General features: G+C 37.4%; 1 protein-coding gene across 3 annotated transcripts; it reads right to left on the reverse strand.

The window, feature by feature from the left end:
• Window positions 1-700: 700 nt before the first annotated feature.
• Window positions 701-38,509, reverse strand: PYHIN1 (pyrin and HIN domain family member 1). Of its 3 annotated transcripts, none has more exons than XM_063669097.1 (9): window positions 38,286-38,509; window positions 32,887-33,171; window positions 31,516-31,634; window positions 30,812-30,979; window positions 27,667-28,089; window positions 26,087-26,275; window positions 25,022-25,189; window positions 3,985-4,109; window positions 701-1,061 (listed from the first exon to the last, which is right to left on the reverse strand). In XM_063669097.1, exons 2-8 carry the CDS (start codon window positions 33,149-33,151, stop codon window positions 3,990-3,992), a joined length of 1,452 nt encoding a protein of 483 aa, XP_063525167.1. In that variant the 5' UTR covers window positions 33,152-33,171; window positions 38,286-38,509; the 3' UTR covers window positions 701-1,061; window positions 3,985-3,989. The 3 variants fall into 3 exon arrangements, with proteins under 3 accessions (XP_063525167.1, XP_054349508.1, XP_054349519.1); XM_054493533.1 differs by having other exon boundaries at window positions 31,516-31,661; XM_054493544.1 differs by lacking the exons at window positions 701-1,061; window positions 3,985-4,109; window positions 25,022-25,189; window positions 26,087-26,275; window positions 27,667-28,089 and adding an exon at window positions 28,789-30,656 and having other exon boundaries at window positions 31,516-31,661.
• Window positions 38,510-72,089: the final 33,580 nt, after the last annotated feature.

Consider the following 72,089-nt stretch of genomic DNA (forward strand, 5'->3'; position numbering starts at 1 on the left):
GCCCTTTTTTCTTTATATATGGAGAGTAAAAAGGATAAAACTGTCAACCTTCTAGAGCTACTGTGAAGATTAAGTGACACAAAATAATTGCACCAGGTGCCAAATATATGATCCATAAATACATTATAAGTTTTAGATACTGACTTTCTGTCATTCTACTCTAAAATAAATTAATTATTCCTCAGTTTGCCTAAGTTAACTGTCTGCCTGGGCAACTTTCTGATGGATTTATATAGTGGAATATGAGAAGAGGAAATATGGTTGGAGAGCTCCTGAGGAGCTGTTGGTGCTGAAGGAAATGTATAGAACCAGATAATTTACATCAAACAGGGCCAGGAATTCCTCTAACATAGGCAAATGCCTTCATGCACATCACCAGAAGGTGCCTGGTTTGGCAAGCAAATTATCCAATTATTCCCCCTCCAGGAGTCCAATTCTGAAAAGATATCTCTAGTTTTGGCTAGAGCAACTCCTTCCCAGGACACAGTGCTTGCAACAGAATCATAGGCTGGATTTCACCCCTACCTGTCCCTTGGTCTGTATTCTTTGGGCAGGGCACAGTCAGTTCAGTCTTAACCAGGGCCTATTCCTTAAAGATCCCATCCAAACTATAAATCTGTGTGCCCTACCCTGACTTGCAGGCCACAGTTTATTTGCTTTTATGTAACTCACAGATAGATTAAAGAATCTCCTATGGAAGCACTCTTTAAGAAAAAAGAAGTTTATTTTTTTTTCAAATTATGAAAATTCTGAATGCAGAATATGATATGAAGAAAATGCATAAAAGTAAAACTAATGAAATAAAATGCACCCTTAATACTCCATTTCCTAGAATTAATATCTGGTGTATATATATATATATATATATATATATATATATATATATATATATAGTATTTCAACTATATATATATACATATATTATTTTCTGTGCTTCGATCTTATCTTCATAAACATCATTACCAATGGCATCAGGTTTCTAGATGGAGGACTTCAGGCAAAATTTCCACACTTGAATAAAGATTGAACAGTAGTTATTTGATATCCTTGTCCTTGGTGACCTTGAAGCATAAAGAGATAAAAATAAACCAGTTGAGATGCAGGTAGTCATACATTTCTTTCTTCAATCACACTGCCTCTCCTCCCTTTGAGCCACATCTCTTCTTCTATTTCCATCTGAAGGACTCTTTTCTCATTCTCACCTATCTCCTTTAAAGAATTCCTGTCCTTGGAGTCACATCTTCCCCCTCCGTTGGGACCATGAAATACGATATTCACTCCCACCTTGCATGAGCCCAAGTGAAAGGGCAGGAGATGTCAGGGAACAACAGGATAGAGAAAGGAGCTGGTGTGTTCAATGACAAGGGCTAATGGGAAACTTCTCATTGGGCAGAAAGGTAGGAGAAGCATACAAAATGTATTCCTGGTGCAACTGCTGTCAAGGAAGGCTTGGGACTTTTGACTAATGGCCCTGAGAACTGGAGCAATCAGAAAGCCTTTGCATTTTTGTGGGTCTGAATGTGTTAGCCTTTATTCTGATCTTTTTGCATTCCAATATTAGCCTTTATTTGTTCCAAAATCCCACATGAATATATGTGACAAACAGCATAAACTTTGTCATGTAGATCCAACCATCTCTGTCTACACAGAGATGTTTCTCACAAAAGACAGCTACCTTTGTGTTCTGATTTGCTTAGGGACATCCTTGGTAATTTAGGACTGTTATGAGCTATGTTGACCACCCTCAAATTTCACTCCCTCTTCTGTTCATTGTGTACCACAAATAATTCGATGAGTTAATATGTGAAACAATTGGATTATAAAGGATTAATGAAGATAATTATTGAAAAACACTTAGAATAGTCTGAGTCATTCTGCATACTCAGTTAATGAGAGACATCATTATTTCTATTCTATTAGGTACTTTTAGTCACATCTACTGTTTTAACAACTATGTCTATATTGATGTAATTCAGTAAAAAGCCCAGCCAAAATTACCCAAGTTTAAGCTCTATATATCAGATGGATACTTCTTAGATGTCCTGTGGGAATCTCAAACTTAACTTGTCTAGAGCAGAGCACATTTTTTCCCTGGAACATGGTCTTTCTACTGTGCTCATAGAGGTGTATTGAAGAGTAAATGCAATCATACACATAAAAACATAACTTTCACTTCCAGCTTTACCCAGTAGATGCTCAGTTAGAAAAATATTGTTTTCATTGTTATTTAAAGACTATGCAAGTTTTATGTGTCAGCCTGATCCAGAAATGAATTATGATTTATGCTGATTCTCTTGTGGAAAACCCAGATAAAGTTGTAGTGACTGGGAATAAAACTAATAGCTTCTTTTTTTCCCATATAGTAATTCTGAGCCAGTAATATCTCCATTTGTTTTCCCAACCATTCTGGGCTCTTTGATTTAGGAGAGTCGTGACAAAAGATGAAAAATAAGAATGGTCTGCTTTTGACTTTAAATCCAAAAGCATAGAAAAATTTATACAAATTAATAATTAATACAAACACAGTATTATTGGGATGACCTATGATATACAAAAGCAAGGACTTCTTTCAGAGCTAGTGAATCACAGAGGAAGTAATAGGATGTATTTTCCAGGCATCCTGTGGAAGTGCTAGATATCAAAGAAGAAATGGCTACATGGGTGGTTAGGTGTAGGAGACATAGGACCCTAGCTGGGATTCCTGGGCTAAGGGAGGTTTAGATGCAGTCAAATAAATCTAATGGCTATAGAAACAGACCATATGCATATTTAAAATGGTAGAACCTAGGCAAACTTTGCGTAGTCTCTTCAAAGCCAAAATGTAGGAAAAATAAGTTCTTTTCCAGAATGTTGTCCTGGGATGTCCAATTATGTCTATTAAGTAACAGAAAGGTGGGTCTGAGCTGGTAATGACTACATATGCATTCCATCCACGGTCACCTAAGCCAAGATGGCTAAAGAGGACATGCTAGCTTTGACTCTCAAATAAATTACATATAATTTATTGAGGAAAATGTGATTATTGGGCTTATCAAAAACAACAAAAACATAAACAAACCAAAAAACTACCACAAATTGAGAACTCCTGTATATAGGTAATCTGTCTTCAACTAGTCTGTATGGTGACATGTCTTCAACCAAAAGAGTGGTGATGTGATTCTCCTCTTGCCTTTCTCTTTCATCACCTTCCCTCTCACAATAGATCATAGTCTGCTCTTTCCTAGGTGGAGGTGACTCCACTGGTCATATCATGACCAAAAGCAGGCTGGGATTTAATTGGAACACTTACATATAAATTCATTAGTTCACCTTTGTCTGAAGTTCTCTGGACAAGAAATCTATAAACTGTACTTATTATCAAGTGTGATTGAAAAACACTTTATTATTAGAATTTTAATAAATGTTCTAAATAAAATAAAGAGAAATGTTCAGGACACCTTGGCATGATGTGTTCTATGGCAGGAGGAGGATATCAGTGCAGTATTTTTCTGAGGAAGGGGGATTTTGGTTGGCCCAGAAATATATTGGGGCAAATGAAGAGATGAGAGTAAGGGATTCTAAACAAAGGAAGTAGCATATGTCAAGACAATAGCTATAGAAAGAAATAGGGATTTTGAATATCAATCCTAAGTTATGGTCATTAGTCATAGTGGAAAATTGTGAAAGGAAACTGGAATGGAAGGTACGAACATACTGTTGTATTCATCTCTCCTTGTCTGGATACCTCCCCACATACACCATATTTGCACCAATGAAAAACAGTAATCTTCTTGAAGACAGAAATGATTTCATGAATGCATATTTTGTGAGTATTGAAGGACTTAGAATCCAGTGGCATGTCCAATTATATATTGATAAATGAATGAGAAATGTAGTAAAATAATGAAATAATATACAGAGTTTAAATGAGAATCCCTTTGAAGACTCTGATTACCCCTACAATTATATTTTAGAGGTACGGCAATGCAAATAGAAAGGTGGTACCTTATTTAAGGAACTGCTGGATGGCAGTTGGTGGAAGTGTCAGAAGAAATAGGAGGGGCCACAGTTGGTGAGGTGATTCTAAAGTTTGCAGGCGATGACTGTGCTCCTGGGCGGGTTTCATCCTTCTGGAGTCACAAATTTGGGTAATTTAGTCTTTCACTTTATGACAGAAAGAACTGTTTTTTTCTGCTTAATATTTTCCTATATAAGTTGGATATAATACATTTGTGTATATATATGTGTGTGTGTGTGTGTGAAAATCCCTTTTTATAGAATCTTCCCTCTGCTAATCTCTCTGGATGCTGGCATACATTTAGTTTTCTTAACCCACATTTCAGCATACACAGAAAGTAGCATTATAGTATAAGAGAAAATGGATCTGAGCTGGCAATGATTAGGCATGGGATCTATTTGAGGCCACTTTTGCCAAGATGACTGCCTGCTTACTGATCCACCAGATAAAATCTGTAGACACTCTTCAGGAAAATATGAACTTTGGGTAACAATAACAAAATAATAAAGAAAAATCCAGTCACATATAGCAAACTCCTGTAAAGAATACATCTGTCTTCAACTCGTAGGTGTGGGGGAGTCACTGAGGCTGTAGGCTGGGTCAGTGTGGATCTTGGGGCCTGAGTGAAAAACTAAATGAGAGAATAATGACTTAATACTCCCCTTTTCTTTCTGTAAGTTGGCTTCTTGTTCACTGCTGATAGAGGGTGCTGTGGCACAGAGGCAGGTGACTACACAGTCCACCTTACTGGTAAGTAAAAGGCAGCATGGAATAGGATTTGATACACACAGATATAAACTCATTCATGGACCCTTGTTTTTACTTACCTGAGCAGGTAGCATATATAATCTCAATTACTTACACGGTTGAAAATATACTATAATTACTGTGGTGACAAGTATTATAAAGGAAATAAATGGACATGTGAAGGACACAAAGAGATGATCTGTCTTATTTTTGGATGGGGTTATCAGGTGGTCTTGCTTGAGGACAGTTTTAGGCTGGCCCAGAAATATATAAAGGCCAGTGAAGGAATAGGAGAAAAAGATTCCAGACAAAGGGAGTACCATATATGAAACAAAACATGTAGGAAAGAGTAAGAATGTTGAAAATAAACTGTGAGTTATGGTTCTGAAGCAAAGGGGAAAGCTGTGAATGAACAATGACATCTAAGACAGGAACACACTCTTGTATTTCTTCATCTTTGTGTACTCTCCTCCACTCTTTCTCTATATCTGGACCATAAATCACAATAATGTCTTCAGGTCAGGAATGATTTTATCAATGTATCCCTTCTAAATCACAAAAATCCTAGAATTTAGTAGCATCTCTGATTATATACTTAATAAATGACTGAGAAATATAGTAAAACAAAAAACTGTATTTAGTCAGAGATTGATTGAAAAGCTCTGTCAAGATACTGGTTATCCCTTTAATTATAATAAAAGGAGGCACAAAGAATGGCAACAAGAAGCTGGTACTTTGGTTAAATAACTACCAGATGGGGTTTGTGACATTTTCTGTGACATCTGAGGATGGTTCAGAGTTGGAGGTTCTCCAATGACTGAAGTTTACCTATGCAGACTATCCACTTTTGAGAGGATACTATCTTACTGGAGTCATATGTTGGGGTGATTCTGGCATCTGTGTTCTGAGGAAAAGGTCGACTTTTCTGATTAATGGTTTCACTATGAGATGAAGCCTGATTATGTATCTGCCTCTATATCTATATGTATCTATATCATCTATATGTATATCATCATCTATCTAGTTTGATTTTTTAATTTATTTATTTTTTATTCTTTTTACATTGTCTTCCCTCTTGCATTTTCTCTGGCAAGCAGCATAACTTTAGATATCCTAATCTCTTCACCTGCACATTCACAAACGGCATTTCAGCCTTCATTTTATTGACTGAAATTCTATAGGTGTGTGATTGGGTCCTGGCTCTGTTTCTGGTGAAAACTCATCTAGGCTAACTTGGTCAAGCACCTCTGCTGGAGTTATTTTTGTTAAGTAACGCTCCTAGGTTATAAGGGTAGTAAGTTCCAGAACAATGTTAGCCAAATGGATGGAAGACATTTTCATCAAGCAAATACACAAAGGAGTCCTGTAGTTTGCACTTCAGGACCCAGAAAAATCAGTTGTCAGTTGTTTGGGCATACTGATCTTCATTTTGCTATCAGCACTCTCTGAAAGCACAGTTCCAGTCAGGATTCTGTTTATCCAGTGATGTGCATCAGGTATCCAAAATCTTTCAGGATTCCCAACAGCAATCACAACCATTTCAGATTTCACTAGGGCATTCCTAGAACATGCCTCTCTCTCTCTCTCTCTCTCTCTCTCTATCCATCCATATATCTATCTATCTATCTATCTATCTATCTATCTATCTATATATCTTGTTAATGTAAGGATAATGGGTGTCTGGAAAATCATATGTGACTCTCTCTAAGCACTAAGGAAAGCACTTAAGGACATTCTACTTCCAATATGAAATCACTGTCATTACTAAGGAAAGCACTTGAGGACATTTTACTTCCAATATCAAATCGCTCTCATTTATTTCTATTTGTAGATTTCCATAATATTTTTCTATTGTCCTTAAGGAGATGGAAGGAAAGTGTTGAAAGATCTGTTTGCTTATGATGGTTTCCAAGTGAGGACAACAAACCCTAGCCATCTTGTGCACCTCATCCTGTTTTAGAAGTTTGAAGAGTCTGGATTATAAAAACAAATGTAAAATTCAACACTATTTGAAATGCTTATTGATATATTACAGATATTTTAGTATCTACTCTCTCACACTGGAAGAAACATACTCCCTCAACTACAAAAACTTTAGTTGACTAAGTTGAATATGAATCTTTCAACTAATACTAATTATCTTTATTAGCTTGGGAGAGATTTCTAACTTCTTTGAACCTTATGATTCTCATATGTGAAATGAGACATAGGTTGCATCTTCATGGATATGCAATAAAGAATATATGCTATACATTTTGTAATAAACACAGCTTTACTTCAGAATCCAGTAAATGCTCAATAAGAAGAAATATCATTATTATTTTCATTGTTATGGTATATGCAGTATTTGTGTGTTTGCTCTATTCACAGATATTTTATGCTTTATGTTGACCCAATTGTAGAAAATCTCATTGAGGAGGTATGGGAAGAATATTAAATAAGCTAGTCTCTATTCCGTTCTACCAAAGCTAGTAGTCTAATCTCATTGATAAAAGTGAATTGAACAAGTATCTCTTCAAAATAAGTCAAAACTGATAAGATCAGATATTACAGTTATCTTAGTGGAAAGGCCAAGAAGTGATATTGGACATAGAGGGAGTGTGATAATAAACACTGGAGACTCAGAAAGGTGGAAGTGTGGGAGTAGGGTGAGGGATGAGAGATTATCTAATAGGTACAACATACACTATTCAGGTGATGGATACACTAAAAGTCCCAACTTCACCACTGTGCAATTTACCCATGTAACAAATCTGCACTTGTACCCCCTAAATCATTAACAATTAAATATATATAATAAAATATAAATAAAAACATTTTCATTACAGGAGCAGAATTTGGATGCCTAAGATCTTAGCTTTGGTTGAATATTAATTTAAATAGTTGCTGATTATTTTCCTCATAGTAATTTCTCCCTAATACCATCCCTGATCATGACTCATGCCATTCTGTGATCTATGCTTTAGATGAGTCATGGCAGATGGTCATGCTTCTGTCTTCTTCGGGGTTTAGATCCCAAAGCATAATGAACCTATATCATACACAAATTTTTGAGCAAACCCTTGATGAGTAAAAGGGCAAGGCTTTCCTGCTCACCTGGTGAATCATAGATTGAGTGGTGAGACAACCTTGGAGTGGGTCACCAAAGCAGAAATGGTTCATGGTACATTTAGGTGTAGGTGGCCATGGAGGTACATGCCTCTTTCTAAAATTATTGTATTTAAGGGAGTTTATGTACAGCAGAATAATTCCTATGAATGTAGCAACGGCTGTATTACATATTTAGACAAAAGAATTTAGAAACTGTCACTCCATTTTGTCTAAGCCATTATGCATCAGAAAACGGATGGTCTTTAAATGTTTAAGTTTGTCTTTGAAGTAGCAGAGAGTAAATCGATCAGAGCTGATAATGACCAGGAATGGGCTCCATCTAACCACCTGAAGTAAGATGGCAAATAGGCTAGATTGATAGCACTATCAACAAATAGTAATTTTAGAAAGTGTACAGAGAAATATGAATTTGGAATTGACCAGTCAAAAAGAACAAAAGCAGCAACAAAACAAAATGTAAAAATGAGAACTCCTTACATATGAGTCCTGTCTTCAACTGGTACACATGTATTAGTGATGCAGAAACAAGGTTGGTCAGAGTGCAATTTGGTAATGGGTAAGATACTAGATTGGAGGATAGTGACTCAGTTTTCCTTTTACATTAGCTTCAAGTTGCCTGCTCATTTACTGAAGATATAGGCATCTCATTCAAAGGCCTTAACATGGCAGTGAAAGAGAAAGAATGAAATAGTGAGTCACAGTTACCTAATTTCTCATGAGAAGCCTTGCAGAACCTGAATTATGGAAAAAAACTCAAACCATAACAATGTCTAACTTTAAATATATAGAAACATATTTCAGAAATTTTAACATCTACATTCTGACTCTGGAAGCAATATATGACCATGAAATACTTAAGTTTTAGAGTCCATTAAGGCTGGATTTGAATGCTGACTGTAAGACCAAAAATTATTTTTTAAAATTTTATTTTAGGTTCAGAGGTACACGTGCAGGTTTGTTATATAGGTAAACTGCTTGTCACAGGGGTTTGGTGGACAGATTATTTCATCACCCAGGTATTAAGCCTGATACCCACTAAGAATTGTTTTTTCATCCTCTCCCTCTTCCCATCCGCCATCTTCAAGTAGGCCCCAGTGTCTGTTGTTCTCCTCTTTGGGTCCATGTGTTCTCATTGTTTAGCTCCGTTTATAAGTAAGAACATGTGGCATTGGGTTTTCTGTTCTTGCATTAAGTTGCTTAGGATAATGGCATCCAGCTCCATCCATGTTGGTGCAAAGGACATAATCTTATTGTGTTTTGTGGCTGTGTAGTATTCCATGGTGTACATGTGCCACACTTTCTTTATCCAGTCTAACGTCAATGGACATTTAGGGTGATTCCATGTCTTTGCTATTGTGAATAGTGGTGCAATGAACGTATGCATGCATGTGTCTTTGTGGTAGAATAATTTATATTCCTTTGGGCATATGCCCAGTACTAGGATTGCTGGGTCAAATGGGAGTTCTGTTTTAAGTTATTTGAGGAATTGTCACACTGCTTTGTACAATGGCTGAACTAATTAACGCTCCCACTGGCAGTATATAAGTGTTCCCTTTTCTCTGCCAGCTCACCAGCATCTGTTATTTTTTGACTTTTTAATAACAGTCATTCTGATCGGTGTGAAATGTTATCTCATTGTGGTTTTGATTTGCATTTCTCTAATAATTAGTGATGTGGAGCATTTTTTCATATGTTTGTTGGCCATGTGCATGTTTTCTATTGAGAAGTGTCTGTTCACATCCTTTGCCCACTTTTTAATGGGGTGCCTCATTTTTTTCTTGTAAATTGGTTTACATTCCTTACAGATTCTGGATAACAGATCTTTGTTGGACGCAAAGTTTGCAAATTTTTTTTCTCATTCTGTAGATTGTTTGATTACTTTGTTGGTAGTTCCTTTTGCTGTGCAGAAGCTCATTAGTTTAATGAAGTCCTATTTGCCATTTTTTCTTTATGTTGTAATTGTTTATGGCATCTTCAAAATGAAGTCTTTGCCAGAACCTATATCCAGAATGGTATTTTATAGGTCATCTTCCAGGGTTTTTATAGTTTTAGGTTTTACATTGAAGTCTTCAATTCATCTTGAATTGACTTTTGTATATGGTGTAAGGAAGGGGTCCAGTTTTAATCTTCTGCATATGGCTAGCCAGTTATCCCAGCACTATTTATTGAAAAAGGAGTCCTTACCCCATTGCTTGTCATTGTCAACTTTGTCAAAGATCCAGTGATTGTAGGTGGGTGGCCTTATTTCTGGGCTCTCTATTCTGTTCCATTGGTCTATGTGTCTGCTGTTTTTGTACTAGTACTATGCTGTTTTGGTTACTGTAACCTTGTAGTATAGTTTGAAGTTGGGTCAAGTGATACCTCCAGCTTTGTTCTTTTTGCTTAGGATTGCTTTGACTATTCAAGTTCATTTCTGGTTTTATATAAATTTAAAAATCGTGTTTTCTAATTCTGTGAAGAATGTTATTGGTAGTTTGATAGGAATAGCATTGAATCTGTACATTGCTTTGGGAAATATGGCCATTTTTAATAATATTGATTTTTCCTATCCATGAGCATGGAACTTTTTCTATTTGTTTGTGCTCTGTCATTTCTTTGAGCAGTGTTTTGTAATTCTTATGGTAGATAGGAACTATCTACAATAACTACCTCCTTGGTTAGCCTCTCTGTGATTGCCTAACCTCTCCAAGCTTCAGTTTCCTCATCTAAAAAATGAAATGATTGCCTCATTATTTTGATATGAAGATTATGAGAAAAATGGATCCAAAGTGATGAACACAGTGGCTGTCACATAAGACACAATATACAAAACAGACTACATTCTAAGAAAACCCTCTCATCCCACAAATAGCCTGCTCTAGAAAAAAATGTAGTATGGTGATTTCCAACCTTGATGAATACAATAAATCTTTTTGTCAATTTTTGTGGCAATTGTGAATAGAATTGCATTCCTGTGTTGACTCTCAGCTTGGATGTTGTTGGTTTATAGGAATGTGTACTGATTTTTATGTATTGATTTTGTATCCTGAAACTTTGCTGAAGTTGTTTATGAGATCAAAGAGCTTTTCTGCAGAGACTATGGATTTTTCTAAATATAGGATTTTGTCTTCTGCAAAAAGTGATAGTTCAACTTTCTCTTTTCCTACTTGGATGCCTTTTATTTCTTTATCTTGCCCAATTCCTCTGGCCAGGATTTCTAGTACTCTGTTGAATAGGAATGGTGAGAGAGGCCATCCTTGTCTTGTTCCAGTTTTCAAGGGGAGTGCTTCTAGCTTTTGTCCATAAAGTATGATGTTGGCTGTGGGTTTGTTGGAGATGGTTCTTATTATTTTGAAGTATGTTCATTCAATGTCTGGAGTATTTAGGGTTTTTAACATGAAAGGATGTTGCATTTTATTGAAAGCTGTTTCTGCATTGATTGAGATGATTATGTAGCTTTTTGGTTCTGTTTATGTGATGAATCACATTTATTGTTTTGTGTATGTAACCTTGTATTCCAGAGATAAAGCCTACTTGATTGTGTTGGACTAGCTTTTTGTACTGCTAGATTTTGTTTACTTGTATTTTGTTGAGGATTTTTGCATCTATGTTCATCAAGAATAACCACCTGAAATTTTCTTTTTTGTGTGTGTGTCTCTGCCTTTTGGTATCAGGATGATGCTGGCCTCATAGAATGAATTGGAGAGGAGTCCCTCCTCCCCAATTTTTGGAATAGTTTCAGTAGGAATGGTACCAGCTCATCTTTATGCATCTGATAGCATTTGGCTATGAATCCATCTGGTCATGGGCTACTTTTAGTTGGTAGACTTTTTCTTACTGACTCAATTTCAGAACTTGTTATTGGTCTATTCAGATATTCAATTTCCTCCTGGGTTAGTCTTCAGAGGTTATATGTTTCTAGGAATTTATCCATTTCTTCTAGGTTTTATAGCTTGTGTGCATAGAGGTGATTATAGTAGTCTCTGAAGGTTTGTTGTATTTCTGTGGGGTCAGTGGTAATTTCCCTTGGTCATTTCTAATTGTGTTTATTTAGATCTTGTCTCTTTTTTTAGTCTGTCTAGCAATCTTTCTTATTAATTTTTTCAATAGATGAACTCCTGGATTTGTTGATCTTTTGTCTGTTTTTTTACATCTCAATTTCTTTTAGTTTAGTTTCTAATATTGGTTATTTCTTCTCTTGCTAGCTTGGAGATTGATTGTTCTTGTTTTTCTAGTTCTTCTAGTTGTGATGTTAGGTTGTTAATTTGAGATCTTTTACATTTTTTGATGTGAGTGCTTAGTGCTACAAACCTCTCTCTTAAGACTGACTTAGCAATGTCCCAGAGATTCTGATATATTTTATCTTTGTTCTCATTAGTTTCAAAGAATTTCTTCATTTCTGCCTTCATTATTCACCCAAAAGTCATTCAGGAGAAGGTGGTTTAATTTCCATGTAATTGTATGGTTGGAGCCATTTTCTTACTATAGATTTATAGTTTTATTGTACTGTGTTCTGAGAAGGTGGTTGGTATGATTCTGTTTTCTTCAATTTGCTGAGGATTGTTTTATATCTGATTGTGTGGTTGATTTTAGAGTGTGTGCTATGTGGCAATAAGAAGAATGTATGTTCTGTTGTTTTAGGTTGACAGTTGCATAAATGTCCATTAGGTCCATTTGGTCAAGTATTGAGTGCAGGTCCTGAATATCTTTGCTATTTTTTTTTTTTGCCTCAATGATCAATCTAATACTGCCAGTGTGGTGTTGAAGTCTCCCACTATTTTTGCATGTGAATATAAGTCTCTTTGTGGGTCTCTGAGAACTTGTTTTATGAGTCTAGGTGCTCCTGTGTTGTGTGTGTATACATTCAGGGTAGTTAGGTCTTCTTGTTGAATCAAAGCCTTTACCATTATGAAATGCCCTTCTTTGTCTTTTTAACTCTTTGTTGGTTTAAAGTCTGTTTTTTCTGAAATTAGGATGGCATCCTCTGTTTTTTTTTTTCTGCTTTCTATTTGTTTGGTAGATTTTCCTTTGTCCCTTTATCTTGAGCCAATGGGTGTCATTGCATGTGAGATAGGTCTTTTGAAGACAGTATACCATTGGGTCTTGCTTCTTTATCCAGCTTGCCACTCTGTGCCTTTTAAGTGGAGTGTGTAGCCTGTTTACATTAAAGGTTAATATTGACATCTGCAGATTTGATCTTGTCATTGTGTTGTTAGCTGATTATTATGCAGACTTGTTTGTGTGGTTGCTTTATAGTGTCACTATTCTGTGTACTTAATTGTGTTTTTGTAGTGTCTGGTAATGTTCTTTCCTTTCCATACTTAGTGTTCCTTTCAGTATCTCTTATAAGGCAGGTCTGGTGGTAACAAATTCCCTCAGCATTTGCTTGTCTGAAAAAGATCTCTCATTTCTTTTTCATTTATGAAGCTTTGTTTGGCTGTATGTGAAATGCTTGCTTGGAAATTATTTTCTTTAAGAATGCTGAATATAGGCCCCAAGCTCTTCTGGCTTGTCAGGCTCCTGTTGAAAGTTCTGCTGTTAGTCTGATAGGGTTCCTTTTGTAGGTGACCTGCCCGGTGACCTGCCCCTTCTCTCTAGCTGTCTTTAACATTTTTAAATTCATTTCGACCTTGGAAAAGCTTATGATTATGTGTCTTGGGGATGGTCTTTTTGTGTAGTATCTCACAGGATTTCTCTATGTACCCTGAATTTGAAAGTTTGCCTCTCTAACAAGGTTGGGGAATTTTTTCATGGATGATATCCTGAAATATGTTTTAGAGGTGTTTGCTTTCTCCTTGTCTCTTTCAGGGACACCAGTGAGTTCTAGACTTTGTCTCTTTACCTAATCCCATATCTCTCAGAAGTTTTTTTCATTCTTTTTAATTCCTTTTTCTCTATTTTATTTCTGATTGAGCTATTTCAGAAAGCCAGTCTTTGAGCTCTGAGGTTTTTTTCCTCAGGTTATGTCATTCTGCTGTTAATACATGCAATTGCATTATGAAATTCTTGTCATGTATTTTTCAGCTTTATCGGATCAGTTTGTTTCTTTTTTATGATGGCCATTTTTTCTATCAGTTCCTGTATCATTTTATTGAAACCCTTAGATTTCTTGGTCTGAGTTTTAACTTTCTCTTGAATGTCGATTATCTTAATTCCTACCCATATTCTGAATTCTATTTCTGTCATTTCAGCCATTTTAGCCTGGTTAAGAACCCTTGCTTGGGAACTAGTGCAATCATTTAGAGGAAACAAGACACTCTGGCTTTCTGAATTGCCAGAGTTCTTGCACTGTTTCTTTTGAGTAGTTAGAAACCTTCTTTCCTGGATGTTGTTAGAGAGCTGAGGCTTTGTGCAGGGTTTTAATTTCTAGCTAAATTCTTGTCCATGGTTACATAGGGGTCTATTCAGCAAAATATTTTTGGTGTTGAAGTTTTGGGCTGTGATCCAGTAGGTGGTGCTTAAGTATATTGGCCAGTAGGCAGGCTCTTGCTCTGCCATATGCAGGGCATGCTCCCTCTCAGTGCTCTGAAAGTGTTGGCTCCTTTCCCACTTGACTACTGGCTGCAGATCTTGGCTTGGCACACTGCAGCTCTGGGGTGAGCTCAGATTTTATGTTCCCTCCCCAGCTTGGAGGCTGCAGCAGAAGAAACCTTAGCAGTGGTTATGGCAGAGGGCCTTTCACTTGTCTCTTGGTGGTCTACCCCAGATAAATGAGGTGCTGCTATCAGCCAGTGCAATTGGCCAAAGATGGGGCAGCTGTGCTGTGGGTCCAAGCAAGAGGGTCCCTGTTTGGTGAAGAGCAGGACTATGGGTGGGTCACAAGAGAGACAGACTGAGTTCTTCTCCTTAGGGCAACTGCAGCTCCTTCCCCAGTCTGAAGGCAGCAGGGCAGTACCACTGCAGCAGCAGTGGCAGAGAGGCTTTTGGTTGCCTCTGGGAGCTGCACCTCAGAGAAATGCAGAGCCACTGCTACTGGGAATTTTCAGCTAGGGAATGGGCAGTTACATTGCTGGCCACAACTAGGGGCTCAGCTCATTGAGGAGTGGGACACTGAGGATTCATAGGGAGGAGAGACTGTGCTTTGCTGCCTGTATGGTGACTGCGGTATACTGGAAACACAGGTGAAACTCTTGGGGTCTTTGTTTCTTCCTTGGACTAAGGGGATCGGGGCAGAACCACTGCTGTGGCTGTTGCAGTGGGGCTGTCAGTTGCCTCTGGGACCCTCTCCCCAGGGAGACACAGAGTCACTAGCAGACGGTATGCTTAGCCGTGGGTGGGGCAGCTGTTCGCAGTTCAAAGCCAGGAGCCCTGTCTGGTGAAGAGTAGGGCTGGGAGCTTATAGGGAAGAGAGAATGGACTCCTCTCCAATGCTTGCTGCTGTGTGCTGGAGGTACCAGTGTAGTGACCAGGCCCTTTGTTTCTTTCCCAGCCCGAGAGCAGTTAGGGCAGTGCCACTGCAGCTGCAATGGTGGAGAAGTTGTGGGTTGTCTCTGAGATTTTCTCCTGAGACAAATGCAAAGCCACTTTCCACTGAAGTGTTCAGGAGGGGGCAGGGTAGTTGTGCTCGAGTCCTAGGCCCGAAGTCCTCATCCAGTGAGGAGAAATGTGAACAGGGACCCACGGTTACAACAGTCCAACCACTTCTCCGTGGGGTGGCTCCAGTGTGCTGGGGATCTGCCTATCACTAATTACTGCCCATCCTTCAGAACCTGAAGGCAATTGGTGCGAAGGCTGCAAGATGGGAAAAATGGCAGCCTACCTTTCCCTCTAGGAGCTCCATCCCAGGGAAGTATAGAGATGCTATAGTCACCAAAGCCCAAGCAGGGAATAACTGGAGTCTGAAGTCAGGAGGTCCTGCCCAGTGAGGAGAACTGGCATCAGGAATCCATGTATAAAACAGTCTGGCCACTTTTTCATGAGGCATCTGTGCTGTGCTGGGGATCCAGCCAGTCCCTAATCACCACACACTCTCCAGGGCCTGAAGGTAGCCATGACAACAGCTGTGAAACAGCAAAAATGGCGGGCTGCCTCTCCCTCTGGGGGCTCCATCCCAAGGAAGTGCAGAGCTGCTACCAGCCCATGAGCCCAGGCGGTGGGGTGGCTGGAGTACTAGGCTAGTGGACTTTATCCTGTCAGGTGCAGTGGAGGCGAGGCTTGCAGTCCAGTGCTGCTTAGTCCCCTGGATTCAGCTCCTTTCCTGAAGGCCTGTGAGGCAGCCTGACCTCCCCTATTGCCAGAGCTGCAGCCGCCAATTCCAGGATACTTGGATCCAAGGCTCCAAGGGTTCCTTGTATGCCTGAATGGCAGCTCTGCCCAGGCTCCACTTAGCTCTCCCTCTCAGTCTGAAGGCTCCAGTGGGGTGGTCTCATAGGGGTATCTCCTGAGCCCAGGGTGACAAAGGTCCGTGGCAGAAGTATGGGTCCCCAGAGACTCTCACTCGCTCACCATTTCCCTGCAGTGGAGAAGCCTCCTCTGGCTCCGTGCCATTCCCAGGTGAGCAATTGTCTTGTCTCACTCTTCTCTATTCTCCATGGGTAAAGTTGTTTTCTCGGTGGATCTCAATGGTCCACCTGGATGTTCCAGTTGAAGATCTAGAATTTACTTGCTACTCTCTTCTCTCTACAAGAGTGGTGCACACTAGCTGTTTCTAGTTAGTCATCTTGGCCCTCAAAAGCAGTATCTTAAATGAAGATTTAACCTCTAATTTCCTCAGTATTTAGAAATATGAAATGTGACTAATAATGACATCATCAAGGCAGTGTAAGGAAGAACAAATAAGAAAAGATACACAAAGTACATATAATTTACATTTAGCACACTCACTATCTTTGTAAACTTGGGGAATTTTTTTTTTTTTTTTTTTTTTTAGGCAACACTTTTTAATAGTATAGAAATGAGTAGATCTTATCCTGCAGGCCCTGAAAAATCCTCACAATACTTCTGGCTGTAAATACTGGATGAACAAACAATGGTTAAAAACATAGGAACGAAAGTTGTTTTGGTGGTACAGGGGTATCATAGGATCCCACTTTTTTTTTTTTTGAAACGGGGTCTCGCACTGTGCCTGGGCTGAAGTGCAATGGCACGATCTCGGCTTACTGCAACCTCCGCCTTCCGGTTTCATGAGATTCTCCTGCTTCAGTCTCCCGAGTAGTTAGGATTACAGGTTCCTGCCACCACCCCCGACTATATTTTATATTTTTAGTAGAAACGGGGTTTCACAATGTTGGCCAGAGTGGAACTCCTGACCTTGTAATCCGCCCACCTCAGCCTCCAAAAGTGCTGGGATTACAGGCGTAAGCCACCGCACCTGTCCAGGATTCCACTTTTGGTTGACTAATTAGCAACAGCTCCAGTCATCATGCTCTCTCAAGACAATATTTGAAGGCTGGAAGGGCTGCTTTTGTTCACGTTTCTTTTAAATAGGGAGAAAACTTGGAAGTTTGCAGTAATCTTCCTGTAACATTTTATTGGCTGGATTGTACCACATGCTCATTTCAAAACCAGTCACTAGGAAAGCAAATGTAATTACTGTGATTAGCTTAGAATAATTGAAAATGGGATGGGGGAATGGAGTAATAAAGATCTAAATAAACTTGTATTTCTGCAGCAAGGAAGATTAAATAATGGCTATGCATAGGAAGCCAGCAATGTTTTCTGCAGGGATTCATTGGAAAACTTTGAGCAGAGGAGTCACAAGATTAGATTTGAGTATCAGGGCATTCTGGTGATGGTATAAAGCAGAGATTGGCAAACTTTTCCTGTAAATCGCCAGATAGGAAATATGTTAGGGCTATGTGGTCTCTATCACAGCTATTCAACTCTGCAATGTAGGGTGAAAGCAGTCATAGATAATGTGTGAGCAAATGTGCATGATTGTATGCCAATAAAACTTTGCATAAAAATCCATTTGGTAAGCTGAATTCGGCCTGTGGCTTATAGTTTGCTGGCCCTTCACATGGAAGATAGATGGAGAGTAATCACATAAAAAAGTTAAAGACTAAGGAAGCTTTTGTAGTAGTTCATGCTATAGTCTCTTTTTTTTTTCTTTTTTTTTTTGGTCACCCATCTGTGGCCTATGTATTTCAGTTTTCTCTTATGTATAAGGCTACGAGTAGCATTCTCATGACTGTGTTATGAAAAAGGGATGTGATAATATACATATACATATAGAATGCAGGTTTTAAAACCAGTACCTTGTAAATACTCAGAAAGTAGAATATCATTTATGTTTGGTATCATACTCATTCTGCAGGGATTTGGATGTCTACTCTGATCACTTATGTCTCATACTCCCTGTTTACCTTTCTCGTGGAAACCCTAGATCAAATTGGTATAGAAAGTATTTTATTAAAGAAACTTCTTTATTCATATCTACCACTTATTGACAAAAACATCTTGAGTTATTTATCTTCTCAAAAACAGCCAAATAAAACAGTCCATCACAATGGTGGAATTTGGATGAGAAAATATATATTCTGGTTGACTAGTATTTTAAATTATTAAAAAAATTTTCTCAGAGTAATTCTTTTCCTTACCATCCCTGGTCCTGATTCATGTCAATTTATGTTTTTGGCTTTAGGTTAACATAACATAAGAAATCAATGATGAGAATAGGCTGCTTCTTGTTTTAAATCCCAATCCATATAGAACCTATATCAGACAAAATCTTTTGGCAAACCCATGATGAGTGGAACAAGACTTTCCTGATCACCTAGTGAGCCATAAGTAAGTAGTTGGATACTCATTTTTTCAGGTGGTAGTTGGACACCCAAGAATAAATGGCTGCATGATGTGTTTAGGTATTTGAGGCCATAAAGGCATAATATCCTCCTGGGATTCCTGTGCTGTAGAGATGTTCATGTACAGCAGAATAATCTGTACAGCTTTAGCAAGAGTTGTGATTAAGATTTTGGCAGGTAAGATTTAGAAATTCCTACATAATACCATTCGACCAATGTAAGTGAGAAAGGCATTGTTGTCTGGAGATGTTCATTTAAGTGGACATTGAAGCGGCCAAGAGAATATGGATCTGAGGTTGCAATGATTGAGCAAGGGCTCCATACATAGCCACTTGTGCCAAGTTGGAAAAAAGACACAGGCTGCTAGCTCAAATAATACTTGAATAAACTATTGAGACAATATAGTTAATTAAAACTAAGAACTACAATGATAACAATGAAAACAAAATAGAGAGCTTGTATATAGCAAGCTTATCTTCCAGGGTGTATATAAGGTGGTGGAGGTGTCTGTTGCTGGGTCAGAATGCAGCTTAGGGCTTGGGTGAGAAATGATTGTAAAAATAGTGATTTAATTCTTTTGCTTTTCCTCCAAGTTTCCTGCCCTTTCACCATAAATACAGGCTTCTGAACCCTGAAGGCAGGTAACTACCCCATCATGTCAGAGGAAAAGGTAATCTGGAATAAGAATTGATGCACATTCCATGAACTGACCTTTTCCCTCTTGTATTCTGTTCCTCTGGGGTAGACTCTACCTACCATCTGAGCTTATGGGGAAAATCACTTCTTCATTCCAGTTGTTCAGATGCTATCATGAAAAGTAAAGGAAGCTAGGAAACTCATAAATGAAGGACCTGAGAGAACCAAAAATGGGAGGACCTCATCTAATCTGAAACGTGGGTACCTGTGAGAGTTCAGTCAGGCTAGCGGGAAAAATTTTAAGATGAAGTTATAGGACATAGACACAAATCTTCTTGGAAGACCAGAAGGTTTTGTAAAAGTCTCAAGATAGGGTTATGGTTGAAAGCAGCCTAATTCTTACCTTGAGTAAATAGCTTAAAGTGGGTACAAAGGAAGGTAGAGTAGTTTATCTAAATAGCTTGTTTACTCATGTGGTCTTAAGGCCAACTTTTGATCAACTGCGGGTGCATAATTGCTCTCTACAGGGGTGGGGTTGGCAACAAATTACCCACAGGTTTGTTGACTCAAAAGTCTTTGTCAATTAAATCTGTGCTAAATAAATGCCCACAGGGCCTGCTAGTCGAGGCTGTGGCTGCTACTCTTTACAGCACCTTCCTTGGTGTCTGTGAGGGGCCTGGACCCTTAGCTGAGCTGACAGGAAGAATATCTGTGTCAGTGTATGTTATTCATCCATTGTTGGGTCAGGGTCTGCAGGATGGACCCCTGCAGCTGGTGCCCTGTGTGAGGAACGCTGCAAAGGGAGTGCAACAGACCTCCCAAAAACGAAGGTGAAAAAAACTGCATGGTCAGTGAGTCAGTAAGTCATTAGTGCCCACTTGGGATTTCCAAGTTTGGCGGGGACGGGAGTTGTTCAGGCTAGGGTTTCATCATTGGACAACAGTTATCAGCTCAACAGAAACAGTATATAAAAGTATTGAAATAGCTGCTTAAGGCTAGCAGAGCCTCAGTTTCACAGGCTCAATTAAGGGACCTAATGCAAACTGTTGTTACCCATAATCCATGGTTCTTAAAAGAAGGCATGCTAGATGTAGAGCCCTTGGAGCAAGTAGGGCAACTTCAGCAAAGTCTCAGGATACAAAATCAATATACAAAAATCACAAGCATTGTTATACACCAATAACAGACAAACAGAGCCAAATCATGAGTGAACTCCCATTCACAATTGCTTCAAAGAGAATAAAATACCTAGGAATCCAACTTAAAAGGGATGTGAAGGACCTCTTCAAGGAGAACTACAAACCACTGCTCAAGGAAATAAAAGAGGATACAAACAAATGGAAGAACATTCCATGCTCATGGGTAGGAAGAATCAATATCATGAAAATGGCCATCCTTCCCAAGGTAATTTACAGATTCAATGCCATCCCCATCAAGTTACCAATGACTTTCTTCACAGAATTGGAAAAAACTACTTTAAAGTTCATATGGAACCAAAAAAGAGCCCGCATCACCAAGTCAATCCTAAGCCAAAAGAACAAAGCTGGAGGCATCATGCTACCTGACTTCAAACTATACTAAAAGGCTACAGTAACCAAAACAGCATGGTACTGGTACCAAAACAGAGATATAGATCAATGGAACAGAACAGAGCCATCAGAAATAATGCCGCATATCTACAAGTATCTGATCTTTGACAAACCTGACAAAAACAAGAAATGGGGAAAGGATTCCCTATTTAATAAATGGTGCTGGGAAAACTGGCTAGCCATATGTAGAAAGCTGAAACTGGATCCCTTCCTTACACCTTATACAAAAATCAATTCAAGATGGATTAAAGACTTACATGTTAGACCTAAAACCATAAAAATCCTAGAAGAAAACCTAGGCAATACCATTCAGGACATAGGCATGGGCAAGGACTTCATGTCTAAAACACCAAAAGCAATGGCAACAAAAGCCAAAATTGACAAATGGGATCTAATTAAACTCAAGAGCTTCTGCACAGCAAAAGAAACTACCATCAGAGTGAACACGCAATCTACAGAATGGGAGAAAATTTTTGCAACCTAATCATCTGACAAAGGGCTAATATCCAGAATCTACAATGAACTCCAACAAATTTACAAGAAAAAAACAAACAACCCCATCAAAAAGTGGGCAAAGGATATGAACAGACATTTCTCAAAAGAAGACATTTATGCAGCCAAAAAACACATGAAAAAATGCTCCTCACCGGCCATCAGAGAAATGCAAATCAAAACCACAATGAGATACCATCTCACACCAGTTAGAATGGTGATCATTAAAAAGTCAGGAAACAACAGGTGCTGGAGAGGATGTGGAGAAATAGGAACACTTTTACACCATTGGTGGGACTGTAAACTAGTTCACCCATTGTGGAAGTCAGTGTGGCGATTCCTCAGGGATCTAGAATTAGAAATATCACTTGACCCAGCCATCCCATTACTGGGTATATACCCAAAGGATTATAAATCATGCTGCTATAAAGACACATGCACATGTACGTTTATTGTGGCACTATTCACAACAGCAAAGACTTGGAACCAACCCAAATGTCCAACAACCATAGACTGGATTAAGAAAATGTGGCACATATACACCATGGAATACTATGCAGCCATAAAAAATGATGATTTCATGTCCTTTGTAGGGACATGGATGAAACTGGAAACCATATTTCTCAGCAAACTATCACAAGGACAAAAAACCAAACACCACATGTTCTCACTCATAGGTGGGAATTGAACAATGAGAACACATGGACACAGGAAGGGGAACATCACACTTCGGGGACTGTTGTGGGGTTGGGGGAGGGGGGAGGGATAGCATTGGGAGATATACCTAATGCTAGATGACGAGTTGGTGGGTGCAGCACACCAGCATGGCACATGTATACATATGTAACTTACCTGCACATTGCACACATGTACCATAGAGCCTAAAGTATAATAATAATAATAATAATAATAATAAAAAGAAAAAAAAAGTATTCAATTGGAGATGCATTTTGAGAGAATGAAGGAAAAGTAGTCTGCAAATAAAAAAAAAAAACAACTAAAATTTTAGGATCCTTTCACACTATAAATCCACATACCCAACAAACAGCCATATGGAAGGGTGTGCAAGATTATCTCTACTGGTTTGACCCTGCTCCTGGGGGTCACTCTTTGACTGGAAAAGAATGCTGCTAATTATATTCATGATTGTCTTATGTTATTTGCTAATTCTAGGATGAAAAGCCGGAATAACAGCAATGACCGCCCTGCCCAACAGACTTGTTGCTGCACACATCTGTACGTTTCAGTCAAGAGAACCTGATGCAGAAAACAGAAAAGGGGGACATGTTGTAGTTCAGTCAGGCTGGTGGAAAAATTTTAAGATGAATTTATAGGACATAGACACAAATCGTCTTGGAAGGCTGGAAGGTTTTGTAAAAGTCTCAAGATAGGGCTATGGCTGAAAGCAGCCTAATCCTTACCTTGAGTAAATAGCTTAAAGTGAGTACAAAGGAAGGTAGTTTATCTAAATAGCTTGTTTACTCATGTGGTCTTAAGACCAACCTTTGATCAACCGTGGGTGCATAATCGCTCTTTACTTGGGGGTTGGTGATCAGATTAATTACCTACAGGTGTGTTGACTCAAAGCCTTTGTCAATTAAATCTGTGTTAAATAAATGCCCGCAGGGCTGGCAAGTGGAGGCTGTGGCTGCTACTCTTTACAGCACCTTCCTTGGTGTCTGTGATGGGTCTGGACCCTTAGCCAAACTGACACGCAGAATATCTGTGTCAGTGTATGTTATTCATCTGTTGTTGGGTCAGGGTCTGCAGGACAAACCCCCACAGGTACCAGTGAGGACTTGTCCTAGGAAGGGATTTAGGCTGGAGAGGTGGGTTAGAGAAGAGACTGGAGAAAATGATCCCAACAAAGGAAGCAATCTATGTCAAAGCTTCTGATTTGGAAAAGACCATGGATAGTTTAAAATAAAACCTGAGGTGTGGTCATAAACAAAGTGAAAGGATGAAAGGTAACTGGAATACAGATAATGAATACATTCTTGTATTCATCTTCCTTTATCTGGCTACATCCCCACAATCTCTCTCTACACCTGGACCAATAAAACACAGTAATCCTTTTGAGCCAGGAATGATTTCATGAGCATATACTTTCTAAACACGAAAAGACAAAATCTAATAAGGTCTCAAAGAATGTACTTAACTAATGATTATAAATTTTATTAAATAAAGAGATTGTATTCAGTCGGGATCAATGAGGTGCCTTTCATGATCCAATCACCCTAGTAATTATGATGTTGTGAAGCACAGGAATGGGAAATGCAAGATAGTATCTTGTGTAAGAAACTGCATGACGTGGTTTTTGGGCATAACTCAGAAACCTGATGCTGGAAGCCATATGGAAATGAGTTCTTCACTGCAGTTTGCTGAGGCTGACTCATCTCTGGGGCTGAATTAGGAGACTGAGGTCAGGAGTTTGAGTGGTTGTGTCCTTAGTTGTTGGGAGGAAAATAGATTATTTTTTTCTGGTTAATAATTTTCAATATGAGTCACAACATGATAAATATTTTATCCATTTTAACAGGACCCTCTCTTTGTGAATGTGCTCTTGGAATATCTGTATAAATGTAAATTCCCTAAATCTCCTCTTCTGCATACACAGAAACTGGAATTACAAACTTCACTCTGAAAATGTCTGATGGGTGTTTATTAACTAAGTCTTTCTAGTCAAGGAAATAGACAAATGGGTACCTGTTGTCTGTTCTTTAGATTGTAGGAAACCCAGCTTTATGTTTCTATCCATCTATCTATCTATCTATCTATCTATCTATCTATCTATCTATCTATCTAATCACTGTGCTAGAAGGATTCTTTCAAATCCACAATTCCAGATGTAGAATTCTGCTGTTTTGCAGTCTGCATAAGTTAACCAGAATCCTCAGGGCTGTTAATTTAGAAATACCTAACAATCTAATTGAGAATTTGCAATAAGTGTTTTTTAACATTTTTTTCCAAAAGCAAGGACATAGGTCTCCTCAATCATATAATTTTCTCTATTTTCACAGATTTTTTTACCATTCATTAATAGGTTAATTTCCATAGTTCTACCACTTCTAGAATTCAGTTATGTAATATATAAAAAGCACTCTGTTATAGAGAAGAATGAGAGGACTCTAATTCTGGAGAGTGGCTTCTGTATGACAGTACACTTTGTTCATTCTGGGTAGGACTCAACAGTTCTGCTATCTTGTATCATTGAGGACTTGCCAGAGGAAAATACTTAAGCTGGCATCTGAAATTTAAGGAAATTCTTGCCAGTGATGAGATGGGAGAAATAGATTCCCAACAATGAAATAGCATGTTTCCAAATATACACTTCCAATATTTATTTCAACTTGGAATGCTGAAAATAAATTCAGAAATAATACCAATAAGCAAAGGGGAAATCTGTGAAAGAAATTGGAATGTGGGTCATAAGACACTCTTTGTCTTCATCTCTACTTCTCTGGCCATTACTCTTCCCATAGGTGGAGCAACACAAGATACTAGCCCTCTTGCAGTCAGCAATCATTGCACAAATAAATGTCTTTTAGATAGCAAAGACTATCATGTGGTAGTATCTCACTGTATGCATTCAGTAAATACATGGGTGATTTAATTTTATCTAGAGATTGTACACAGTTAGGGATTAGAAGAGAAACTCTTTCAACAGCCTAATGATCCCTGTAATTTATGTTTGGGAGATAAGAGGCATGGGACCCAGGATATTGTACCTTGGTGAAGGAACTGCTGGATGGGGTTGTTGTTGGCATCTGAGGAGTCTTGAGATGGCTTTCAGGTAGGGTTTTGCTGGCCTCTGAAGGTTTTGGACGCTGACTCTGTTTCTGGGGTAGTGCCATGCTCCTGGAGTCATGGCTTCTCTGGTTTGTATTTTTCTGTATCTGAAAGTATTCATTTTTTGTTTAATGCTTTTTTAATATTAGGGAAAGCATAACATCTTTAAATATGTGACAATATCATCCTTTATTAAATTCTAATAGATGTCATTACCTTCAAAGATTGCCTCTATCTAATGTATTCCTCCAGGCAACTGCCAATATAGTTTTTTGCTAAAATGTAGAATGATCTAACATTCTTAGTAAAATAAAATCTTTATTTACTTATTTTTTAAAATGAAATCCATTTTTGTCTTTATGGCATAAGACAGATGAGAAAAGGGCTGCTTGTTACCTGTCTTGCATGAATTTCTCGTACCTTTCCACATATGCCAAAGTTGTACAGAACTCACTATGCTGTTTCTCACTTTTAATATTTGTATGCAACATTTTCTCTTCCTGAAGTCTTTCCAATGTCTGCCTTTACCTTGTTAAGAGCAGTAGTATCTAGTGCATACTGGTTTGTCATAATGTACAAGGAAGGCAATGGGATACAAAATGTATACCCATGATCAAATTTAATTTTCAAACCAATCTTATGAGGAATATGTAAGCTATTTCTCCAATATCATGCAACTAATGAGCAAGATATATACCAAGCCTATCTTAACGGCAAAGAACTTGGTTTTGATAACTAACTTCAATTAGGCCCGTGGCCTCCTAATTTCTTCAAATATTTTAATATTTAGCACAAGTTTTATGTCTTTTTGAAGAAGATAATTGTCTGTCTCCTAATACATTTTAATAATTTTCTCTATTTAAATGTAAGTGCAAGGGCATCATTTGGTTTCTCATGAACTCTGCAGAATTTTAAGTGTAAAACAACAGAAGTATGGTTTCCTAAAAGTTAAAGCAAATGATTTTCATCTTTGGAAAACTAATATTTGTTTGTTTATTTCTCACCTGGATGAAACTATGCATTTCTGACATCAGTTTTGACATACTTTCTCTCTTTCTCAGTCGAAAGCAGAAGAGTCGAAGCTTATCTCCTTTTTCACAGGGGATATTGTGGCATTCTCCTTTTCCTACTACAGCCATGCTTCCTGTTTTATCCTGAATTTCATAGATTGTCGTCTTCCTATTTACAATTTTCTGCAACAAAAAATTAATATCATGTTTGTGAGAACATAGTAACTACAGTGCATACGGGAAAGTCTCTTGTGACAGATTAAAAACAAGATGCAAGACAGCAACTCCTAGTACTGTATCAACATACAATACATATGCCTTAGTCTAGACCATCTCACAGAGCTCTCCCTCAATATCCTTTTTGTTTAAGTCCTTAATGTTCTAAGTATTTCTATTACAGTTCTAGAGCAATGAGTTATCTTCCCAATTTCAACTTCTTTCACCTCCAAGACAACTATGCTTCCCAAAGCACCTTGATAGAAAGGAACCTGAAGTCCTTGGTAGGCTTATTTGGCCTCTGCCCCTATGCAAAAAGAATGGGCATCTGTTACAACTCATCATTCACTAGGTTATGAGGAATCTGTAATAAAAAACAAGCTTCTAGTAACTATCTAGTTACTTTTTCGACTTTCTCCATTTACTGAATCTCTTTCAACATCTGCTCCCATCCTGAACTCAGGTCCTTAAGCTCAAGCATTCCAATTTCTTGCTCATCAAGGCTATTACTCATCATTCTGGGTGTGTATTTCTAAGAATTTCTTTAAGAGTGTGTACAGAAAGCAATGCTGGTAAAATAAGGGGTCATACTAGAAAATAAATATAACAGATCATGAGCTGTCAGTCATCTAAGAAGTTACTGGAATCAATAGCCAGTTATAGATGGTTTTCTGAGTTTGAATGTCTCAAGCTAACTAGTTTCATGAATTTTGACAGTAACATATCAGAAAAATTATTCTGCTCATTTTTTGTGACATATCTAATATACGAGTACAGATTACCTGATTCTCCAAGTATCACCCAAATTTATATTTCTCAGTCATTCAATACTTTCTGATGAATGCATTTCATTTAGTCAGAACATTGTTCTGCCTGTTTACTGCAATTGATTTCCAAGTATAAACAGTCAATTCATTTCTTGCCCTGATTGTCAAAACTGGAACTCAAGCCTCAAAGGACAATACTGTATTAAAAATGAAAACAATGTGATTTTTGCTACAATTGAGATTATAATCAAAGAATTAAGTTTAGTATTATGTCTGTATGGATCTAGATCCCTCAGTATCTTTGATCATTATGACTCATAATAGATAGTCATAGCTGATGAAGTCTCAAGGTTTCTCAGTGAATGTTTTACTAAAGAACTTCAGGGTGATATTTTGGAAAGAATGAGAACATTAATAGTTCTCCTAATCCTGGTCTTAACCTTGAAGAAGACTTTATCTACTTGTCAGTAGTTTTGAGAGAGTCCTGAGTTCTAATGTTAAGTAAATATGCAAACTTCCATTTAGCACATCAGGGCTTTTAATTTCAAGTGTTATTGTAGAAAATGCCACAAAACAGCTTTGATGCCTTACCGTATGTAGCGTAAATAATCCATATACAATATATCCTGAAGTTTGTTTGTGAAGAATATTGATCTTTGGAGTTTTCTTTGCTCTTCTGATGGTGTCCTTTGGAACCTCAAGCTTTTGGTCAGGACCAGCTTCAGATACAGAAGAGGCTTCATTCACCTCTAGAAGACTATTATGTTTAGAATAATTTGATATAATGATGATTCTCTTTTTAATGAATTTCCTCTTCAAGTTGATGTTTAAAACCTTCACATGAAAGAACTGTGTCTGTGTAGCCACTGTAGCATGAAACATTCTTCTTTGCTCATTTTCTGAGGATTCATATTTAAATATTTTTGTTGCATTTAGTACCATCACAATCATTGGGTCTTCTCGGAAAATATTTTTACTAGCAGTTGCCTGATGGTTGGCCAGTGGTTTTAGGCTCTGTGCATGATAAAAAAGGAATACAAAAAGAAATTTTTGAGTGAGGAATACAGAATTGCTCTTCAGTGACCTCAAGTCACAACATTGGGCCCCAAAACATTATAGATGTGTAGAGCTGGGGCCAGGATACAGGGAATGAGAGGATATTCTGAAGTAGTCTCATAGCCAGAGGAAGTAATACAGGAGACTACATAGTAAAAGAAGACTTTTCTCTAAACGGAATAATCCTTAAAATGTAAGATATAATAGCAAGATAAGACAAGTGGATGCTGAGCCGATCATCATGAATTAACTTAAAATAAATTTAGGATAAAATAATGAGTTGCAGTTTTATTCTTACCAGCTTAAAATGCCAGAGCATAAAAATAGACAAAATATAATTGAATAGCGCCGAAAATGGTAAAGGGTGTCCACCACAAACCACATACATCAACAGTGTTTAGTTATTACCAATGTAGACAGGGCACTTTTTAGCATACAGCTCATACTTTTCCTGCCTAAGATAAATGCTGTTAAAGCAGGTGAGAACACCTGTGGGCTAAACCCCTCATAATGCCCTCATCTCAGTAGGTTCAGGCTACAGACACTCTACAGAGTGTCATTTCCACCATTGCAGCCTTCTCAATGTCAGGGCTCTAGGAGGTAGCATGCTGACAGAAAACCAAGGATCAGAGTGGATGGTCTTTAATATCCTTTCTCTATAACATCCAGGTTTCCTTCATTTGCAGCAGAAAACATTAATGAAGGGAAAGTTGTTCAATTTCAAGAAAAAGCACTGGAGGAATAGGTAGGCCTCATTCACAAACCAGCAGCTCCTGGAGTGGTCTGATCTGGAATACCATATACAGTGATCATCTTTGAGTGATTGGACTTTATTTGATCTGACTTTTCATCCATGCAACCCATTCAGCCTAAAACAGAAAAGTCCTTTCCCAACACAAGTTAATCAGTAACTGTAGATTCATCCGTGAGAATATTAATAGTAACTGATATGCAACTTCACAAAGAGCCACATGAATACAGGACCTGCATGAAAGGGATCATATAACTGCTCAGAGAGACATAATAGGACATTACATTGCATGATGATATTTTCAGAAAAAATATGTGTATACATAGGAGTAAATATGAGAGGGTATATAGAGAAATGTGGCATGTTATGGATGCTGGAATTTCACATAAAGTTAATTAAGTTTGATCTGGTTTGTCTGCATTTATTCCTTTTTTGTGAAATAGTCTTATATTAATACAAAATCTAATGTAAGAAAAAAGGGAATAGAGCAAATTAAGGTTGGTGTTGTGGTTTCATCACTTGCTGCCCATCATAATTGATCCCCTTTATTGTGTATCAGAAATATAGAACATTCTTTTTTATAATAAAGCTCATTAGAGTTTCAATTAGTTTTTAGGCTATTGCTGATACATGCATATAGTAAGGCTGACCTGTCCAAATTTGAGATGAGTACAGCATTATAAGGATTATCAGAATCATGCAATTATTAATTGTAATTTACTTTCTTTTATTTGTAAGTCTTTGTGTATCATCTTCTGCCTGCCTACATTTTCCCAAACTCCTGAGCTCTCTTCCCTATTCCGTCACTTCTCTTTGTTTTTACAACCTTTTGGCCTCACAATAGGTATTTTTGACTGAGTCAGATGACCTTTATTTGTCATTTGCTTATCTGTAGTGGTTCATATCTTAGAATATGGTTTACTTTTTTTTTTTTTTTTACTTTTTTATTTTGAGACAGAGTCTCGCTCTGTCACCCAGGCTGGAGTGCAGTGGTGCGATCTCAGCTCACTGCAATGTCCACTTCCCTGGTTCAAGCAATTCCTCTGCCTCAGCCTCCCAAGTAGCTGGGATTATAGGCACAAGCCACCATACCCAGCTAATTTTTTTGTATTTTTAGTAGAGATGGTGTTTCGTCATGTTGGCTAGACTGGTCTCAAACTCCTGACCTCAGGCAATCCACCCACCTCGGCCTACCAAAGTGCTGGGATTACAGGCGTGAGCCACTGGGTTTTCATTTTCTCATTGAGTAAAGGTATTTATTGGAAGCTTCCCATGAGGCAGACACTGAACTAGGCCCTGGTTTACAGTGGTCCACAGAATTACAAACTAGCCCTAATCTTGGAACTACTTTGAGTAGGTGGGAAACATAAACACTTATTAACTTCAGTTGTCATAAACAGTAGAAAAGAAAGAAGTTCCTAGGAAACAGAATGCCATGAAGATTTAACCTGTTACAGGGGTCTAAGTGAGGATCCCCTGAGGATAAGTTCTCAATATTGGGATCCAGAGTGTGGATAGGGTTGGCCAGGTAAGAGTTTTAAGGTGAAAGAAATATGGTGTGTGAAAATCCTAAAGGAAAAAGGAGCATGGTGTACATCAAAGAAACTTGAACAAATTAGTGAGCAAAGGGAATGGGTGTGTAATAGATGGGGGCAGTAGACAGTGAGTCCATTGCTGAAAGTTCCAGATTCCGCAGCTCTCTGTCTCTTCCCCAAACAACACAGGACAGAAAACTTCCTGCAGTCAGAGATAATGTCAAGTTCATCAAGTATGCCTGTGGAAGCAAAAGATTAAAATGCAGTGAATTCTCAGTCTATACATTTGATTTACTGGCTGATCATTGATGTCATTTTTCAGTAGAAGATGAAATCAGATTCCTACATTTTGGGTTGAAGAAAATGAATCAAAAGGGGACCAGGAAGAGTGTACCTCAGTTGAGGAAGTGTTGGGTAGAGCTGATGATGAAGTCTGGGGAGGTGGGGAACGGCCCATGGCTGTGGACATGCTGGCTCCTGCAGAGCAGGAAGGCTGAGTCTGCTCTTTGGACATCTTACTCCTTTTGGTTCCAGTCTCTTCTTCAGATGGTTTTTTTCTTTTCTACAAGTAGTTTATGTTTCTTGTTAATTATTCTCAGCGTCAAATGAAGCAGAGCACATTTTCATTACAAGGTAATATATTTATTATATATAAATTGTTTTTCTTGGAAACTTAAGTACATCCCCAGGCCAATGGAAAGAACAGGACATAGATGGTTTCATTTTTAAAAAGGGAGCAGAGAAAGTAACACACATCACTCCTTAATTACTTGTGTTTTGGGATATGCTGACTTGCAGTTAAGAAACTAGGCTTTTGTAAACATAGGCAAACATTTTTTATCTGACTCTCAAGTTAACATCCTTCTCTATTGGGGATGAAAATATTATATTTATTTTATATATATTTACATTATGTTTACTAAAGCGTTTAACTTGTTGACTTGCAGAAAGATGATCAATTATTATGTAATTTGATAAATCTGAAACTTGATGGGAAACATATGAAGAAATAACTGCCTGCTGGACAGATTGAGTGGAAGAGCCACAGCAGAGCTTCCACTGTGAGACTCGAAGCCTGCTCCTCTTCCTGAAGCTTACCTGAGGTCCAAGAGTCTCCTCTGCTCCTTTAGCTGTGAGACAGTTGCTTGGGGTGGATGCAGGTGTAGCAGGATCCACTTCTTTCTGTTTCGTCTTTTTAGATGGGGTTATTCCTTTGACTGGAATGGATTCAATTTTATTCACAACTAATGCAGAAAAAAGGAAGATGTATAAACCCAGAGCAGATGATCGGGGACAGCTGAAGCAGTTTCAATACTACTTGCTCTTAGCTCCTGCTTGAGAGTTCAGGTGCATTTTAGTCTACCTCTATTGCATCGTCCTAGTCTGGCTTCCAGGAGGCCAGCAGGAGAAACAAAGGCACAAACACTGACTCACACTCCTCAATGCTTTCATCACTCCTCCCCTGTGCAGTGAGAACATCCTTCCTGTCCTCTGAACTCCATGTGCTCAGTCAAACCCTTTCCCAATCCTATTCTATCATTTCCTTTTAAAATGTAAGGTTCTCATGATGCTGACTGCTTAGTCATATTCTCCAGATAATCTATTTTATTTAAATTACAGAAACCAGTGAAAGGAGATGTTAAATAGGTTTGTGAGGTGAGATATGGTGAGTTTTGACTTGTTTTCTTTTTTTTTTTTTTGAGACGGAGTCTCGCTGTGTCGCCTAGGCTGGAGTGCAGTGGCGCGATCTGGGCTCACTGCCAGCTCCGCCTCTCGGGTTCACGCCATTCTCCTGCTTCAGCCTCCGAGTAGCTGGGACTACAGGTGCCCACCACCACGCCTGGCTAATTTTTTGTATTTTTTAGTAGAGACGGGGTTTCACCTTGTTAGCCAGGATGGTCTCGATCTCCTGACCTCGTGATCCACCCGCCTCACCCTCCCAAAGTGCTGGGTTTACAGGCGTGAGCAACCGCGCCCGGCTGACTTTGTTTTAATTATTTTAACTCGATGATATGACAAGAGGGGAGGTCTTCATACTTCCGGGAGCAATGCTTACATATAAGTATTGTTATCTTTTGTATTATAAAGGATGATGATGTGTTGAATATTCTCAATAGAATGGACACATTAATTGGCTAAATGTACATATCTCAGATATAAACAACAATTTTGATAATTTTATTTGTCGTTATGTAATCTTTCAAACGTACTAAAAGTCTCAGTCTCTCTTCAACTCCCTCTCCTTTTTGTTCTTTTACTGCACCTCAACTCCGATATACGTCAATCCACATTGGTAATGAAATGCCATAAGTTGTCAACTTGTTGGCATCTGAAGTACCAACATTGTCATGGCCAATGAGTCACAAATTGGGAAAGGGATGTATCAGCTATGACCAAGGTGGCATTGCAATCAAGGTTGGGAAGGGTGGCGATCGTTGCAGGGAGTGGGTGTTCCCTCTTCCCAATTACCTTTTAACTTTTCTCTTTTAAGAGTTTCAGCAAGATCTCCCAGTGTTGGTATTTCTTTGAAGAATTCTATTAGTTTGCCCAAACCAGCATCACCTGGGAACTTTTCCTCCATTAAGTCAGCAATCTGAATTTTGTCATACTCTTCTTTCATTTTTGGATTAAGTTTTAAATCGTTACTCAGTAAGGACTTAACAATTCTAAAATGATAATCATTGATGACCTCTAATCCTTTTAGTAGAACAATTTTCTTGTAGTCATTTGCCATCTCTAAAGATATAAGTGAGCCTGCAAGAGAAAAATGGTATATAGTGTTACACATGTATACAGACAATTTAAAAGAAGATGTATGCCTATGTGAATAAGTGGCCCATAAGAAAGAGTTGTTCATTGTGCCATTTTTCAAAGGGAATGCTTCCAGTTTTTGTCCATTCAGTATGATATTGGCTGCGGGTTTGTCATAGATAGCTCTTATTATTTTGAGATACGTCCCATCAATACCTAATTTATTGAGAGCTTTTAGCATGAAGGGTTGTTGAATTTTGTCAAAGGCCTTTTCTGCATCTATTGAGATAATCATGTGGTTTTTGTCTTTGGTTCTGTTTATATGCTGGATTACATTTATTGATTTTTGTATGTTGAACCAGCCTTGCATCCCAGGGATGAAGCCCACTTGATCATGGTGGATAAGCTTTTTGATGTGTTGCTGGATTCGGCTCGCCAGTATTTTATTGAGGATTTTTGCATCAATGTTCATCAAGGATATTGGTCTAAAATTCTCTTTTTTTGTTGTGTCTCTGCCAGGCTTTGGTATTAGGATGATGAAGCTGGAAACCATCATTCTCAGCAAACTATCGCAAGGACAAAAAACCAAACACCGCATGTTCTCACTCATAGGTGGGAATTGAACAATGAGAACACATGGACACAGGAAGGGGAACATCACACACCGGGGACTGTTGTGGAGTGGGGGAAGGGGGGAGGGATAGCATTAGGTGATATACCTAATGCTAAATGACGAGTTAATGGGTGCAGCACACCAACATGGCACATGTATACATATGTAACAAACCTGCACGCTGTGCACATGTACCCTAAAACTTAAAGTATAATAATAATAATAACAATAAAAAAGAAAGAGTTGTTCATGAATATGTGTGATAAAGAAGGACTTAATGACCAAATGTGTTACTGTAGAAATTGAGTGAAGAACTGTTGCTTTAGGAGTGTCCAAGTAATTCATCCCATTGAATGAGGATAGTTGAATTGGGTCCAGGCGTTAGAGGGAGGTCTGTAAACAAGGAATTGTCTCAGTGTTTAGAGTATGGGCTGTGCAGTGTCAAAGTGCTTGGTTCCTCTTCCCACCCTTTACTGGGGCTGGAACCTATCCCCCAAAACCTGCCTGTTGTTTCTTAAATCTTCCCACACCCACCACTATGACTGGAGTGGCCTAGGTGTAAATGGGCTGCAGCCTCCCACCTTATATGAATAACTTTCTGCCACAGCACTACAGTTTCATGCTGGGGTGCCGACCTTATTCTCCTTAACTCTTCTCTTGTCAGCTCTCATTAGTATCCTCTTCCTTGGTGTTGGACCCTGCCGTATTTGTCCTCTGTGCTCATAAAACTATCACTTTCCTGGACATCTACATTTTCTCTATTGCGGGAACACAGGATTTATTGGCTGGAATATTTCAGTAGTTGCTTGATTTTTCTTTTAGGCTCGATTTGTCTAATTCATTTTCATTTCACAGATCCACATTTCTCTCTATAAGCCACATTTTTATCCCACTGAAATCTTTCAATATTTGCCCATTTTCTTTTCAGTACGTTCCTTGCTTCTTGTATTGTTCCAGAAGACTTCGAATAATCTGCATTTTTTTTTTTTTTAACCTCTGGCACTTGTGTGTTCCTTATATCTTATGTTTCAGAAGTATAAAACATTTTCATGCTTCATGACTTTGCTAATTCTCTTCTCATTGCCTGGAAAGCCATTCCCACATTCCTCTCTCTGACTACCTCTCCTACAACCTTTTAGACTCAACTGAGGGTTTGTCTTCTAGAAATTTTCAGAGTCCCCTTATGGACAGAGTGTTACTCCTCTGGACCTCTTTAACACCAGTGCACTTTAGCACATGATGACACTCGAAGCATGCTATGGATTCCTATTTCCTTTTTAGATTAACCTAGCACTTTGGGAGGCTGAGGGAGGCAGTTCACCTGAGGTCAAGAGTTCAAGACCAGCCTGGCCAACATGGTGAAACCCCGTCTCTACAAAAAATACAAAAGTTAGCCAGGCATGGTGATGAGTGCCTGTAATCCATAATCCAAGCTACTCAGGAGGCTGAGGCAACAGAATTGCTTGAACCCGGAAGGTGGAGTCTGCAGTGAGCAGATATCATGCCACTGCACTCCAGCCTGAGTGACAAGAGCAAAACTCCATCTCAATAAAAACGAATACAAAAACAAATATTTTAATTATAGAAAACATGTATTTGTGTACCTCTTGTGTAATTTAGGTATTTAAATTCCTGGGGCTGTTAATTGCTTTCTTCTTGAGAGAACATGAGTGTCCTCAGATTGATAAGCATAGAATGAAGGAAAAAATATATACAAAGACATATAATGAAACTGAAGAACATTAAAAACAAGCAAATACTCCATAAGCCGCAGAGAATGAAGAATAGATCACCTGCAAAGATCCAAAAATTAGGTTGAAACTGATTCTCAACAACAAATCTACTTGAAAGAGAATGGAATCATTTTTATATAATGCTGGTCCAAAGTCCCATATAAATTGCTAAACAAAAAGTTTAGAAATGGGAAGTTTTGATTTGTTTTGTGAGTATGACAACACAATTTATTTGCAAAATGAAACCAGATTTGAGCTTACAGGAGGCTATGTATGATTTTTAGTTATTCCACTTAAACACAAATGTTCATATGTTTTGATGCTGAAATATTAGTGTTTTTGCTTTTTTTAGTAATGACACTGATAACACTGGGGTTTCTAGAAAAATGTGCATTAAGTAATCTTTGTAAACCTACAAGTTCTGGTTTTCAAAACATATCGAGCCCCCCAGGTACAAAAGAAATGCTCTCATCATGTCTTGAAGGAAAAAATAATTTTAAAACTATTTCAATCTAAACAAAATGATATTTAAACAAAAGATCCTCAAAAACTATTCTCTGAACCTCAAGGCCTCAGTAGGTTTTCCAGACAAAGATGCACACAGAAACATTTTTGGAAGTACTTTTCTATAGAAAATTAAAAAAAAAAATTTAAAAAGCTGCAGGCCAAAAGACAAGTAAGAATGAAAAACGAACTTGATTATGTGTGCCTATGACCGAAAAAGAAAGCCCTGATCAAAGGAAAGAGAAACAGAACGTATAGAAACAGAAAACACAGTGGAGGGAGGGAAGAAAAAGAATATGACAATTTACTAATGTAATTGTCTTAAAGGGTGAGATGGAAATATAAGTTTTAAAAAAAGACAAGTAGGAGAATATAGAAGTGTTATAAATTGAAGTGAAGATAGCAGAAACAGGCCAAAATATGTTAATTATTAGCCTATACATAAAGAGGTTAACTAGTTAAATGACAACTTTTATCAAATTTGATTTAAAATTTCTGTATGTTTGTTGTCAGTAAAAGATCACTGAAAGATGAAAAAAAAAATTTAAATTATCATGCAAGGAGAAACTAGAAGAAAGCCAGCTTATCTATGTTAGAATCATTTTAAAAAGATCTTAAGACAAAGAGTATTATCAGATACCACATGGTAAAAGGTTGAATTCCTGGGAAGATACAATAACTTAAATTATAGATTTATCTAATAATAATAAATGTATATTATTTTTCATTATTGTATAGTCCCTCATGGTAATATAATGTTATATAATATATTTATCTTCATATACAAACATATGTACACAGTGCCACAAATATATATATTTATATGTGTATGTTTATGTTTGGAAACATGTATGCATGATCACATACACACATAATATACATTATACAACTATGCATGTGAGCATATCTATATATTATATATATGAATTTGAGAGGAGTACAAGAAAATACAGTCTTATAATAGGAGTTTTTATATTATATCTTCCAATACTAAATGAAGAAGGTAAAAAAAAACATTTTTACAAATTTGAGCAACATAATTGATAGCAATATTTATCCAACATATATAAATTCTGAAATCAACATTTAAAATCTCATATTCTAGTCAAGTACACTGAGATGTTGCACCAGGGTATACAGAAAGTCTTCTAAAAATTCTGAACTTTGACAATATAAATCTATTTCACATTGACTTCCGTGCCTCTCCCCTATACATTGCCACTAGAAAAATAAAAAATCATTAACTTTCAGGAGAGCAGGAAGTAATCTTAAAATGAATAAAAAACTGCCTTTTACATCCGGTGTAGAATGATGTTTATATAAAAGTTAAACATACTTATGAAAATATTGACACAATTTATTTGAGTAATTGTGTTTGCAAAATGGATAAATTTTCTACTATGTGTTCACATTTGTAGAATAATATTATTTACAAAAGGTTCTCACATATGTTTGTGTGTGAGACCATGTTTTGTAAAATTGAGATACCATAAATACAGCTGTATGTCTGGATGAGTTTTTTACTTAATATTATTTCCTGATACTTTGTACACATCATTATCTTGTCTTATTTTATCTCCTACTTTCATTTTAGGTTCAGGGGGTACATGTGCAGGCTTGTTAAATGAGTAAACTGTGTGTCGCTGAGGCTTGTTGTCCAGTGATCCCATCACCAAGGTAGCGAGCATAGTAACAGATAGATAGCCTTCCAATCCACATACTGCTCCCACCTTTCCCTCTCAAGCAGTCCCCAGTGTCTACTGTTCCATCTTGTGCCCATATGGATTCAATGTTTAACTTCCACTTATAAGTGAGAACATGCAGTATTTGGTATTCCTGTGTTAGTTCACTTAGGATAATGTTCTCCAGCCATATCCATGTTGTGCATATACAGCATGGAATACTATGCAGCCACAACAGAGAATGAAATCATTATCTTGTCTTTTGCCCAGACCCCAGTGGCCACCAAGCTTTCTAACCTCAGAGAATATACACTCAGAGAATTTGTTTTAAAATCTGCAGTGGTCAAAATGCATATTCCTTCATTCATGCCCCAGTTGTAGAATAAAGGATATCTACTATCTTTGAAGTAAGTAAAGAATTGGAAGTAGTAACTGCAGTTTTCACTTTTCTGAATATAGTTGATACCAGCCCTACTGCCCTCACCCCACTGCCCTGAAGAACCAATATTGATTTTTCCCTTGTGACTTTGTGGATTTCAAGGAAGCATCTAGATCTTTTCTATAAAAAATACCCACAGTACTCACCTTACTGGGAATTTCTTCAACAGTAGTCCAGATCTTGAGATCTTCAGAAATATAGGAAATGAGGATTGTTTTGAATGAGAAATCAGTCAGTAAAGCTCTCAGAAACTGAAATATAGGATGTTATAATCTCCTGAAATGCTAAGAAAATGAAGTATTTTCAAAGACAGCAAGGGAAAATGGCCCTCCTTAGAGTCACTTGACCAGTGCTGGCTTCCTCATACTCTGCTTTGCCCTGGGGAGAGAGAAGTGGTGAAACAACGTGCAGACTCCTCCCACCCGTGTTTTTTGCTTTCCATCCTGTTAGAGAAAATGAACAGTTTCTTTCCTGTAGGTATCTTAATCAAATTAAAATTTGTATCAAAGTTATATTTAAATTTTTTTTCTTACAAATGTTGATATCTGAAGGGAGTTCCAATCTTAGAACTTTCTTAGCCAGCAGACTTACATGTGGGACATTAGGGACCTCTATTCCGATGAATGATTGTCAAATACGAGAGAAGCAAGGTGGTTTCTTCTCCCTCCTTTCCCGTGCGGTTGCAGGAGGAGATCTTGGTAGGAGCATCTATTGCTACCAGTACTTTACTGCATCTCCTGCATGGGAGAATGTCTGCTATGAAATAGCAATGGGTTTAAATACTACCTGAAGCATTCACCCAGTTATTGATAGTTGAGAAACCTAGGGCTTTCCAGATCAGAAACTTATTATGAATATATAAATCCTTTCTCAAATACATATAAAGGAGTTTAACACTAGCTGTCCTCTTGACTATGACTAGGTTACTTTACCTCAATGATTACATTCATGATTACTCAGGTTTCCTTCATTATTCATGGAAAAACACAAGTGGATAGTGGGCTCACAACATGACAGCATCGAAGCCTTGAAAATCCTGGAAAATGCACTGAGCTTCTGGTAGAGTGAGAGTCCTGTTAAACCCTTTGCTCAGCAGTGTTTTTTCTGCTAAGGGCAGTGGGTGCCCTTCAGAGTACTATAACCCCAAGATGTCAAATAAATGACACCAACTGGCAGATGATGTTGTGTTAACCCAGCAGCAGATCTGCAAGCAGGATGTGGCCATGAGTGGAAAATGGGGCCCGAAATACAACTGTAGGGGAGAAAACAAGTTTTTTAAAAATTTCCCTTTTTAGGTTGTTAGTTGACACGCTCCTGAAAACAAACACCAAATTAACAAAAGGAAAACAAGCAGTTTATTAATGTGTGCTCTACCCATCACAAGGGATAGGCCTCAGTTCAAACGTATTTCTATCTCCAGGCTGTGGCTTAGAAACCTTGTTTAAATAGTATTTCAATAAAGAGCCATAAATTCTATATAGTGAAAAGCAAAGGAGAAAGCAGTTCTAGTCATTTAAAAGGTGGGAAACAGTGGGAAGGTAGTAAAATCTGTTCTCAGATTCCTCAGGTTCCTGGTGGCACCTTCTCTGGGCTGAAAAGCAAGTGCTTTCTCCAGTAAATATGGATTTATGTCCTGCCATCAGACAAATAGTGCCTGAGGCAGCATGTTCCCCTCCATTTTCTGACTTTCTAACTTAACAGTCCTAAGTATTTTGAGAAGTATTTTTGGTTTCCTTCACAAATAATACAAATGATCTGAGGCCATCTATGGAGCAGAAGAAAGCTGATCATCTTAGTACAAACTAGGGTCATGGAGAGGATAGTTGATGTCTGGATTTGGAGCCATATGATAACTTCATCAAAGCAAAAGTAAGTTAAGAAAAAGCAAGGAGGATCTGGAAGGATGGCCATAAAAATACCTTTGAGTGTTCATGGTTTTCTTTTATAGGTTCACGTTGTTGTTAATGTAGAGACACTGAGTTGGTCTTAAGATAATAGGTAGAGAGGGATATTAGGAAGGTTGGGTTACCTCAATTCAAAGGTCAGAGAGTAGAGGAAACTTGGTAGAAATTACTATGTTTCAGGACACTTTTCTTTCCCCTTTTTGGTAATCATTTCACGTAGAGTAATGCCTTTGGTTAGGACTCCAGCATACAACATACAAATTATTGTCACCAATGAAGACAATTCAGAAAATTGCTCCATAATCCATACTGTGCAGATAATATTGTAATAGATGAAGCAAAGAAATGCTTTAAAAATGTGCATTTGTACTGATTCTGAAGCAGTGGGCAATAATTTGCAACTTGTGCCATCACACAGAAAGCTCACTAATAGAACATACAAGAGCTCCTGATAAGGGGGAAAAAGCCTGGATGAATCTTCATGACTTTTTATCATCTGAAGTACTAATTCCCATGATCATTCAAAGTCCTCAGGAAAAGTTCCCACCAGATTAATGTTCTAACCAAGATGTTAGTAAATTACTGCCTGTGGGACAATACTAACACACCATCCACTTTTGTAAGTAAAATTTTATTGAAACACAACTGTGACTATTCACTTAGGCATTGTCAATATCTACTTAGTGGTGCAATGAAGAGTTGACTATCAACAGAGTCCATCCGGCTGCAGAGTGTAAAGATTTTGCTGTATGGCTTATTATAGAAAACGTTTGTCAATCTGTACCCAGTCATCAGTCTAGGAGACAGCAGAAAGCCTCTAAGGAGAAAAGCAACAGTAAGTAGAAGAGCAATGTTAAATCAAGTTTAGCCTAAAGCTGCCTTCTTACATATTCTACGTTCAGCCTAAAGGTTTCTCATACAGCGTGAATGATGGCCTAAATGGAAGTGTAAACAGACTGTAGTATACTCTTGTGTCAATCACCAAGTTTTGGCCAATCAAATGTGGCCAACTTGTTCAAACCGCGTTCAAATAAGGCAAACTCCGAGCTATAAACAATCCAGCTCTCTATCTCATGTCCATTTTCTGTATCTCACTTTTCTGTTTCTCTTCATAAATCTTCCACTATGTGGCTGCGCTGGAGTCTCTGAGCCTGCTCTGGCTTGGGAGGCTGCCTGAATAACGAATCATTCATTGCTCAGTTAAACTCTTTTAAATTTAATTCAGCTGAAGATTTTCTCTTACACAATCACACCAAGAAACCACATTTGGGACTTTTAAAGTCCATTGTAAACCTGTGGATAAAGTCTTGTGATAATTTTTGTGATCTCAGAGAGGAAAATGGAAATGGAGAGTGTTAAAGCCTTTCTCTAATTATCCCTAAGAGTCAGAACAAAACCCATTTGTTGAGAGCCTCAGTTAGCAAGATTGCTTTATGCATTCATGGCCATCAGCCACCTCAATCAGGTGCCTTCTCCTTTTGTCTCTCAAGTAAATAGATTTCTCTTTCTCAAGGAAGAGGGAAAGGTGATTGAGCTTTAAATGTTGAACCAATCTTATATCCCTGAGATAAAACACTTTTAATGATGCATTATAATTTTTCATATTGATAAGTATATGGTAAGTGTAATTTTTCAATATTTTAAAAGTGTCTTTGCATTTCTTTTCATGTGAGAATTGGTTTTTGTTTTAGTTTCTGTGTAATATCTTTAATTTTGGTGTGACAGCAAACTGGCATTTCTAAAACGGATTGTATAGACGTGGTAAACTTTTATCCTCAAATGTCTGATAGAATTCATGAAGTGTCTATTCCCAAAACTTTCACTATGGAAAGATTTTTGTTACAACTTCTCTTTCTCTAATATATATATAAATATTTAGTTGTTTTATTTCCTTACAAGACAGTTTTGGTAAGTTGTGTTTCACAGTATTTTTTTTGTAATACATTTTCATTTTACAGGAATTATGTGAGTAAGTAAACTTATTTGCATAATATTTTTCATAATTTTTTATTGCCATTTTAATATCTGTAGTGTCATCCCTTTACATTCCTGATACTGGCCATTTATATTATCCTCCCTTATTTTTCTTGATTATTCTTGGTACATTCTCTGAGGAGGATGCTCAGGGAAGTTCAAAGTGAAGAGGAGAGACAAAAAGCACAGTAAAGGATTCTGAAGGCTTTGGCACCGACATTTAGGATGAAAAGTAAATAACGTTTTAACAACTAGCCAGACTGACAAAAAGTCTCATACTAAAGGTCTGTTTATTTCAGTTCCTATTACCTGATCATATATGTCTTCCTTTTGACAAAAGAAAAAAGAAAGAAAGAAAAAGGAAGTTATGCTAAAGACAAGGAAAAAGAGAGTCTGAAGAGTCAAAAGAATCATTAGAAGCAGACCCAGATATGATCCTGATGTGGAAATTTGCTGACAGGGAATCTAAAATTACTATGATTAATGTGTTAAGAGCTCTAATGGAAAAAGTAGACTGCATGCAAGAACAGATGGGTAACATAAGCAGAGAGAAGAAAACACTAAGATAAATCAAACAAAAATGTATGAAGTGAAACAATGGTAACAGAAATTGAAAATAATCAATAGACCAGACATAATCTAGAAAAGAATGTTACCTTGAAGCTAGATCAGCAGAAATTTCCAAAACTAAATGCAAAGGAAAAAAGTATTAAGCCCTCCAGCCCACAGAATATCTGATAACTGTGGTGGGATATCTTAAGATGTAGCATATACATAACTGAAAAGCCAGAAGGAAAGAAAGAAGGAAGCCTAAAAAGTACTGAAATGGTCTCTTTGTCTGGTGTGACACCTGAGGTTCTTGGTCACATGGCCACAGAGATCAAGGATGCAGACACACACAAAGGGTGAGGTTTAGAGTTGAATTTTAATAGACAAAAGAAAGAGAATAGCTCTCTGCTGCAGAGAGGAGTCCTGGAAAAATGGTTGCTGATCTGCTGTGAAATGCAGAGATTTTTATAGATGAGCTAGTGGGGAGACGGTGTCTGATCTACATAGGGTGTGAAAAACTGGTTAGGACCAGCTGTGCCATCTGCATAGGGCCCGAATCTCTGGCCGTCCCTACCCCCATCTTTTATTATGCAGGTGGGTAGCTACTCCATGTTGCTTATTTCTTTCTTACTGTACACATGCTAACAAAAAAGGAAAGGTGGAGCCCCATGTTGAACATGCCTGGCACCAGGTAGCCTTTTCTATTGGTGCAGCTGCCAGCATCCCCCCATGCAAGCTCCCAGCTTCCTTCTCTGTGTTTGCAGTTCAATCTTTCAGGCTGCTCTTTATTAGAAAATAAGTAATTTGAGGGGGCTGCCTTTTGTTAGAAGGGAAGTTCTGCCAAGGACTCTTTTGCCCTCACTATCTGCCAAGATAATTTCTTTCTATCTCCTGTATCAGCATTTGGAGAAATAATTGCCAAGAAATATTTAAAACCAACCAGAGCCAAAACCTCAGATGCGGGAAGCTCAGATATTATCCATTGTGATAAATGCTGAAAAACAAATCATATCTGGACATTTTATATTTCAACTGCAGAAAAGTCAAAGAATAATCTTGATCAAAGTCAGGAAAGTAAAATATTGTATGATATACAGAGAAACAATTCCAAGAATCACTGTGGAGCTTTTGTCAGAAACATTGGAGGCAATAAGAGAAAGAAGAATATAAAATGAAATGCTTAAATGTATTGAAAGAAAAAACATGGCAATCTAGAATTCTATATCTGGCAAAATTATTATTCAAAAGTGAAGGAGATCACATCTACATGAAGAAATGAAGACCATCAGAGAAGGCATAAATGCAAGTCAATTAAATTTTAAAAATTTTGATTCTGAATTGATTTAAAAGATAACTTTCTTTAAAGTAATAATAGTAATGATGTATTCAGTCATTATAGTATATAAATACAAGACATGAGCCAGGGAAAAAATGCAGGAACGGGGATTTTCTGTTATATGGTATGTGTTGTATACATAAAGCAATATAGTAATATTTAAAGATAGATTTAGGTTAGTTAAAGCTATATTTTTGAAACTCTAAGCCAAACAATAAAAAATTATTTTAAAAGCATAATTCATATGTTGAGAAGAAAAGAAAAAATCATTGCTCAGTTAAAACCATAAAATAAAAGGCAGAAAAAGAGGGGCAAAAAACGAAGAACAAATGCAACAAATAGAATGCAGTTGCAAAACTGTAGATATTAATCTCACTATAACAACTATAGGAGAGCTCTGATTTGTAGCAATTGTGGATTCCTGTGGTATAAATATCACCTCCTCTGCTGCCTTTATAATGCAAAATATTTGACAACCAGCAGAAAAATTTCTCAATACTTAATAATCTGTTTTTTTCTAGTTTGGGAGGCTGAGGCGGGTGGATCATGAGGTCAGGAGTTCGATATCAGCCTGGCCAACATGGTGAAACCCCATCTCTAGTAAAAATGCAAAAATTAGCCGTGTGTGGTGGCAGGCGCCTGTAGTCCCAGCTACTCAGGAGGCTGAGGCAGGAGAATCACTTGAACCCGGGAGGTGGAGGTTGCAGTGAGTCGAGATTGCACCACTGTATTGCAGCCTGGGCAACAGAGCAAGACTCTATGTCAAAATAATAATAATAATAAACATCATCATCATCATCATCATCATCATCTGTTTTTTCTAATTTCTAGCTGAGGAATGAGTGTGCTGCCTTCAATTCATCCTCTTACTGCATAAAATCTCCCAATTATGTACCTATTTTTTTCACAGTGAAACTTCCATTCCTCCCTTTATGAAAAAAGGTAGCTTACTCTTTTACCATTCTGACCTCATTTTCCATACCCTTCTGCATATACCAAAGTTTCAGATGTGTGCAACTATTTGTGTTATTTCACACTTTTGAGTATTTTGAGAAGTGCGAAAAGTTATTTCACACTTTTGAGAGACACAGAGAGATCTGATGCCTTTTCTTTAAAGGAGACCAATCACATCATGAAGACCTTGATGTCCTAAATACTCAATAGTGTGAAATAGTTCTCAATGCTATTGATACTATTGATACTCAATAGTACCAATATTTTAAATGTCTTTATTTTGCTAAGAACAATGATTCCTACTGCATATTGATTTCTCATGATGCACTAGAAGACTGTAAAATATAATGTATGTGGTTTATCTCACTAGATTTTCAAATCAACCCTATGAGGCAGAGTTTCCCCATTTTAGAGAAGACTATTGTCTTAGTTGACTTGGGTCTCAGAATAGTATAACAAAATAACATAGACTGGGTAGCTTAAATGACAGGCATTTCCCCCAGTTCTGGAGACTGGGGTTCCAAGATCAAGGTGCCAGCCAACTTAGTTTCTTGTGTGGACCCTCTTTCTGGCTTGCAGATAGTCATATTCACACTGGGTCATTACTTGGTGGGGGTTGAGGGAGAGAGAGAGTGAGTGAGTGAGTGTGTATGTGTGTGTGTGTGTGTTTGTGTGTGTGAGAGAGAGAGAGACAGAGAGAGACAGAGACAGAGACAGAGAGACAGGGAGAGATCTGATGCCTTTTCTTTAAAGGGGACCAATCACATCATGAAGACCCTGAGGTCATGAAAGAATTACCTTCCAAAGGCTTCATATTTTCAAATATCATCACAGTGGGGGTTAGGGCTTCATCATGTGAATTTGGGTGACACAATTCCATCTGTAGCAACCATTTAAGCTATTTTCCCAAAATTATGTGACTAGTTAGGATTGGAGCCAGATTCAAACAAGGTCTATCTTATTCCAAAGCCTTGCCACTTAACAATATTAGCACAAGAGCATTGATTGGTTTCTCATGCTTCCTGTTTGGGCTGAACATTTTATGTTAAAACACAGGAATCTGATTTTCCCAAAGCCTAAACTAAATTATTTTATCCTTTGCAAAGCTAATACTTGTCTATCCGACTCCCATCTGAATGAAACTATGAAAGTCAGATATCAGCTTTGATTTTTGTTTCACTGAACTGTTGAAACTAGGAGTCAAAGCTTATCTCCTTCCTCAATCTTGTTATTATGCTTTATTTTCCCCACTATATCAATTTTTTCCATGTTATTCTGTATTTCATAGAGTGTGTTGTACTTAATGCATCTACATTGTGATTTATGTATCTAATAGGTTTTAAAGAGAGTTGAATTCTGTACACAAGTTGTAATAATGGAGGTGGGATACTTGCACAGTGAGTGAATATAGTTAAATAGCAAGGTGACTGTTGGGAAAACTCCCTGCTGGACCAAGATCTACCCTTCATAAGAACAGGGCAAGCTCAGACCAAAGAAAGGAGCAGACCACTCCAAATTGGTAGGTAGTCAAAGATTTATTCAGGGGATACATGTGAGGCCATCTTGGGTAATAGCAAGAAGAGGCAGATATCTGCCTTTGCAATACATGCATGACTGGTCTTTTAAGCCATAAGAAGAAAAGGGAATGGGAAAAGAGGGGAAAAACAGTCACCGATGGCCTATTAAGCCATCTGGTTGCACTCTTAATCTATTTGCTTCCTGCGTAAGGGTATTGTTTGGATGCTCTGCAGTCTGTTTCACATTCCTAGGGGAGGGTGGGTGTTCTGGGAAGCAGCAGTTATTCTGGCACCACTAGGCTTTCTCCAGTTGGGTTAGACATTTCTACCCCTCACTTTGCAGTCACCTACTCAGAACACATTTTCACAACTGTGTCATTCCTTCCTGTCCCACTTGAATGCTTCTCAGACCTAGTTCTCCTCTGCAATTTTGTAGTCTATATTGTGGTTTTGCCTGATTTTCCTTTTTCCCCGAACAAATACCATAAATTCCAGAAAATTCTGTTGGCAGAAAGGGCTTCTGTAGTTCTAGGGTTGATTTCTCTACTTTGGAAACTAGTGGAATAAAGGAGAGACTTAGTATTGGGGCCAAAGAGGAGAGTGAATTCACATGGAAACTTCAGAGATGATGTGGACAAGTTCTAATATACTGTACATAGCCAGAACTGGCACCATTCATTTCATGTTCATTGCATGGCACATGGAGAATATATGAGAATGACATTTCTGGTTCATGAAAACTATTGTTCTCTGACCCTTTCTGCGATGAAGAAGGCATATTTTCCCACTGTCTTAGTCTGCATAGTGCTGCTGTAATGGAATACCATAGACCAGGTAATTATACAACACAGAAATTTGTTTCTCACAATTCTTGAGGTTGGAAGTCCAAGGTCAAGGCATCAGTATCTGATGAGGCCTTCTTGCTGTGTCCTCACATGTCAGGAGAGCCAAAAATAGCTAATTCACACCCACAAGCTCTTTTTATAGTGGCACTAATCCATTTATAAGAGCAGAGCCCTCATCATTTAAACACCTGCCAACCTGGCCTCACCTGCCAACACTGTTGCTTTGTGTACTAAGTTTAAGCATTGGTTTTGGAGGGGACAAAAGCATTTAAACCATAGGACTGTACTCTGTGTCTTTAATTTCTGTTATCTCCATCCTCTATTTGCTCAATTTATCTCTAATAGAACATACTCTAGGAAGCATTCATTGAAAAATCTTCCTAGTTAATAATTTATTTTCTCATCTTTACTTCTGTACTTCCACTTTTGGCTCTCAGGATTTCCCCTGATATTATTTATCCCTTAGATTGGAAACGAGATTCTCTACTGTTGTCAATAGTTAACTCCTCACCCCATACATCTAGTTTTGAGAATTCTTACCTCAAGTTACTAATATCTATCTATAATTTAACTTAGATTTTTTCAGCAGCAAGAGCAAATTTCATTGGAACTTAGATTTATTAATAGTTTTTGCTTGATTTTGGGTGTTAACATGTGAAGAAGAGAAAAATAATTTATGAGTGATGAGTAAGTGGTATATGGATGTTATTGCATTTTAAGTTTTGGATTTAGTGCTTGAGAATGTTTGGTATAAGGAAAAAGACTCCTATGTGCCCAGTTAATAATGTTCCTGTATTCTTCCATGTTTACTATTATTAGCTTATGAATGTCAGAAAGGGAAATAAATAACAAATTATGAAAATACAAGATGGCAGAAAATTAGTGGTGCAAATGCCTACTATTTTGATCTTTCTTTTTCCCTAGCCAATGCCAAATGGCTGCTGAAAGAGCCGAAATGTAACTGAGTCATCTTACTTAGGGATCCTAGTCTAGTGATCACTGAGTAGTAAAGCAGAGAAGGGATTACTTAGAAAGCAGAGCTTGAGCTCCTCCAGGAGTTTGGAATATGGCAAGTTATTTCTTCTTAACTTTATGACAGTAATTTAAATGGTTATGACTATGTAATTGCAGAATATTATGACAAAGTGTATTAGTCTGTTCTCATGCTGCTTTGAAGAAATACTCAAGACTGGGTAATTTATAAAGGAAAGAGATTTAATTGGCTCACAGTTCTGCAGGGCTAGGGAGGCCTCAGAAAACTTACAATCATGGCAGAAAGGAAAGCAAATATGTTCTTTTGCACATGGCAGCAGGAGAGAGAAATGAGAGCTGAGGGAAGAACGAAGACTTTTATAAAACTATCAGATCTTGTGAGAACTCAGTCAGTATCATGAGAATAGCATGCAGCAAACTGCCCCAATGATTCAATTACATCCCACTGGATCCCTCCCATGACACATGGAAATTATGGTTACTACAATTCAAGATGAGATTTGGATGGGGACCCCCAAATCTCATGTCCTCACTTTCAAAACACAATCATGCCCTCCCAACAGTCACCCGAAGTCTTAACTCACTCTAGCACTAAGTCAAAAGTCCAAGTCCAAAGTCTCATCTGAGACAAAGCAAGTCCCTTTCACCTATGAGCCTGTAAAATCAAAATCAGTTTAGTCACTTTCTAGATACAATGTAGATACAGGTACTGGATAAATAACCCATTCCAAGTGGGAGAAACCAGCCAAAACAAAGGGGCTACAGGCCCCATGCAAGTCCAAAATCTAATAGGGCTGTCATCAAACCTTAAAGTTCCAAAATGATCACCTTTGACTCCATGTCTCACATCCAGGTCATGCCGATGCAAGGAGTGGGCTCCCATGGCTTTGAGCAGCTCTGTTCCTGTGGCTTGGAAGGGTACAGCCCCACTCCTGGCTGTTTTCATGGGCTGGCATTGAGTGTGGCTTTTCCAGGCCCACAATGCAAGCTGTCAGTGGATCTACCATTCCAGGGTCTGGAGAACAGTAACCCTCTTTTCACAGCTCCACTAGTCAGTACCTCAGTGGGGACCATGTGTGGGTGCTCTGACCCCACATTTCCCTTCTGCACTGCCCTGGCAGAGGTTATTCATGAGGGCTCTGTCCCTGCAGTAAACTTCTGCCTGGACATCCAGGCATTGCCATACATCCTCTGAAATCTAGGCAGAAACTCCCAAACGTCAATTATTGACTTCCGTTCACCCAGAGGCCCAACACCACATGGAAGCTGCCAAGGTTTGGGGCTTGACCCCTCTGAAGCAATGGTCTGAGCTGTACATTGGCCCCTTTCAGCCATGGCTAGAGCTGAAGCAGCTGGGATGCAGGGCACCATGTCCCAAGGCTGCATAAAGCAGTGGGACATGGGGGCCCAGAAAACCATTTTTCACTACTAGGCTTCTGGGCCTGTGATGGGATGGGCTTCCATGAAGGCCTCTGACATGTGCTGGAGACATTTTTCCCATTGTCTTGGTAATTAACATTTGGCTCCTCGCTAATTATGCAAATTTCTGCAGCACGCTTGAATTTCTTCCCAGAAAATGGATTTTTCTTTTGTATCGTATTGTCACGCTGCAGATTTTTAAAACTTTTATGATCTGCTTTCTCTTCAACACTTTGCTGCTTAGCAATTTCTTCCACCAGATTCCCTAAATCATCTCTCTCCATTTCAAAGCTCCACACATCTCTAGGGCAGGGGCCAAATGTCACCATTCTCTTTGTAAAGCAAAGCAAGAATTACCTTTATTCCAGTTCCCAAATGTTCCTCATCTCCATCTGATACCACCTCAGCCTGGACTTTATTGTTTATATCAGCATTTTGGTCAAAGACATTCAAGAAGGCTCTAGGAATTTCCAAACTTTCCCACATTTTCCACTTCTTCTGAGCCCTCCAAACTCTTCCCACCTCTGCCTGTTACCTAGTTCCAAAGTTGCTTCCACATTTTCAGATATCCTTATAGAAGCACCCCACTCTCTGTATAGTTCATTCTCATGCAGCTATAAGGACATACCCAAGACTGGGTAATTTATGAAGGAAAGAGGTTTAATTGACTCACAGATCCACAGGGATAGGGAAGCCTCAGGCAGCTTATAATCATGGTGTAAAGGGAAGCAAACACATCCTTCTTCACATGACAGCAGGAGAGAGAAATGGGAGTGGATGAAAAGGGAAGCCCCTCATAAAACAATCAGATCTCATGATAACTTACTATCACAAGAATGGCATGGGGCAACAGCCCTCATGATTCAATTACCTCCCATCCTGTCCCTCCCATGACATGTAGGGACTATGGGAACTACAATTCAAGGTGAGATTTAGGTGAGGACACTGCCAAACCATATCGCATAGCCCAAATAGAAATACACTCAGAGCCTAAATAAATATCAGATTCACCAGTTAAATTATGATGAAAAAATAACTGATAGCAGAACCTTTAAAATAAACTGCGTTTTTCTATCAGCTTAGTCTGAAAATTCAAACAAACTCAATTACTTTGAGTTTCCCTGCAGTACGCCATGTTTTACTTCCTTCTTAGAATCTAGAGTAGCTTGCACAGTGGAACCATAGGAAGTTGGATTACTCCTTCTGGAGATAGAAGTTTCTAAGCTTCCTACCTTGATTCTGTGTAGTGCTATATATTTGGCATAATATCTTAGATTTTGAAAAGCCTTCTCAACCTTTTCCTTTTTGAAATTATTCCACAAGTAGATGTGGTTTAGTGGTTTGTTCTGTTTTTCATCTATGCTATTTCTGGCTTGGAAATCCCTCTTGGAGAATGTACAATGAAGACACTTGGTATCCATGCTCAACTAACTCTGGTCCTAGATTATTAACACCAAATGTATCAATAAAGCCCAGTAAGTGGAGATTCTCAGGGTTGCAGTCTTAGCCAGGTATGTCTAGACAGTTGATTTAACACAAATTTCTTTTTAAAATGTTTATATAATACCTACAGTATGTGCAATACTATTCTAGGTGGTAGGAGTACAGAAATGAATAGCAAAGTCCTTGCCCACAATTTGTTCTATTTCAGCAGGCTGCCAATTAAAAAATAAATGAATGGCAATAGCATATATACCATAATGTCAAGTAGATAACTGCTATGAAGAAATGCAAGTCATGTAAGGTAATAGAGACTTATGGTGTCATGTGCCATTTTGCAGCATTTGTTCACTGAAGGTCAAGCTTAGGAGTGGTCAATTAAGCAGAAATCTAAACAAAGTGAGGGATCAAGCTGTGCAGATATTCTAGCTGAAGAGAGATAAATGACTTAGGAAAGTAAAATAATTGCTAATACTGCAATTATAATAGGACTTGACGTTTGGGTTGGTGCCTTCCAAATCACAGCCAATAACATCAACCTTGTTTTTCTTTATTTCTTTTTTTTAAATAAAAAAAATATGCCATTGCACTCCGTATTGTTAAGAAGGCAGTTGGCAAAAGAAAGAACAGAGCACCTGCATTCAGAAAACTTGAGTTCAGTCCTTTTACTAGCTGTGTGGCCTCAGTTAAGTCTTCTACCTAATTTAAAATGTGATCATGGGACGATTACAATAAATAGCAAGTGTAGTATATCAGGCATTCCATGCTGAGTACTTCAAGTAATTATCATCTCATTCCAGAGATAAATAGTTGTCCCTGAATGTTTTGTTTTTTCTTTTCATCTTTGAGACTCCATGCGAAAATATTTTGTAAACAGTAAGACACTATTTAGTAGTTAGCTATTATGCATAGTACGACACTACACTTGTCAAACTACAGGGTGTGCACTCCTGAGGTCATGAAGCCACCAAATAGATTTGCATGAATTTTCTTTGTGTATAAGTTTTACCCTATAACAAATACTATAAAACATTTTTAAGTAATAAGATATTAGGGACTGAAATGCAAATTTTACATTTATATAATAAAAACAAAACTTCAAAGAAATAGCTGAGTATTAATTTTGTCATATATAATGTGTTTCAATATATAAATATAAGTGGATAATAGGGTTGAAGGAAGATTACATTTTAATAGACAGAATGTTCCTGACAATTGTTTAAATTTTTACTTGTAAATGCTACACGGGTAAGTAGCATTTCTCTAGCACCTGCCGATAAAAATGATATGGCCATATTAATGGTAATAATTCAGATTTCATTAATGTTGATTCTACCAATGAGGGTATTCAAGCTCCTGTAAAAGCCACAATAAATTATTTTTAGCTATTAAACATCCTCTCTTCTTCTTGGCTAATATCTTGTACCATATAGGTTGATGTTCTGGAAGTCATTAATTGCTGGTAATGTTGAGCATATGGTCAAGTGTATTTGACATTTGAATAAAGTGATTATTCAGATTGTTTGCCCATTTTGCAAATGGGCTGTTAAAATAAGAGACTATGTGGTCATCCCCATATTGTGAATACATACCCTGTATTAGTTATATGCATTACAGACATTTTCTTACAGTGTTTGCTGTATATTTTCACTGTGTTTACTTTGCCTTTTTTTAAAATAAAGAAATTTAGAGTTTACATGCAATCAAATTTAATCAAGTTTTTCTTCCTGGCTTTTGAACCTATCTCTTGAGGAATATTTAAGCTATTTCTCCCATCTCATGTAACTAATGAGCCAGATGTAGAGGAAGTCTATCTTTTTGACCACGATGTTAAATTAGTTTCCTGCCCTCTTAATTTCCTCAAATATTTTATTAGTTAGTACAAGTTTTATATCTTTCAGAAACCTATAATAAATGCCATTCTACTAATATGTTTTGATAAGTTTCTCTGTTTAAATGTGAGTACAAGGGCATCATTTGGTTTCTCATGCCTTCTGCTTGGAATCTAAATATAAAACAACAAAAATCTGGTTTTCCTAAAGCTTAAAGCAAATTAATTTCCTCTTTGTAAAACTGGTATTTTCACTGTGTTTACTTTGGCTTTCACAGAAAAGTAAACACAGTGAAAATACACAGCAAATGCTGTAAGAAAATGTCCTTAATGCATATAATGTATTAATATAACGTATTAGTTATATTAGGGATAACCACATCTGACTCTCGCTTAGATAAATTATGCATTTAAAAAGTCAGTTTTGACCTCTGGTTCTTTTTTTTTTCAGTTGAAAGAAGGAGAGTTGAAACTTATCTCCTTTCTTGCAGGGGATATTGTGACATTTTCCTCTCTGCAGGATATTGTTATTTCCTATATCCTGAATTTTATAGATAAAATTATCATTTAGTGAAAACTAAATATTCAGTTCCTGAGAACATAGTAACTGCTGTACATATGAGAAAATGACTGTGACAGATTAAAAACAAGATGTAGCCAGGCATGATGGGGCATGCCTCTACTCTCAGCAGTGAGGTGGGAAAATCCTTTGAGTCCAGGAATTTCAGGCTGCAGTGCGGTATGATCATGCCTGTGGATAGCCACTGCACTCTAGCCAGCGAACTTAGTGAGACTTCCTCTCTAAAACAAGCAAACAAAAACAAGATGCAGGACAGAAACTCCTAGTACTGTACAGACATACATATACCTTAGGCTAGACCTTCTCAGAGGGCTCCCCCCTCACTATCCCTTTTGCCAGCAATGCAGTATTTCCTAATGTCAGGGCTCTAGGAGGCAGCATGTTTACAGAAAACCAAGGGTCAGAGTGGATTATCTTTAAAATCCTTTCCTGATAACATCCAGGTCCCTGTGAATTGCAGCATAATACATTAATGAAGGGAAGGTTGTTTATAAGAAAAAGTGCTGGAGGCATGGGTTAGCCTCATCTACAAACCGGTAGCTCCTGGTCTGACCTCAGATACTGCACACAGTGATCACCTGTGAGTTGATTGGACTTAACTGTATCTGACTTCTCATCTCTGTGACCCATTCAGCCTAACACTTTTCCCAATGCAAGTTAATCAGTAACAGTAAATTCACCCATGAGAATATTAATAGTAACAGTGATATTCAGCCTCACAAACAACCAAAAGATGAATACAGAAAATAAAGCAAATTATGCAACTATTCACAGAGATATAACAGGACAATATATTGTTTAAAACCATTTTCAGAAAAAAATGCATATATTTACCTAAAAATAAATCTGAGAGGGGCATAATATGGATGCTGGAGTTTCAGATAATTTAAATTTAATTATTTTCAGTTTGACTGACTAGTTCTTTGCATTTCCTACTCTTTCTGAAAGAGTTATGCAATAAGACAAAATATAATATAAAAAAAAGAGGAATAGAGCATGTTTAAATTGTGGCTGGTGTTGTGCTTTCATCGCTTGTGGCCTATGCTAGTCTATCCCCTTTCTTTACCTATCAAATAAATATAGAACACTTATTTTTGGAATAAATTTCATTGGAATTTCAATTAGTTGTTTGTCCCAGATGCATGCATACGTTAAAGCTGGTCTCATAATAGGTATCAACTTCTTGCCTGTGTCAGATGATCTTCATTTTGTCCTTTCCTTAGTTGGACTGAGTCATAACTTAGGACTTAGTTTTCATTTTTTTTAATTGAGTAAGTATATTTATTGGGAGCTTCCTCTGAGGCGGACACTGAAATAGCCTCTAGAATACAGTGGTCCACAGACTGAGAAAGTAGACTAACATTGGAACTTGGAGTAAGGAGGGAAATAAAGTACTTATTAACTTCAATTGTCATAAATAGTAGAAAAGAAAGAAGTTCCTCACAAAGGGTGCACCATGAAGATTTTACCTAGGCTACAGAGGTCTAAGTGAGGATTTCCTGAGTAGGATATGTCTCTATTGATATCCAGAGAGTGGATAGGGTTGGAGAAGTATGAGTTTTAAGGTGAAAGAAATATGGTGTCTGAAAATCCTGAAGAAGAAAGGAGCATGCTGTGTGTCAAAGAAACTTGAACAGATTAGTGAGCAAAGAAAAGAGGTGTTAAAGAGGTGGGAGGAGTAGACAGTGAGCCCACAGCTATATTCACCTATACTATTCTGGACTGTACACCTCTCTCTCCCTCTCCAGGAACTACACAGAAGAGAAAGCTTTCTGCAGTCAGAGATTATGTTAAGTTCATCAAGTGTTCCTGGGGAAGCCAAAGATTAAAATGTTGTGAATTCTCAATATATACATTTGATTAAGTAGTTAATTATTAGTGCTATTTTTTAAAATTGATGGATAAAATTGTGTATATTTATTCTGTACAGTATGATGTTTTGAAGCATGTATATATTGTGGAATGTTTTACTCTACCTAATTGACAAATGAATTACATCACATAGGTATTATTTTTGGGATGGGAACACTTAAGATCCATTCTTTCTGTATTTATTGGGATATAATATATCATCATATAGCATAGTCAATATGCTATACAATAGATGTCTTGCACTTGTTCCTCCTATTGAACTGTACTTGTATATCCTTTTCCCTTCCCACCTCCCTCCTAGGCACCAGATCATCTAGTAACCACCATTCTACTCTTGAGTTCTATAAGATCAATTTTTTAATATTCTACATATAAGTATAATCACGAGACATTCATCTTTTTGCGTCTGGCTTATTTTACTTAACATCATATCCTCCAAGTTCATCCATGTTGTTAGAAATCAAAAGATTTCTCTCTTTTTTTGAGGCTAAATTGCATTTCCATTTTGTATATACATATATATATATATATGTAACATTTTCTTAATCGATTCATCTCTTGATAAGCACTTAGATTTATTCCATAGCTTGGCTATAGTGAATAGTCTGCAATAAACAGGGAAGTGGAGATATTTCTTTGACATAATAGGTTTTATTTCCCTTGGATATACATATCTAGTAGTGGGATTCTTTGATCACAGGATAGTTCTATTTTTAATTTTCCGAGGAACCTCTAGAGACTTTATATTATGGCTTTCATCTCATTACTTGTTATTGTTCCATTCAGGTTTTGGATTTCTTTATGGTTCAATCTTGGTAGTTTGTATGAGTCCAGGAATTTATCCATTTCTTCTGTGTTCTCCAACTTATTGGCATATAATTTTTCATAGTTGTCTCTAATGATCCCTTGAATTTCTACAATATCAGTTGTAATGTCCCCTTTTTCATCTCTGATTTTATTTATTTGAGTTTTCTCTCTTTATTCTTAGTCTGGCTAAAGGTTTGTTCATTTTGCTTAACTTTTCAAAAAAACAATGTTTTATTTTGTTGATCTTTTCAGTGTTTATTTTTTCATTTCAATTTCATTTATTTCTGCTCTGATCTTTATTTTCTCTGCTAATTTTGGGTTTAGTTTTGTCTTGCTTTTCTAGGTTTTAAGATGCATAGTTATGTTGTATATTTGAATATTTTCTACTTTTTTGGAGTAGGTGCTTATTGCTATAAACTATCATCTTAGTGTTGCTTTTACCATGTCACATAGTTTTGGCATGTTTTATTTCCTTCCATTTTCATTTACTTCAAGAAAATTTTAAATTTTCTTCTTAATTTCTTCGTTAACCCACTGGTCATTCAGGAACATATTGTTTAATTTCCATGTGTTTGTATAGTTGTCAAAGTTCCTTTTGTTATTGATTTCTAGTTTTATTCCATTATGGTAAAAAAAAGTACTTGATATGATTTCATTTTTTTTGAATTTTTTAAGACATGTTTTGTGGCCTGACATATGATCTAATCATGAGGATAATACATCTGAGGAGAAGGATATATATTCTGCAACAGTTGAATGAAACATTCTGTCAATATCTATTAGGTCCATTCTGTCTACAATGCAGATTAAGTCCAATGTTTCTTTGTTAATTTTCTGTCTGGACGATCTGTCCAATGCTGAAGGTGGGGTGTTGAGGTCTTCAGCTATTATTGCACTGGGGTCTATCTCTCTCTTTACCTCTAATAAAGTTTGCTTTATATATTTGGATGCTCCAAAGTTGGAAACTTATATATTTATGATTGTTATAACCTCTTACTGAATTGACCTCTTTATCATTTATATGACCTTATATAAGGTCTATAATATCAATAGACTTTTGTCTCTTTTTATTTTTTTATTGAAATCTGTTTTTTTTTTCTCATAGAAGTATAGTGACTCCTGCTCTTGTTTTTGTTTCCATTGTAATGGAATATCTTTTTCCATCTCTTTATTTTCAATTTTAATCTTTAGAGTTGAAGTATGTTTCTTGTAAGCAACAGATGATTGGGTCTTGTTTTGTTATCCATTCAGCCTCTCTATGTCTTTTGATTGGAGAATTTAGTCCATTTACATACAATGTTATTATTGATAATAAGGACTTACTCCTGCCATTGTGTTACTTGCTCACTGGTTGTTCTGTGGTCTTCTCTTCCTTCTTCCTTTCCTTCCTATCTTCCTCTAGCGAAGGTGATTTTCTCTGGTGTTATAATTTAGTTTCTTGCTTTTTATTTTTTGCATATCTGTTGTATGTTTCCTGGTTCCAGGTTACCATAACCCATTATTTTAAGCTGATAACAGCTTAACACTGTTTGCATAAACAAACAAGCAACAAGAAAACTAGTAAAAACTCTACACTTTAACTTCATCCCCTCTGAATTTTTACTTTTTTGGTGTTTCTGTTTATATCTCATTATACTATGTCTAGAAAAGTTATTATAATTATTATTTTTGACAGGTTTGTCTTTTAGTCTTTCTACTTAAGATATGGGTAGTTTACACACCACAATTACAGTGTAAGTTACAATATTCTGTGTTTGCCTGTGTACTTAGCATTACCAGTGAACTTTGTACATTCAGATGATATTTTCTTGCTTGTTAACATCACTTTTTCTCAGACTGAAGAATTCCCTTTAGCATTTCTTGTAGGACAGGTCTGGTTTTGATGAAATCCCTCAGCTTTTAATTGTCTGTGAAGCTACTTCTGCTTCATGTTTGAAGGGTATTTTCACTGGACATATTATTCTAGGATAAAAAATTTTGAGGTTTCTCTTTCAGTACTTCAAATATGTCATACCATTCTCTTCTGGTGTGTAAGGTTTCCACTGCGAAATATGCTGCCAGACATACTGGAGCTCCATTATATGTTATTTTTTTAAATTTAACTTTTATTTTAATTTCAGGAGTACATGTGCAGGTTTGTTATACAGATAAACTTGTGCCATTGGCGTTTGTCATACAGATATTGTCAACCATGTATTAAGTGTAGTACCTTCTGGTTACTTTTCCTGATCCTTGCCCTCCTTCTACTCTCCACTTTCCACCCTCTGATAGCCACCAATGTGTGTTTCCCCTCTATGTGTCCATGTGTTCTCATCATTTAGCTCTCACTTATAAGTGAAAACATGCAGCATTTGGTTTTCTGTTCCTGCATTAGTTTGCAAAGCGTAATGGCCTCCAGCTCCATCCATGTTTTTGCAAGGGACTTGATCTCATTCCTTTTCATTCCTCGGGGGTCAGGGGTCAGGGACCAACTTGAGGAGGCAGTCTGCACATTCTCAGATCTCCAGCTGCTTGCTGGGAGAACCACTGCTCTCTTCAAAGCTGTCAGACAGGGACATTTAAGTCTGCAGAGGTTACTGCTGTCTTTTTGTTTGTCCCTGCCCTGCCCCCAGAGGTGGAGCCTACAGAGGCAGGCAGGCCTCCTTAAGCTGTGGTGGGCTCCACCCAGTTCGAGCTTCCTGGCTGCTTTGTTTACCTAAGCAAGCCTGGGCAATGGCGAGCGCCCCTCCCCCAGCCTCGCTGCCACCTTGCAGTTTGATCTCTGACTGCTGTGCTAGCAATCAGTGAGACTCCGTGGGTGTAGGACCCTCTGAGCCAGGTGTGGGATATAATCTCCTGGTGTGCCGTTTTTTAAGCCCATCAGAAAAGCGCAGTATTAGGGTGGGAGTGACCCGAATTTCCAGGTGCCATCTGTCACCCCTTTCTTTGACCAGGAAAGGGAACTCCCTGACCCCTTGTGCTTCCCGAGTGAGGCAATGCCTCGCCCTTCTTCAGCTCACGCACAGTGCGCTCACCCACTGACCTGTGCCCACTGTCTGGCACTCCCTAGTGAGATGCACCCGGTACCTCAGATGGAAATGCAGAAATCACCCGTCTTCTGTGTCACTCACGCTGGGAGCTGTAGACCAGAGCTGTTCCTATTTGGCCATCTTGGCTCCTCCCCCCGTGTTTTTTTCTTGTAAATTTGTTTGAGTTCATTGTAGATTCTGGATATTAGCCCTTTGTCAGATGAGTAGGTTGCAAAAATTTTCTCCCATTTTGTAGATTGCCTATTCACTCTGATGGTAGTTTCTTTTACTGTGCAGAAGCTCTTTAGTTTAATTAGATCCCATTTGTCAATTTTGGCTTTTGTTGCCATTGCTTTTGGTGTTTTAGACATGAAGTCCTTGCCCATGCCTATGTCCTGAATGGTAATGCCTAGGTTTTCTTCTAGGGCTTTTATGGTTTTAGGTCTAACGTTTAAGTCTTTAATCCATCTTGAATTAATTTTTGTATAAGGTGTAAGGAAGGGATCCAGTTTCAGCTTTCTACATATGGCTAGCCAGTTTTCCCAGCACCATTTATTAAATAGGGAATCCTTTCCCCATTGCTTGTTTTTCTCAGGTTTGTCAAAGATCAGATAGTTGTAGATATGTGGCATTATTTCTGAGGGCTCTGTTCTGTTTCATTGATCTATATCTCTGTTTTGGTACCAGTACCATGCTGTTTTGGTTACTGTAACCTTTTAGTATAGTTTGAAGTCAGGTAGTGTGGTGCCTCCAGCTTTGTTCTTTTGGCTTAGGATTGACTTGGCGATGCGGGCTCTTTTTTGGTTCCATATGAACTTTAAAGTAGTTTTTCCAATTCCATGAAGAAAGTCATTGGTAGCTTGATGGGGATGGCTTTGAATCTATAAATTATCTTGGGCAGTATGGCCATTTTCACGATACTGATTCTTCCTACCCATGAGCATGGAATGTTCTTCCATTTGTTTGTATCCTCTTTTATTTCATTGACCTTGAAGAGGTCCTTCACATCCCTTGTAAGTTGGATTCCTAGGTATTTTATTCTCTTTGAAGCAATTGTGAATGGGAGTTCACTCATGATTTGGCTCTCTGTTTGTCTGTTATTGGTGTATAAGAATGCCTGTGATTTTCGCACATTGATTTTGTATCCTGAGACTTTGCTGAAGTTGCTTATCAGCTTAAGGAGATTTTGGGTTGAGACAATGGGGTTTTCTAGATATACAATCATGTCATCTGCAAACAGGGACAATTTGACTTCCTCTTTTCCTAATTGAACACCCTTTATTTCCTTCTCTTGCCTAATTGCCCTGGCCAGAACTTCCAACGCTATGTTGAATAGGAGTGGTGAGAGAGGGCATCCCTATCTTGTGCCAGTTTTCAAGGGGAATGCTTCCAGTTTTTGCCCATTCAGTATGATATTGGCTGTGGGTTTGTCATAGATAGCTCTTATTATTTTGAGGTACATCCCATCAATACCTAATTTATTGAGAGTTTTTAGCATGAACAGTTGTTGAATTTTGTCAAAGGCCTTTTCTGCATCTATTGAGATAATCATGTGGTTTTTGTCTTTGGTTCTGTTTATATGCTGGATTACATTTATTGATTTGCGTATGTTGAACCAGCCTTGCATCCCAGAGATGAAGCCCACTTGATCATGGTGGATCAGCTTTTTGATGTGCTGCTGGATTCTGTTTGCCAGTATTTTATTGAGGATTTTTGCATCAATGTTCATCAAGGATATTGGTCTAAAATTCTCTTTTTTGGTTGTCTCTGCCCGGCTTTGGTATCAGGATGATGCTGGCCTCATAAAATGAGTTAGGGAGGATTCTCTCTTTTTCTATTGACTGGAATAGTTTCAGAAGGAATGGTACCACTTCCTCCTTGTACCTCTGGTGGAATTCGGCTGTGAATCCATCTCATCCTGGACTCTTTTTGGTTGGTAAGCTATTGATTATTGCCACAATTTCAGAGCCTGTTATTGGTCTATTCAGAGATTCAATCTCTTCCTGATTTAGTCTTGGGTGAGGGTATGTGTCAAGGAATTTATCCATTTCTTCTAGATTTTCTAGTTTATTTGCTTAGAAGTGTTTGTAGTATTCTCTGATGGTAGTTTTTATTTCTGTGGGATCGGTGGTGATATCCCCTTTATCATTTTTTATTACATCTATTGCAATATTGATTCTTCTCTCTTTTCTTCTTTATTAGTTTTGCTAGTGGTCTATCAATTCTGTTGATCCTTTCAAAAAACCAGCTCCTGAATTCATTAATTTTTGAAGGGTTTTTTGTGTCTCTATTTCCTTCAGTTCTGCTCTGATTTTAGTTATTTCTTGCCTTCTGCTAGCTTTTGAATGTGTTTGCTCTTGCTTTTCTAGTTCTTTTAATTGTGATGTTAGGGTGTCAATTTTGGATCTTTCTTGCTTTCTCTTGTGGGCATTTAGTGCTATAAATTTCCCTCTACACACTGCTTTGAATGTGTCCCAAAGATTCTGGTATGTTATGTCTTTGTTCTCATTGGTTTCAAAGAACATCTTTATTTCTGCCTTCATTTCGTTATGTACCCAGTAGTCATTCAAGAGCAGGTTGTTCAGTTTCCATGTAGTTGAGTGGTTTTGAGTGAGTTTCTTAATCCTGAGTTCTAGTTTGATTGCACCGTGGTCTGAGAGACAGTTTGTTATAATGTCTGATCTTTTACATTTGTGAGGAGAGCTTTACGTCCAAGTATGTGGTCAATTTTGGAATAGGTGTGGTTTATTGTGGCACCATTCACAATAGAAAGACTTGGAACCAACCCAAATGTGCAACAATGATAGACTGGATTAAGAAAATGTGGCCCATATACACCATGGAATACTATGCAGCCATAAAAAATGATGAGTTCATGTCCTTTGTAGGGACATGGATGAAATTGGAAATCATCATTCTCAGTAAACTATCACAAGAACAAAAAACCAAACATCGCATGTTCTCACTCATAGGTGGGAATTGAACAATGAGAACACATGGACACAGGAAGGGGAACATCACACTCTGGGGACTGTTGTGGGGTAGGGGTGGGGTGAGGGATAGCTTTAGGAGATATACCTAATGCTAAATGACGAGTTAATGGGTGCAGAACACCAGCATGGCACATGTATACATATGTAACTAACCTGCACATTGTGCACACGTACCCTAAAACTTAAAGTATAATAAAATAAAATAAAATAAAAAGTCGAAGAAGGATCTGAAAAAAAAAAGCAACAACAACAACAACAACAAAAAGAATAGATTCAGAAGATATATCCCAGCATATTAAGAGTTTTTATATCTGAGTTGTAGATTAGGTTGCTTTCCTTTCTAATTTCTTTTCCTAAATTCTGTTTTTTAAGAATACTATAATTTTCATCTATAATATTCATAATGTAAAAAATAAATTTTCATTTTTAAAGAACATTTTTCCCCCAAAGTGTTGGATATGCTCTCTTCAGTGCAGTAGTGAGCTGCTTGAGCCTAAGCACTTTGTTCACTGTGAGGGATGTGCTAGCGGGGGTGGAGAGAGACACACAGGGCCTTACTAATATTGGGGTCCACATTGTGATTTCTACAGGATGAGGCCCCCCATGAGAGTCATGTGTATATTTATGCAGCCAATGCTTACATGAATAAATACTGTGCCCTCAGGAACATTTCTGTAGGTCCAGAGGAAAGGATTCCTTTATGCTATTATATCCCCCAGAAGGAGAACATTTGGGTAATTGGTTCCTCTGAAGGGACAACACTGGTGATTTTTACGAAGACACCAGTGTGTGCAGGAAGCATACCCCTTCCTAGTTGGTTTGGATTATCGTGTCTCATTTATTTCATGTGTAGACACATCTCATTATTAGTACTACAAGTATATTTTTATATTCTCATTTTTTTTTTTTTTTGAGACAGAGTCTCACTCTGTTGCCCAGGCTGGGGTGCAGTAGCACGATCTCGGCTCACTGCAAGCTCCGCCTCCTGGGTTCATCCCATTCTCCTGCCTCAGACTCCCGAGTAGCTGGGACTACAGGCGCTGCCACCATGCCCCGCTAATTTTTTGTATTGTTAGTAGAGACGGGTTTCACTGTCTTAGCCTGAATGGTCTCCATCTCCTGACCTCGTGATCCTCCCACCTTGGCCTTCCAAAGTGCTGGGATTACAGGCGTGAGCCACCGCGCCCCGCAATATTCTCACATTTTAAATTTATGGATTCCAGACAAAAGTTGCTCAGGTAGGTTATACACATAGAGTAAAAGGCAATAAAAAGCAAATGAAATTTACTCTAAATGACAGTAAAGATCATCTACAGAAATTAATATCTGAAATCAATATTTTAATAGTAACCATTGCCTTCTGTTTCTAATAACTGCAAAGCAGCATATCCATCACAAGCAATAACATAACTCAGAATAATATGAGGTGACAGTTTTTAGACTTTGAACCATAGGCAGCACAAAGATAAGATCCCTGATAGGAGGAAAATTCACAAGGTAAGTGCCACAGTTTCCCAAGTTCTCTGGCCTGGGAGGACTTCCTGACTACAGGCCAGTGAGCACTTGACAAAGGCAAGTGCAGCTGTCACACAGGGATGAGGAGTGAAGTACAATTTTTATGGTATCTGAATAGCTGGGATCTAGAGAAAAGGGACCTATAGAGAGGAAGTAGCATTCATTAGCTGAGTCCTGAGCTGCACATGTAGAAAGTGAGACAGTGTGAAGCTCACCAGAGAGTAGCTGCTATGGGGCTGATGACAGAACAGAAATACAAGAAAGTGAACAGGGTTGGGGGATATTGTAGGTTGCTAGAATGGGGATACATCTTTTGTACCATGTGCATCTACCTCACAAAACAGGAAGGTTGCACCTGAAGAGTAAAGATTGTGTGGTAGACTAAGGACTACTCTAGACCCATCCTAGCAAAGCCTGAATCCAAGCCTCATCATGATTCTGAGAAAAGAGAGAATCTGAGTTTTTTCAAAATAAAGGAGGACAGGAAAGTTTTTAGGATTTACATAAACATTTCATAGCAACCCATAAAACCAAGCCTACAAGTATGAATGATCAGACAATAATTGAAATGTCATGAGAATAGCAGCAACAACTGCAAAGTCTTCAAAGATTGTCCAACAATCAAAAATCTGTACAAGATATTATTTATATAATGCAGGATCCAATTCAAAGTTACAAACCTGCAGTGAGAGAAAAAAATGTGACCCATATACAAGAGAGAAACTAGGGGGAAAATCCAGTAGAAACTGATGATGGAATAGCACAGTATTGTATTTTCCAAAGTTGTTAGGGCAGTTATCAAAAATATGTGCAATAATCTGAGATAAAATATTCTCAAATAATTAAAGGCAAATATGACCTAAATAAGTGAATAGATAGGGAGACTCAGTAGAGTACCAAGTCAAGATTCTTGAACTGAAAATTTCAAATATTTGTAATAAAAAACATATTCACTAATTTCAATAGGCCTAGCAGCAGATTTCTCTGCAGAAGTCTTGAAGGCCAGGAGTGAGTGGAATGATATATTCAGAGTGCTGAAGGAAAAAAGTGCTAACCTAAAATATTGTAACCAGCAAAGCTATCCTTCAGAAAGAAACGAGAAATAAGGACTTTTCCAAACTAACCAAAGCTGTGGGAATTTATCACCCCTATGCCTGCCTTAAAGAAATGATTGGGTTCTTCAAACTGAAAGAAAAAACTTGTCCATGTGAAACAAGAAAACGTCTGAAGTATAAAAATCACTAGTAAATGTATGTAAACAGAAAAATTTAGAATACTCTCATACTGTAGTAAGTGTGTAAACCACTCATCACCTTAAACATTAAAATATAAAACTATTAAAAATTAGTAACTACAATAATTTGTTAAGACATAGGCAATATAAGATGTAAATTATGACATCAAAAATTCAATGCATAGGAGAAGAATTGTGGTAAAATATACAGGTTTTGCGGGGTTTTTTTCTGTAATTGAAGTTAAATGATTTTAAGTTTAAAATAACTTGTTATAATGAAAATATGTTTTTGTTAGCTTCATGGTAACCACAAAGCAAAAACTTACAATAGATACAATAAAAGTTAAAAGCAAAAAATCAAAATATACTACTAGAGAAAAATTTTAAAAAGACTCAACTATATGGTGTCTACAAGAGACTCACTTTACCTGTAATGATATATAGGCTGAAAGAGAATGAAAGAAGATATTTCACACAAATTGAAAACAAAAAAGCAAGCTATACTTATATTAGATAAAATACACTTAAAGTCAAAAACGGTTAAAAAAAAAAAAAAGACAGAAGAGTCCATTATGTAATGACAAAGAGATCACTACAGTAAGAGGATGTAACAATTGTAAATAAATATGCACCTAATATAAGAACACCAACTACATATAGAAAGTAAATATTAAGAGACTTAAAGAAAAAGACTGCAATGCAATAAGCAAAGAAACTCAAAACTCCACTTTCAGCAATGGACAGATCATTTAGACAAAAAATCAACAAAAAAAACTTCAGCATTAAATGGCATTCTAGACTAAACAAACCTAACAGACATTTACAAAACATCAAAACATTCCTTCCAGTAGCTGCAGGTACGCATTCTTTTCAACAGCACCTAGAGTATTATTTCCAGACTACACACATTCTAAACAACCAAATGCCAAACAAGTCTTATTTATTTATTTATTTATTTATTTATTTCAGACGAGGACTCACTCTGTCACCTGGGCTGGGGTGTGGAGTGCAGTGGTGTGATCTTGGCTCACTGCAACATCCACCTCCCAGGCTCAAGCAATCCTCTCACCTCAGCCTCCCTCCTGAATAGCTAGGTCTACAAGTGCACCTCATCCAGCTGATTTTTTTGTGTATTTTTTATAGAGATGAGGTTTCACTATGTGGCCCAGGCTGATCTTGAACTTCTGAGCTCAAGCTATCCTCCCTCCTCAGCCACCCAAGGTGCTGGGATTATAGGCACAAATCTTTAAAAAATGAATAATATCAAGTATCTTTTCTAACTACAAGGGAAGAAAACTAGCGATTAATAAGAGGAGCATGGTAAATGTACAAATACATGGAAATTAAACAACATGCTCCTGAGTAACTAATGGGTTAAGAAAAAAGAAAAAATACAAAAATTTCTTGAGACAAATAAAAATGGAGACACAGCATACCAAAACTTATGGGATACAGTAAAAGTAGTTCTGAGAGAAAAGTGTATAGCAATAAATGCCTCCATCAGAAAAGTAGAAAATCTCAAAAAAAAAAAAAAAAAAACCTAAGGCTCCACCTCAAGAAATAAGAGAAAAATGAGAGAAAATAAAACCAAAACTAGTAGAAGGAAAGAAATTATAATGATCAGAGCAGAAATAAGTAAATAGAGATTTTAAAACTACAATTTTTCATTACAGTTCTATAAAGTTATATTTTCTATATTCTGAAGATATTTTATCAGATACATGGATATTTGTAATTAATGTGTCTCCTTGGTGAATAGAAACTTTTATTAAGTAGCAACACTGTGTCTCTAATAATTATCTATGTCTTAAAAGTCTATTTTGTTCAATATATTTGGTTATCATCTTTTCCTATTTTTTATTTTCATTTCCTTATGCTTCAAGTGAACCTCTTATGAATAGACTCATAAGAACATAGAGCTGATTTTTTTAAGAAATTTTATCAATCTCTCTCTCTGTTAAGTTTAGTTCACTCACATATAATGTTATTATTTAAAAATCTAAACATGTTTTAACAGCTTATTTTTTATTTCAATTTGAGCAAATTTTCTACATTTTCATTTAGCCCCTTTTTTGCTTCTTAAACATTTATTTCTATAGTTTTTCTCTGATAAACCTGGAGCTTTAGCTGGTTCTCTTTTCCTTGACTCTGTTCCTCCCCAGTCATGTTGATATTATCTAGAATTTTTCTTCTGTGTTATTGTGATTTTCCTTCCCCTTGCCTTTTTTTGGTCCTAATTTTATTTGTTACATTTAATTTTACTAAATTATTTGACCATACTTAGACCCTACACACGTGCAACATTGCCTGGATTTGTTTTTCTTCTTATTTGGGTTCTCTGGATGTGGGTCTCCATATTGCAAATTTTCAGAAGCCTTGCCTGCTTGAGAATAGATGCATCATTCTTGAATATGAATGGCAGCTTAGCTTTATACAAAGTTTTAGGTTTAAAATTATTATGCTTCAATACACAATACCTTAACTGAAACATTGGGACAAAATAGATTATAGAATTCAGAATTATTTAGATTTTTGGGAAGGTAAGATATGCACATAACTTATATATGTAAAATACTCAGCAATATTAAAATCAGTACGTGGCTATTTAAACTCAAAATTTCTGCAACAATGTTTTTTTCTGTTCCCTGTTTGGTTTATTTTTGCTCTGATCTTTATTATTTTCTTTCTTTTGCTAACTTTGGGTTTAGGTGGTTCTTCTTTTCCTGGGTCCTTGAGGCATAATGTTAGGCTATTAATTTGAGATCTTTCTTTTTTTTTAATGTAGGCATTTGTAGGTCAAAGGATACAAAGTAGTGGAGAGGTAGAATGACAAGGTTTGAGATCTATGTACCAAATAAGGACTAAAGTTAATAAAATAGTACTAGGAATTTTTGTTAAATAAGTAGATTTTAGCTTTTCTTGTCACAAAAAGGTAGCTGTTTGAGGTTATTAATATATTCATCTGCTTCACTCTAGTAATCATTTTACTATCTATATTATACCCACACTTCATACTGCAAACCTCACATATATACAATAAAATCTATTTTTTTAAAATTCTGCATCAAGCAATATTGTACTGAGTGGTATAAATAGTGGGTATAAATAGCCTGACATTAGTTCAATTCTGACTTTGCTTCCAAATAAGTATTGATTGAAAATATTTTTTTAAGTAATAAATTTTTTGAGCTTTAAGAATTTTGTAATTATGAGTAATGATTTGGCTAGATGTGCCTTAAAATATCACTCCAGTCTCCAGCTTTCTGCTGTCAGCCTGAGTTTTATTCCATTGTATATGATGTGTTCTTTATCTCTAGATGCTTCTTCTTGCTGGTGTCCTTTTAATTACATTATTTGTGTAGGTGGTTGTTTTTGTTTCCTTCTACCCAGTTTGGCTCATTGTATTTTTTTATTGAGAACACTTATCTCTCTTTAATTCTTGGCATTTACCTATGTATTTTATTCACATACACCTCCCCTAATCCCTTCTACATGTTCCTTTTCTCCTAAAATTACTGCTATTGGGATGTTGACAACTCTATACTTTTTGTCTTTTATGTTTTCTTTTATTATTTCAATTTTTTCTGTTTTGCTGCTTCCTTCTGTGGGAGTTACTCAATATGAACCTCTAATAAAGAAATACAATTTTTTTTCCATTCCATAATTTAACCAATGCCTTGTATTCTTTATTTTGACTACCACATTTTATTAGTGGATATTTCCGCTTGACTATTTTATGATTCCTTTTTCTTATTTTAGCTGCTAATTAGGTATATTTGGCTTACTGATTTTAAAATCATGCTTCCTCTATTATTGAATTTGAGTTCAATAGGTACATGTTATTGGGTTTGCAGTTTTACTTTCAAGGTAGTTATTAAGGTTTTTGCTGTTGTTGTTAGATAAATTTGCTCTTCAGATATATACACAGCATTCCCTGTGACCTCATAGACCTATAAAGGAATGTACTACATTGTTTGGTAAAGTCTTTTGCTTGGTAAAGTCTAATAGCCCAAAGGCAAATTTTGCATTTGAGACAGTCAGACATTAGGAAGATGATTTCAGAAGCAACAAGTTCAGACACCACGAGACCACAGTTAATCTCACCATCCCAGACAAAGTATTAATCATAGTTTAAATTTTAAATCTTTAAAAGGATTATCTTTAGGAAAAGTCAACTTCTTTGTGTGATAATACACCAGCACCAGGGCTATGAGGGATAAGGGTGGAAGAATAATTTACACTTGTTCTATCTGCTGCTTATCCTGACCTATCTCTTGCTCTGTCCTAATTTCATCCTTGTAGACTCCAGTATCAGGGCCTCTGTGGGGAAATGACAAGCAAAGACTGCTGTAAGGCAACATGAGAAATAAACAATACTTTACTGTTTAAAAATGTTCTAAATGAAGCCCCCAGATGTTCTCTGCCCCAAGCTGCACCTCCACCCACAATTCACACAGAAGACACTAAGGCAAAGACTTTCCTATAGTTAGGGAGTCTCTCAAAGAATTTTGCTTGTTTGTTAAATCTAAAAATCTCTCTTACTCTGTAGTTTCTCCAAATTTTATTTAAAAACTTGGGGAACAGAGCCAGCAGCCTGTGCCTGTTAGCCATGTAGGCTCAGGTGGCCACAGATGGAGCCCTTTTTCATCATTGCCACTTTAAGCCCATTATTTCTTGGCCACTTCAGTGATGTATGTGAACATCTCAAGACAGCTCTACTTTTCCAGTATGTGCTGTCTTGATAGTACACAATGGGACACTTTCCAAGGCCCTGCCTGCTTAAACATGCCACACAGAAAATTTAGGGTTATTGAATTGTTGCTATTCCTATCATTTTGTCAGAGTACTTAAGTAGGTAGGGATATATTATAAATTTATAATATTATTCTTACATTTCCTTAAGTGTCTTTATGGCAATACTATTATCCAGACTTTATATTGAGTAATGAATCCCATTCATCCAAGAGGTCTAACTGAGGAGGCATATTGCTCAGTTAAGTGATGACTATATAAGTGCATGAATTAATTTTGCCAACTTAGTATCCCACAATGAAGGATTCTATTCTAGCACTTAGGCATAGGAGGTGTAGAAAAGTTTTTAATTTTACTATGCCCAAGACACTACTTCTATTTCCTTCTGAAAGAATACAGGCCTTACTCGCATATTTTTATTTTTAAATTTTAGGGCCTAATAGGGATATTAAAGGTCCTAAATGCTGTTTATTAGAGAAATTTCTCTTTTAGTTGCTCACATTCTTCTCTGTAAGAGACTTCTGTCACTTTCCAGACTGATTTTGTTAGGTTTCCAACCTGATGAGGACACTTCTCACTGAAGTTTAATGACTCTGTGCATTAATACTTGGGATGACAGGAATTCATGTAGGTTTGAAGATATCTGCCAAGACCAGCTGGTCGGGGAGACCATAACCCAGTGGTGCTAGAAGAATTAAAGACACATACACAGAAATATAGAGGTGTGAAATGAGAAATCAGGGTTCTCACAGCCTTCAGAGCTGAGAGCCCGGAACAGAGATTTACCCACATATTTATTAACAGCAAGCCAGTCATTAGCATTGTTTCTATAGATATTAAATTAACTAAAATTATCCCTTATGGGAAACTAAGGTATGGGCCAAATTAAAAGAATAGGTTGGGCTAGTTAACTGCAGCAGGAGCATGTCCTTAAGGCACAGATTGCTACTGTTTGTGGCTTAAGAATGCCTTTAAGTGGTTTTCTGCCCTGGGCGGGCTAGGTGTTCCTTGCCCTCATTCCCGTAAACCTACGGTCTTCCAGCTTGGGCGTTATGGCCATCATGAATGTGTCACAGGTGATGTAGAGATTCTGTTTATGGCCAGTTTTGGGGCCAGTTTGTGGCCAGATTTGGGGGAACCTGCTCCCAACAGATATCTTTTCCCTGTGAGGAGTTCTTTCATTTCCCATCAGCTTTCTGTGTAATTTTTTTTTTTGCCTTTATTTGGTTCATTTACTAAATATCCATCTGACTAGTTTGGATTATTGAGCATCGTTCTGAGTTGCTATTTTTTTAGGATAGTAATTTCTGTGTTATCTCTCAGAGTATCAACAGAATATATCCTTCCTTATGAACTGATTACAGGAAAAAGAGGCAGGATAACTTCGTGAATCATGTTTATTCCTGCTGTGTATCCTCTACCTCTAATCTCTGGATTGTGGCCCTTTATGAACTTTTCTTATGTTACTCTCTACCCTTTACCTAAAGACCAGCTCCCTGAGTCCACATAAGCAGCAGCCTAAAGCCCATAAGCAATCCATGGACACCCATATCATCCTTGCTTTTCCCCAACTTACTTCTGCTTTGGTGGAACCATTCAGAGAGCTTCCAAATCCAGACTTCAGCTATCTTCTCTACCGCCCAAGTTTGAATTAAAACTCTTAGCATCCTTTCCTTTAAACAGCCTTTGATCATGCAGCAAAATTGGCTGTTTTGAAGGACCCATTTTTCAGTCATAACCTCATCCTATTTGCAGATCATTTAGTTACCACAATAATATTATCACAATATTGAGTTACCACAATAATGTTATCACAATATTGAGTTACCACAATAATGTTATCACAATATTGAGTTACCACAATAATATCCGCTGATTCATTCAATTTATTTAAGACTGCAGGATTTACAATACTCTGAAGCATATCCACAATCCTTAACAAAAACAAACAAACAAACAAACAAAAAACAAAACACAAGAAAACAGAGAATTTTTCACATCTTCTTCCCCACCAGAAGTTCAGTGTTCTTCTAAATATTGCAAGCCTTCAACACTCTCATGATATGAAACTGAAGCCACTTACGTTTAATCTATGAGCAATGTGAAAATACTTGAGCAATCATGACTTCAATCATCGAGATAATACAGTTTAGTTATAGTTAAGAGGGCAGTTGGTAACAAATTCCTTTCTCTGTATTTGAGAAGGATCTCCATATTTGTAATGATGTTCTATCTCTGACAAGCTATGGGTTTATCAACTCTTAATAATTGGATGAATGATTCATATAGTACATAAACCAAAATTGATTTCATAACAGAACCTCCCCCATCCAGGAGATGCAGTCAAATATACTGGCAGCGATAGACAATTCTGCCACTGCCACTCTGTGAGTAGTAGAAGATGGAGAAATGGCTAGGCATGTCTCA

This window comes from Pongo pygmaeus, chromosome 1 (genome assembly GCF_028885625.2).
Source record: "Pongo pygmaeus isolate AG05252 chromosome 1, NHGRI_mPonPyg2-v2.0_pri, whole genome shotgun sequence".
In the NCBI taxonomy this organism is placed as follows: Eukaryota; Metazoa; Chordata; class Mammalia; order Primates; family Hominidae; genus Pongo; species Pongo pygmaeus.

Excerpts from the sequence above, each read along its gene's own strand:
- PYHIN1 (XM_054493533.1), bottom strand. The coding sequence starts at position 33,151 with ATGGCAAATGACTACAAGAAAATTGTTCTACTAAAAGGATTAGAGGTC. Across the intron at positions 30,980-31,515 it reads AGGAGACTCTTGGACCTCAG|AAAAGAAAAAAACCATCTGA; the intron begins GTAAGCTTCAGG and ends AACTACTTGTAG. Across the intron at positions 26,276-27,666 it reads GATTATTTACGCTACATACG|AAAATTGTAAATAGGAAGAC; the intron begins GTAAGGCATCAA and ends TTTTTGTTGCAG.